The 63,519-nt window shown below is 34.0% G+C and overlaps 5 protein-coding genes and 2 long non-coding RNA genes across 9 annotated transcripts; 5 read left to right on the forward strand and 2 right to left on the reverse strand.

The window, feature by feature from the left end:
• Positions 1-6,684: 6,684 nt before the first annotated feature.
• Positions 6,685-8,126, forward strand: LOC112295149 (uncharacterized). Of its 2 annotated transcripts, none has more exons than XM_073540648.2 (2): positions 6,685-7,080; positions 7,218-8,126. In XM_073540648.2, the coding sequence occupies exon 2, from the start codon at positions 7,249-7,251 to the stop codon at positions 7,567-7,569; it is 321 nt and encodes a 106-aa protein (XP_073396749.1). In that variant the 5' UTR covers positions 6,685-7,080; positions 7,218-7,248; the 3' UTR covers positions 7,570-8,126. The 2 variants fall into 2 exon arrangements, with proteins under 2 accessions (XP_073396749.1, XP_073396750.1); XM_073540649.2 differs by having other exon boundaries at positions 6,688-6,883.
• A 10,466-nt stretch (positions 8,127-18,592) lies between these two features.
• On the forward strand, positions 18,593-20,426 carry LOC112295499 (putative sodium/metabolite cotransporter BASS1, chloroplastic). The gene is made up of 2 exons (XM_024547198.3): positions 18,593-20,107; positions 20,283-20,426. Exon 1 carries the CDS (start codon positions 18,593-18,595, stop codon positions 20,066-20,068), a length of 1,476 nt encoding a protein of 491 aa, XP_024402966.1. The 3' UTR covers positions 20,069-20,107; positions 20,283-20,426.
• Positions 20,427-20,865: 439 nt separating this feature from the next.
• On the forward strand, positions 20,866-21,373 carry LOC149987454 (uncharacterized). Its single transcript, XR_016498224.1, has 2 exons — positions 20,866-21,006; positions 21,190-21,373. It is a non-coding gene; the product is annotated as an uncharacterized LOC149987454 (long non-coding RNA).
• Positions 20,959-22,674, reverse strand: LOC112295500 (uncharacterized). Its single transcript, XM_024547199.3, has 2 exons — positions 22,153-22,674; positions 20,959-22,030 (listed from the first exon to the last, which is right to left on the reverse strand). Exons 1-2 carry the CDS (start codon positions 22,672-22,674, stop codon positions 21,278-21,280), a joined length of 1,275 nt encoding a protein of 424 aa, XP_024402967.1. The 3' UTR covers positions 20,959-21,277.
• Positions 22,226-23,266, forward strand: LOC149987455 (uncharacterized). The gene is made up of 2 exons (XR_016498225.1): positions 22,226-22,368; positions 22,550-23,266. It is a non-coding gene; the product is annotated as an uncharacterized LOC149987455 (long non-coding RNA).
• A 9,887-nt stretch (positions 23,267-33,153) lies between these two features.
• On the forward strand, positions 33,154-37,271 carry LOC112294925 (glycerate dehydrogenase). 2 transcript variants are annotated; one of them, XM_090244444.1, is made up of 12 exons: positions 33,154-33,370; positions 33,824-34,270; positions 34,390-34,530; positions 34,777-34,898; positions 35,020-35,101; positions 35,213-35,285; positions 35,458-35,549; positions 35,852-35,926; positions 36,161-36,268; positions 36,470-36,547; positions 36,692-36,736; positions 37,048-37,271. In XM_090244444.1, exons 2-12 carry the CDS (start codon positions 34,106-34,108, stop codon positions 37,177-37,179), a joined length of 1,113 nt encoding a protein of 370 aa, XP_090100570.1. In that variant the 5' UTR covers positions 33,154-33,370; positions 33,824-34,105; the 3' UTR covers positions 37,180-37,271. The 2 variants fall into 2 exon arrangements, with proteins under 2 accessions (XP_090100570.1, XP_024401686.1); XM_024545918.3 differs by having other exon boundaries at positions 34,187-34,270.
• Positions 37,272-51,225: 13,954 nt separating this feature from the next.
• On the reverse strand, positions 51,226-57,131 carry LOC112294977 (hexokinase-1). Its single transcript, XM_024546009.3, has 9 exons — positions 56,687-57,131; positions 55,153-55,486; positions 54,774-54,848; positions 54,179-54,334; positions 53,869-53,967; positions 53,651-53,781; positions 53,253-53,334; positions 52,749-53,131; positions 51,226-51,496 (listed from the first exon to the last, which is right to left on the reverse strand). Exons 1-9 carry the CDS (start codon positions 56,962-56,964, stop codon positions 51,361-51,363), a joined length of 1,674 nt encoding a protein of 557 aa, XP_024401777.2. The 5' UTR covers positions 56,965-57,131; the 3' UTR covers positions 51,226-51,360.
• Positions 57,132-63,519: the final 6,388 nt, after the last annotated feature.

Consider the following 63,519-nt stretch of genomic DNA (forward strand, 5'->3'; position numbering starts at 1 on the left):
CATATATAGTAATTCAAATTTTTTCAAACAATGCTTAAATTAACACAATACAAATTTCAAAAGTTTGTTTAATGCATTCTTTTTGCTGTGGTGGATAGTATAATACACATTAGGCATTACATAGTCTAATTCATTAAAAATAAGAAATAGATCCATACAACTTATAAATAAAATAAAAAAATTAGAATTTTTAATATATTCTAATAATAAACTTATGCTCTTTGGAATTCATAAATTTTAGTTATTTATTGCACTTTTTACAGTCAACAATGTCTGACTCATTGAATGACTGCTAAAACATGATGATTTTTGACTAAAATGGACAAAAAATCTAATTAGGACAGTGGTTTTGGTTAAGACAGTGGCTAGACTTTTGGAGGTAGTGAGGGCTTTCAGCCCACTCTCTTTTCATTCTCTTATGTATTGTTGTTTGAGAGTAGTAGGAGGATGTTGGAGGTTAGAAGTAAGGCCAAGGGATCTGAAAGAAAGACTTATGGGACCAATTTAAAGCCAGTGTACCCATGTTCATAAGATTACATGACTAGTATTGAAACCCTTGGTATCGAAGGGGCAAAATTAAACCTTATGTGTTAGATCTTGTGTTATATGGGCAATTTTGGATCATTCTTGTATGTGGATCTTGTACATTGGGTGATTTTAAATACGGATCTGTAGTACATCTAAATAAATGGGTCAAATCTAGCCGTAGAAATGAGTTTTAGAGGTTTAAAATCAGACATAGTGATAGGAATAGGAACAATATTAAAGATAGTAATAGGTCAATATTTTATTTTTTTGGAAGTTTGACAAGTAGGTGGTTTTTATCACACTTCAAGAGAGCCTAAAATCTCTCTTTCACAGGCACTTCCAAGTATAGTATGACTATTTTACATCAAAAGTCAACTTTTTTAGAATCCACTAGAGAGTGTATAAATTTTTGTATTGTTAAATTGTAAGTTCTGTCTTCTCCTTATTTTAAATTTTCATATTATTTATATAATTGTACTCAAGTTTGGAATTGTCCCATGTATATGTTAACAATGCAACCACTATTCATTGCATGGTTGCATCAGTTGTATTTCAATTTGATAATCACTCCTTTGATTGTAATAGTTTAATACCATCATCACAAGTAATATTTTTGGTTGTAATTTTATTAGACAAAGCTTTTGTATTGACTTGAAGCATAGTTATGTTGCCATCAACAAATTTGCAAATTATCATTTGAACACATGTTTTTACAAATTTATCAGATCATCAGAGCATATCATCAATTTCAGATCTATAAATGAAGTTTTAGATCCATAAATCAATTTTTGGTGAGTGCTTTACAAAGCAACATCTTTGATGTACTGCACTATATAATAAAAGCAAGTCTTACAAGCATTTTTAAAGATATTTTCTATCCCATGCACTAAAGATACATGCTACTTCTTCCATGAAATCCAACCCATGCTTCTCTGTAGACAAGGTTGATCCACATTACACTACAAAAGTTTATTTAAAAAATAATTACAATAATTACAATAGTGTAGGTAATATTATTATTATCAAAAAGTAAAATTTTCTATTATTAAAAAATATGTCAATTATCAATTGTTGAGCTATTGCATAATATAGACAAAGAGTAAATGAACATGATGAGTGATACATCCAAGCATATGAAGAACAAGAAAGAAGAAGATTAGATATCCTTGATGGATAAAGAAATAAATTAAACAATGTTGCATGTATATGCAATTGTTATGTAATTGGATAACTAAGTCAAAGAGCACATAAATGCGTTGAAAAATATAAAGAATAAAGTAAAAAAGATATAGAAGGGCATGATACTATGATTAATAGAAATGATAATGTTGGTATAGAAATTCATTAACCTATGAATCTATAAGAAAATACACAACAAAGATAAAGGGCATGAAAAGAAGCAATTTTACTTATTCAATAGGAAGAAGAAGTAATCCTACATGCATAAGGAGAAGAAGAAGCAAAAGAACATGATAAAGGAAGAAAAATTGATGAACAAGTAGACCAACTTTTTTATGAATATCATAATATAAGAGAAATTTTAGAAGGTTGTTATAATATTTGAAATATAGACATTTAACACCAACATTGTAAGACATTCCATTCAATGGATGAACAAATTAAACCATTGACAAAACTAAAACTAATATATGGTATATGTTATCTTTATAGAAAGATTGAGCTTTTGCTTCTTGAAGATCTCTTGTTTTTAATCAGACAACTATTTTATGAAAAAGATGAATAAAGCAAAGAATTTCAAAAGACTATTGGTAATATAATGAAGCACATGCATTTATATCTCTTGGTAAAAAAGTCAACAATACTATGTTACAAAGATATGGTGTCATAGACAAATATATTTATTTAGATAATAAATACTAGATAGAAAGTAAATGTAAGTAGATTTAATATTATCTTATGATAAAGTTTTTTAAAAGCCAAATAGATGTGTATTTGATTTTATACATGTTTATAGTAGATTCATAGATTAGAAACTTGACCAACAAGTTAGCCATGTATTACTCATATAGATAGTTCATAGTAAAAGCTAATGATGTGGCACATATATGGAAAATTTGCCTTACGAGTTAAGATACATATCTTGCAAAGTATTGGAGGTCCTATAGAATGTCATCATATAGGTCTTAGATAATATATATGGAGGCAAGAGTGAATCCTTCTTTAGTCTTGTCAATGCCTTTTTAGTCCTTGGTCTTATTTTAAGCCTTTTAAATCTTCTTGTTTTTAGCAATAGCCATTCTAATTTAATATTATACCATCTTTAAGTGATTCTTGAAGCTTTTCGAATGACATAAGAATGTATAGATCTTTTAGTTCTCTGAGATTTATGTCCTTGACATATGGTCTATATAGCTTTTGCATATTGAAAGAACTTCAATATTAAGTAGATATTCTTTTATTAAAACAAGGTACAAAGGCAAGTTATATGCAATTGTATATTTATAATCCCAACATTGCACATGAATTAAAGATAGCACATTGTTGTATAATACAAAGTTTGTTTGAAAATACATCAAGATTTTAGATATAGAAGATAAAATAGAAATTGCAACAACAAGGTGTTAACAACTCTAATAGAATCCTAAAAAAATTTCAAAAAAATATTAACAATATTAATCAAACTTTAATCAACTCTAAAAGAAAACTTAAAGAAATTACAAAAAATGTAAAAAATTATAAATTAACTTTAAAGATATATATATATATATATATATATATATATATATATATATAATAAAAATAAAATTTTAAAGAATTAATAAAATAATTCTAAAATAATATCAAATATAATTTTTAAATAAATACTTAAAATAAAAAATTAAATAAATTTTAATAAAATTCTAATAAAATTATAAATTATAAATTATAAACAAAAACCTAATTGTATCTTAAATCTTAAATTTTAAATCCTAAAATTAATCCAAATTAAATCCTAAATTCTAAATCAAACCTTAGTAAAATCTTAATCAATTTTTAACCTTAAATAAATTCTTAATCAATTTTCATATTAATTATTTTTCTTAACTACTTTAATTTGCTTTATTTAAGGGCCTATTAAATAAATAGAAGTATTTTTTTACAAAAGGCAGCATTAGCACTTATTAATTTTACTACCTCCATATCTATTATCTTTATTTTCAAGATAATTTTCTAAAATATTTTTATTTAAGCTTACTTACAACATAATTCTTCTTTTTTCTTTTATATAATGGTTGTGTTACAATATAACAACTTAACCTCAATTTTTTAGCCCAAAAAATGTAAGAACTTCAAAATTGTTTGAGAAAATAATATGAACTTTTTTTCTTTGTCAAAAGCTTATTAAATATTTTCTAATGAATGAAAAAGAGGAGAAAGCAATGATAATATATAGAAATATCTTTGTTATACTAAAGATCCTTATAGAAGAGGTTATAATCTTCTAACTTCTAATGATGTTGTTGTTATTATCTCGAGCTATGAAACAATAGAAAAAATGATGAAAGATATAGTTATTTAATAGAAAGGAGGTTCATTGTAACAAATTCATAAAAAAACATCTTATATACTTGCTACTTTATTATGTTATTTTTTTCTATATAGAGAATGTGGCTAGCATAACCAAATAAAATATACAAATATGAATGTCAATTAAGGTGGAGGTGATAATATAGAGATTATATATATATATATATATATATATATATATTTATATTTGCATCAATTTTTTCTACAATATAAAAAATATTCAATTATCTTATAATATAAAAAGTTGCTCCAAGAATATATTGTCAATGCTTGAATAGCAAGATAGCAAAATTGGTTGAAATACTTTAATATGAATAAAAATAGGTTATATCCAAATGTATATCAAAGACTAATTGATATTTTTGAAAATGTATAACACCAAGAAATTGACATGCATAATCTAAGGCAAAGGATAATTCTTTTGTTGCTTTATAATGAAAGTACAAAAAATATATTTCAAAATTTTTAACATTCTATCACCAATACTCAATATTTTTAATATTCAAATACTTTTGATACTATGACTAAAAATCATTGGTGGCCAAAGATCTTAACTTAACTCTTTTCAAGAAAAAGACTTGTGGATTGTTGCCTTTCTGTGCCATTTGTCCTAAGTTATAAGTTTTGTTGTATCTATGGAATATAGACTTTTGGTGCCAACATCCTTTTTGTTGCTTTGACTTTTTGTAAAGTCTCTCCTCTCCCAACCTCTTTTTTTTTTTCTTTTTTTTTGCTCTTGTTCCTCTAATTTTTTATAAAGTTTTTATTGCTTTGAGTTTTTGTTGTTGTAAGATATCATGTAACATTGCAATGACACTAGGTTTTTAATACCATTGGCATCATCTTCACTACCTCAATCAAATTTATATCATTGTTTCATTTAAAAGCCATGCACATGAATAAAAAGCATGGTGTTTAAAAGCAACAATTATATAACTATGGATGTAGACATTAAAGTGAATGCAAATATTTGCAGTGCATGATTAACAACGTGAAAGCAAATCCAAATTCAAACCCAAGAATTTGTGTTATTATGCATGACCCTAGGACTTCATCAGGTATTGTTGTTTTCAAGAAGGTGCAATTCACATTTAAATTACCAAATTGATAGTGAAATGGAGCCAATTCTCACATCCAATCAATGGTGTGTTGCAAATCATGTGTAGCATATTATATATGTTAGCACCCATATTGTATAAAGACCTTGCTATAACTACATACAAAATAATTATGTTTGTGTAACTACACACAAACATAACCATACACATGATTTCAATGCCTCTTATTGCTCCAGCCAATGGAATATTTTGACTCTACACATAGACACTTGAAGTTGATCTTTTTATATAAGTGGTATAAAAGTAGTATTTACTTCTGCAAAGGACTCTTTTTCACAATTCAATGTCTCCCTTATTATAATTATTATAAAAAATAAAAAATAAAAAAACATAGCAGCCAATCAGTATCCTTCACTATTCTAGCCAATGGGATTTTTTGACATGACATACAGATGCTCAAAGTCAATTTTTTTTATATGAATGGTGTTCATTGTCACATCTTCAAAGAGCTCTTTATTGTAACTTGATTTGCCTTTATTGCATTTGTCACATTTGTAAAGAATTCTTTATTGCAACTTAATTTGCTTTCATCACAATTGTCATTTTGGCAGCCAATCAAAAAATAAAAAAACAACAACACACACACACACACACACATATAATGTAGCTCGGCAGCCAATCAATGCCTCTCATTGCCATTAAAAATAAAAAACACACAATATATCTTAGCTGCCAATTAGTGCTCCTTACTGCAATTTAAAAAAACAAAACAAACAAACAGACATACACAGTATACGTCAACAGCCAATCGATGCCACCTATTGTTACAACCAATGGGATTTTTTGATGCTACATATAGATTTTCTATTTTCATATATATATATATATATATATAAATGCATATTGTTCACCTATCGTCACATCTACTGCAGAGAGCCACACAGAATAAAATCCATGATGATTTGATGTGACACCTGTTCAAAATATGCATATTTGAAAGGAAGACATGAGAAAAAATAAATATTGAAAATGATCTATTTACATCCATTATTTAGGTCCATATGGAATTGGAGAACTAGCTACAGTGAAGAATGTGAAGAATGTGAACGGCGCAACGTCGCCCAAGGCATGAGACAATTCGAGGGGTAGGTTATGAATTTGTGCAAAACAAACTCGGAAAATGAAATATAACTTCTACACCAATGGATACCAAGAAGCACTTCCCTAGCTGCTTTTGGAACCCACAAGACTGCACATTGCCGAACCACTAAACATCATTCTGAACCTACCGGTCAGCATGATCAGAGTTGATCAAGGGGATAGAATGAAGAATCTCCGAGCCTGGTCTGAAGCATGACCTGGAGAATACAACATCGGGCACTCTCAACTCGACTATCCTATTTTTTGTATTCATATATTATTGTAACCACTGTTTTCACTCGCTTTTGTCTACGACGAAAGTGGACGCCGTTCAAAACGGCGCGTGAAAGAACACGGCGTCAAGTACCTGAACACGGTGGATGAGCATCTCCGTACAATCAGTCATCTCACCCCAGCTGATAGATTCCATATGAAAGCTGTTATTTCAAGGGAATCGCTTCTCCCGCTTCCTGAATGAACCACCTCAATACGGTGTTTCATTTGCTGGGGTACTGCCTGCCTGCCCGTTTGGAAGCAATCCACCTTCGTCTCCTCTTGACCAGTACTCTCGCAGTAGCTCCAACTGACACTACCCAGTTTTCATAATATCCTCTTCTGACGTTCGTCTAGTTAAGCGTACCGAACTTTTCTGCAATTCCTTCCAAGTACTGTGTCCTTTAGCGTAGAGAGTCAGAGACTGCTTAGTTTGGGTGGATTGATGTGGCTGGTTTCCCTTGGGTTGCTACAAATATGGAATGAGAAGCAGTTAGAATGCAAATGGTTGTCTTGACTCTTGACAAGGTGTTTACGTTTCGTGGCGTTGTTGGTAATCGGTGGAACTAGTAACCTGAAGATGTTTGAGTCATGGGAGAGTTTTGTAGTGTTGAGAGCGTGTAATTCAAAGCAGTCACTGAGTCAAGTTGAAGGAGTTCTTCTGAAAAACTGTGTGACGTGTTGGAACAGGTGATCAGAGCTGGACCTGTAAGCTCCAGCAATGTCGAATTCGAGCGGCGCTAGGCACCATTGGCGAAGGTCCCTTCAAGTCTTGCATGCGACTTTGCGCTTCACAGTTGCGGGTGTGGACGCTCGTAGAGCCAGAGATAGAGCCATGAACGCAGCTTTTGCTTGGCGCCCGCAGGATGCCCACAATCGAATTTACCGACGCGACCATGTGTGGCCTGCCATTCCAGAGGATCCTGTCTTGGCCGGCTTGGAAAATGACATACAGGATCCACAGTTCCTTCAGATGCTCCCCCCTATCCCTGGCGCTAATCTCTTTGATAATGGTGAGGATCAAATGGCGAGAGATATGTGAGTGCAGGAGTCTTACTCACTCGGAGTCATGCTTTGCTGTTCTAATTGAACTCAACAGAAGCCCGAATTTTTGGTTTGAAGGATGCGGAGTTTGTAAGTCTCGTTTCGTGGCCGCATCGGTTGTGGAATGCAGCAACCCTCATCCAATCTGCATTTCGTGGAAGCACGAAAGCCAACCCTTCTCTCTCTCCCGCACACTCTCATAGTTTTGAGTGTTTTTTGATGTTGGAATCTTTTTTTCTGATGACAAGCTGTTCTCAGGAGCTACTGTAGAATTGTAAATAATCTCCAAGTCGTGGTAGCTCAGTGATTACTGCGACGGGAAGTATAATTTAAGAGCTAACGTAGTACCGATAGTCATTAGCCTCGCAAGTTTTTCCTTCGACACTCCTAGCCAAATCCTCATCTAGATAGTGGACAAGCAGATTTGACCCAGAGGATTCTAGCCTACTTATCCTCACGTGTTAGCTGATTCTCTGTACCTGCATAAGCTGGTCAGAATTGTACCTTTGCCTTCTGTGTGTGAAAGTATATGTGCTGGTTTTGATCCCAAAGAAATTCTAGGTACCAAAAGTGGCACAACTTGCGTATTCCAGCTACCTTGGGCTCAAGTGGCACAAAAGAATTTGTGACTTAATTGCACATTCCATGCAAGACACAACATCCACACGTATAATTTAGCTCAATGACACCTGCAACTCAGCTTCTGAAGTCAACTTGACAATACCCTCATGGGCACTCGAAAAAAGCGGCAATGGTATTCTCGTGGCTCCTATTCGTACTATCTCTGACATGAACAATCCAAAACCACCCACAACCGGGATTTGGTCAAGTTGTGCTTCCAGCTGTTGCCGCAAGGAAACAAAAGTTACCCCCCAGAAGCCATCAATGAGCCGCTAAAACACCAGGGGATAATTTTGATATTGACATGTAAATAAAAACGTATAGAAAAAATCGGTATGTTTATTGATGGTGGTAGTGACTCCGCTGTCAGTCCGTTGTGCATATTGAAAGTGGCTTTCATTGCCTGGATTCTAGCAGGTGAGGCAACAGAAACAAGCGGTGCTACAGATATCAACCAGTGATGTATATATAGAGAAATAGAGAGAGATCGGTAGCAGCAGCAGCATTGCTCGAAACAAGTTGCTTGTGAACGTAGAAGGATTAATCACCAGAGCAGCCCAGGCTATCGTCCACCGGAACTACATAATACCCAGACAACCATCACTACCACCCTGATCGATACTTTCCATTACTAAACACTTGAAAGGGATTCTCTAGCCTGTTCTCGTCCACCACCATGTTCCGGAATTACCCTATACTGTGGCAGATTGTACCCAAGTTGCAAAATTACCACCACTCATGGAACCTTGCAAAGGGTTACCCAACTGAGGCAGAAGGGATAAAATAAAAACAAAAACAAAAATAAAAAAGTCATTTACCTTGACTAAGTTGCAACGCGGAGGAATAACCAGCCTGCGCTTCTTTTTTTATATCAAATTCATTACTATTCATTCGAATCTAACTGCCACTGAAGATCCCCGCGATTCGGCATCCCCTACTCACTTCCATCGACTGATTCCTCACCACAATCCTTCCCAATTAGAAAGATTGGCATGGTGGTGACAAAACCCGCTACACACGACATGCAGCGTAAAAGGAACGATTTGAAGCGCGCTCCCAACTGGGACAGCCAAGCTCCGCAAAGGGGTAACAAGGAAAAGACCATTGTCCGTGCACCAGGAATCCCGCCTAGGCGGTAGAGAGATGTTAATATATAAAAGTGAGGTTGAGCTGGGCTGGGGCGGTGCCGCGCGACGATTCGATCATGCACGCCACAAGCTACAACGTCACCGATCCAAAGCGTGGCATCCACTGCGGGCCACAAAAAAGGCTATCTAATTCAGCCAGCGTTGTAGATTCTCGTGGTAAGTGATTTGCTGACCTGGCCCCATCATGCTGACCTGGCCATGGGAGGATGACGTGGCTTGGTGGCGTGGCTTGCAAAGTGACGTCGAATCCTACATCATGGGAGGATGACGTGGCTTGGTGGCGTGGCTTGCAAAGTGACGTCGAATCCTACATCATGGGCTTCACGGGGACGCTTTTGTGACAATATTTTCATGCCGTTTCTATTTGTGGAAGCCTATTACAGGAGACTTTAGTAGCTTGTCTGTTTTTTTGGTCGGGGGGGGGGGGTATGATTGTGTTGATGGGGCTCTCCAATTGATGCTTTCACATTCAGTGGACAAAGATTGCTTCCTCTGTGCTTGGGATTGTGATGATCAGATAATATTTTAAAATCTGGTACCTGTGTGATGGCTTCTTTTTTATCTTTTTATGGAACATGAAGGGGCAGCCTCTTCCTAATTTGATAATTGGTGGTAACTGGTGCAAGGCAAGAGGTTTTGCTTCATGAATGGACAAGGAGATGCTGACCTTTTAAGAAGGCGAATAGTTCCATCTGATTGACATTCTTGCACTTTGATTCTTAATTTATCCTCTCCAGTCCAGGTACCTGTAATTTTTTTGAGATTTTTATTTTCAGTTTTTAGTTTTATTTTTTATTTTTTTCAACAAGCTTTCCATAAATAGTGATGACAAACCATTTTTTTTTTTTCTTTCCTCTTCCACTTTCTTCTAAACTCAATCTCTTGTCTTTAGATCTTAGTGTTGGGTTGTTCACATGTTGTCAAAAACCATTCTCCTGCAATACTTGACCATGTGATCTTCTTTGAAATTGTTTCCAAATCTGTGAAGGCTTCCTGAACTTAAATTTCAAAACTCCAATTTACTGGGTTGTGGAGAGCTTTCTACTACACACATCCCAATTAAGAGACAAGAAATCCCAGGTTTATGATTTGAGCTCCACTGTGGCAATGAAGTCTCTCTGCATGCACTGGGCTACATGAAGATGGGTTCTAAAATAGAAAACTTTGGATGAAGGGATGTTGTTGAAATGGACCTTTTCCTTGAAACTGAAACATGGTTGGGTTATATTTGAGGATAAATTGGGAATATAACTTTTTTTAAAAATAGAAATTTCAATATCTACCATTTAATTGAAGCTGTTTGTGGTTATTTTAGGGGTTGGTGATGATGAATCTATCAAAATTCTTTGTGAAAATGAATGGTAACCTATCCTATTACAGCTCATGTTGTGATTCTCTTCTCATCTAAAAACACATTTATGTATTAAAATTTGATTTTTCTAAAGGGTTTTCACATATCTTGTCTATGATACTATGAAGTAGACCAAGCAAGCAAGGAATACATAATTGGCTGTGATTAGTTTGCAAAGAAAATAGAAGGAGATTGTGTACTATAAACGGAATTTTTATTTTTAAGCAAAAACTTGGTTCATGAAAAAATCATCAATTATAAAGCAATAGATATTATCCAAACAGTGTGTCTAAAAATCTGATGAGTTCACTTGATTCCAACCAATGTTAAGTATGTTTCACAGTCTGAGTAGGCCATTACCTTAAGCCCCTTCACCACCTCATGTATTTAACCAAGTTGATAATCAGCCTCTATTCTTAACAAAAATAAAAATAAATAAAAATAAAAAAATCATAATGTAGATGATGGTAGTAAACTTAAATTATAAGTTTAAGTTTACTAATTATAGTTTCATCAAATTGTGAATGGCTCATGGCAAAATACAGATTTCGAATATACCATTCTAGATAAAAGTATCTTCCAGGTCTTTAATTTTGTCAAAAGCAGCTTGGCATGTCATCTTATATGCATCTATTTGAGCCCTGTGGATACAAAAGAATGACATAGTTTTCAGGACAAAACTATTTGGGCTTGAAAGAGGCATGCACAGCTTAATTTAACTTATTTTTTCAGAATATATTACAATAGATGAGTATTCAAAAATATATATTTAATATTCTTCCTCCTTTCACCAAAAATCACTTGAAACAAATCAGACAAAGAAAACAAAATCAAACCTTTACCAGATAACACCACCTTCTGAGCTGGCCAGCTGGAAGAATTGGTAAAATCAGGCACATGGTTCAAACTTAGGGATTGGAGGGAACTCAGAGATGTGCCATGAAATCAGCAAGCCAAGTTAACCCAAAGTATAAAACTTTTATAAGGAGAGATCCACATGGAAGCCCAAGTGCAAAGAAAAAAACAAAAAAGAAAAACAACAACTTCCTATCAAACTAACTAACAAAACAGTACAAACAAACAGAAACTCAGCACACCGACAACTGGAATCAAATGGACCTTGATGTAGGTGTATGAATATGACTGTTTACTACACTTCACTTTATGGCTGTTTGGTTGATCAAATTTTGGATAACACCATTTGGTATCGGGCAATAAGTCAACATAGAAGTTTATTAAAATATAGTACAATTTTTTTATTTTATTTTATTTTTGCCTTCTTTATTTGATTAAGAATTGAGTTTCAACTTTTGTAAGGCCCAATTTCTTGTCAAGCAAATAACTCCTTGGGACCAAAACTATCAAAAAGTGTTGCCTTGTTGACACTTATGATGAAAACATCTACCAATTGTTTTGTCTCAAGTGTAAAGGTCAAACATTCAATTTTTCTTTTCCCTCTCTCTGTCAATCATGCTGCTATGGATTTTTGATTGAGTGGTGATTGATTGTAGTGTGAAGTGGCCCTATACATTAACATGCACAGTTGCCATTTGTCCAACCATGGTCTTAGAAATCCATGACTTATCCCATCTTGACTCCCAACTAGTGAAGTCATCACTCAGTGACTTGGCATTGCACATCCCACTCTGCGCTCTATCTCTCACCACGATTAGATGTAAAGCCCCCAAAATCTGCAGCATATCCTTTGCCCCACAGCATTCTTCCTGCAAAGCACACATTCCCTCACACTACTGTTGGATTAGCACCTCTTTTATAACATTCAGAATATGGGAATAGAATGGTCAAGTCCACACTGCCTGCCCATTCCCAGACATGCACCAACCAATGCAAACTTACAAAAAAAACAAAAAACAAAAACCCTATCTGTGCAGTTGTTGCATGTATTGTCAGCAGAATGAAGTCTTCTCAAAGAAATGAAAAAAAATTGATGTTAAATTGTGGCATTGATTCCCACAAAGGATTTGTTCTTTTGGTTTTTTGTTTCCTTCAGCTAACTAATAGCATTGTGAATTCTTCATAGACTTCATCAAAGAAGGCAGAGGGGAGCTTGGTGATGGGGGTGTTTTTTGACACAATAGCAAACACACATGTGCACACAAATTTATGAGTGTTTTCAGTAAATACCCTATTTTCAGTGAGTTCCCTAATTTCAGTAAGTTTCAAGCAAGTTGTTTGATTATTTATTGTTGGCACAATCCACACCTAAGTTGGAGCAAGTGGGTGCAAAAGAATAAACATAATTTGAAAATCAATTCAGTTCAAGCCAAAAATGGTATCACATCCTAACATATTATGCATAGAAGCATGTGTGTGTGTGTATATATATATATATATATATATAGATACGGAATCTTGTCATGAATCTGTCTTGAGAATGAAATGGAATCTTCATGCCTCCTCAGATTTATTAATGTTGATGCTAATTTTATCCAAGAAAATTAGAGGTGTAGAAAATTTATTGAGCTGCAAGAAAAGAAGATGTGAGTATGAAGTGGCAGGCCATAGACAGAATGTTACTACCACATGCTTTTGTCATTGTTGCCTTAAAAAACACAATATGTATTGCATGTTTGTAACAAAGAAATGCAACACTAACAAGAGAGATTGTGCTTAAAAAAACACTATTTGAAAAAGTAAAATCATTTTATAATATCAAATCATATAAAAGTGTTTAAAATCTATTGATGTAGACAAAGACATGAATGTTCAATCTGTATAAGAATAATATTTGGAAGTAACATAAATGAAATAGATATAAACAGATAGACAAATGATGTAAGGCTATGAAAGTGACCATTGACAAGTATGGATTTTACAAAGTACCAATTGGTACCACAAGACTAGTGAGTAAAGAAGAGTAAAAAACATACATGTGCATATTTTAAAACTTAATTAATCCTTCCACTAAAATTTAATTTTCAAAAGCTTGAAATTATTTCCAAAAATTAAAACAAGCTTCACTGTAAGGCTACTTCGAAGACAATTCCATGATTTTTTTGTTGTTGTTGAGCATGTTTAAAATTTATAATTTAACATGGTATTTCATGTGTTTATGTATTTTAGATACCACACAGTCACAATTTTCATCCTGGAGTGTAGTGATTACTGTAAAAACCTAAAATCATAATCTCATTAAAAAAAATACAATGTAAGAACTTTTTAGTTTATTGGTCTTCTCAACAAGTGATTCTGGTTCAAAGCATTTTTCCATGACCTACGTATACCTTGACAATTACTAAATTCCTCAAGGTATTGACAGACACAGTTTTCAAAACTTCATTATTATTATTATTATTATGAGTACATTTAGATCATTTTCATGGTAACGGAAGAAAAATAAAATTATACCTCAACTTTAATTTTTACAATGCACCTTTAACGAGAAATAATATTTACTTATTTATTTTCTGTCTTCTCTGTAGATGAAACTTCAGAGCTTCATGTTATATAATAAGCAATTTATGTTCCTTTCCTGCTATACAAGATTTAATATTTGAAAAGCATCTAATTTTCATCAATTGTTTTAAAACTATCCATGTCTGGCAAAGTGTCGTCAGTGAATAAAAACATTTGAAAATAGTTTCAAAGTTATTAATTAATTATGCCAAAACACAACTACTGCATCTTTTGGACCAAAACCATCACACAAATACCTTGAATATTCTATTCTAAGAATTAAATTTAAATTGGTAAATCAAATTTTGAATGGCTTAGTCAGGAATTTGAATAAGTTATTTAAAATTTGGAAATTAAAAAAAAATGGAAATAGATAAAAACGTTGCTATTACTATTGGAGACATATCATCACAATAAAACCAGAAAATTGAAGCTCATGTTTTAAAAGAACATACAAATCAGCATGTAGAGTAATACATTTGTGTAGTATTACTAGTGCACTTGTATTAGTATGTTTTTATTTTTATTTTTAAAAAAATGATTCAAAAGATAAGTTATCAAAATTTTGATAATTTTGTAGCAACAAATGTAAATCAAAGTCATTAAATTCAAACTTTATTGATTCTAAATCTTGAAAATTATCTTATGTTATTTAAATCTCAATGGGTTTTTGTCCTTAGAAGCCTAATTTAAAAGGTTATGATGTAAAAGTCTTAATAAAGTCACTTGCTTGGTAAAAAATTGCTAATTTGAAAACCCCAACCTTTGATGATAGTTTAAAATAAATGGAGGTCATAATATGGGAATAATTATTTTCTATAATAAGGTTAATATATACCAACTTATATCTCAATTCTAACAATTATAACATATATATATATATATATATATATTTCTAGCAAAATGCTTCTACAAAAATTTCAAGATGAGTTTATGCCAAGTTCCAAGGGGCAACAGTATTTGTTTCTTCTAGAGAAAAGAACATCCTATCTCATCATTTCTACTAGTAACTGATTTGCTGTTTTCCTAAATATATAATATAAAATAAACCAAATAAGGACTTTTGATTTCTAGCAATCACAAGCTTTCTAGGTTGCGACCTCTCACCCTCTATTCTTAGTACCTAAAAGCAACAATTCAAAAGCCAATCTTTTCATATTCAACTACCCAAACATTTTACTCTATTCAATAGTGATATTCAAAACAAAATGAAAATAAATGTACAGAATCATGAGTTTTCGCTACTTTCGATGTACAAATCAATGATTGCGAAAACCCTACCGACAACGCAGCCCACACACTTGACAGGATTACCGACAATGGCAGAACTGACATGGAATCATTTTGTTTACCAACACGCGGACCCCAATCACGCGAACGCGTTCATGACCTTCAGAGTCCACGCGGGTTGCTAAAAAAAAACAAAACAAAACAAAACAACATGAAGTTGCAGAACTTGAGGCTGCTTTCCCACGAACACACATGGCAAGGACCGTCCGGTCGGTCTCACGAATTTAATGTCGTGAAGCCACAACTCTCCATCCATTCAAAATGCTGCATCTGCTCGCTCGGAACATGACTCTGGTTTGATGCTGGACGCAAGGGTCTTGTAGTCATGGTTTAGAACCACGCGCCTGTTTCGTATACTCGAATGTGTGCAGCGTACTGCAAGTACATCGGAGCCGTGTCCGTAATTCAGACACTGGCAAATCCGCGCTTCGATCTGTGGAGAAGGAAGAATTCTCGCCACCGTGAGCGAGAGGTTGGCACGACGTCTTTTTCGTCCACATCGGTGTGTAGAATCGAAGTGCGGCAAGCGTGCTGGGTGGGGATTTCGAGGTGGCACAATGGCATTCATTTTCTTTATATATATATATATATATATATAAATATTATTTCAATCATGATAATGCATAGTTTTATTATATAATACTAATATTACTGAATATCCAGGTTTAAAAGAAATAGCCTTACAGGATTTTATTTTATTTTTAATTTTTTTTCCAGTAGTAAATACTGTAATTTGAAAAATATATATATTCAGTTTATATTTTTAAAATATATATAAATTTAAACAAATAAATAACGATAGGATGAGGTCAGGACTAAAATGGCAATTTGCATTGAGAAAGTAAGAAGAGATATAAGTAAATCAAACAATCAATCTTAGAAACCAAGCAAAAGAATACATGTGTGTCTAAAGTACACACATCTGAATACAAAGTTACTATTAGAAGGATACGTAAGGAATTTTAGTGGTAGTAGAGCAAGAGAGTTTTTCATTCTTTTCTAACTTTTAATTAGAACCCTAGAAAAAGTATTGGATTTTGTGTGGATAATTAAACATTTCGAATTACTAAAAGAACATTCTATAAGGTTATTCAGGAATGGCAAATATTTGTCTTAAAAGGATCAAGAAAGAAAATAGTTGTGAAAATATTAGACATGATTTTTACCAATAGAGATTCAATAGATAATAGGTAGAAATTAAAATATATTAGAATATTCAAGTGACAAACCTTTTAATTATTAAAAAAAAACAAAACTTAATATGTAATAATGCCAATACTTGAAGCTTATCAAAAGTAAAGCTTAACTTATATGGTATCTATATATATAATTTTTATTTTATTTTATTTTTATTTTTTTGAGAACATAATGGTGATTAGCTATTGGCAATATTAGATAGTTTCTATGTGAGAAACAATGCATTTATCTATACAAAATTAAGGAATATTTGACATGATTTAATTATCAACTTGTGTACTAAGTCCTTAAGATGTCTTATATATATAAAAAGTTTTATTATCTTAAAGTTATAATAATAATAGTATTATTTGTCAAAATATAGTATATTTTTCAATATAAGAGGTTTTTTAATAGACTTTGTTAATAAGTCAAGTTCTATTAGACTGTTTTTTTTAGAGATCAAACTTATCAAAGAATAAGAAAAGAACTAGAAGTTAAAGAATAGATTAATTAATCATAATTTAGATTTTACTATACTTTATTTTATTTTTTCAACATTTAAGTCTAACTAAAGTAAAAACAAGTAGAAGAAGCTTTGCTTACACTTGTCACTTAGAAAAAAAGAAGTCTCAAAGCAAGATAGCTTGTTAATTAAAAAACATATGTTTTGTAAGTGTTTAAAATATCCTTTATGATAGTTAAATAAAAGATCTTAGATCACATATTCCATAATTATATAACTTTCAGAGACTAAAGATAGGCAAAAAATATAAAATGATATATTTGATTAAATAAAGAATCCGTGAAATATAGGTTTTAGTATTGCCTACAAGTACAATGTTCACAGAATTGAGCCACAACTTTTTTATGTATACCTTATCAAAAATATCCAAAAGAATAATCTATAAAACAAAACTCTTAACATACCAAAAGAAAGACCAAGAATTCTTGTTGTATTTGTATCTTTTATCAATGCTTTAGAAACATCCTATTTATAAAAATAAATCAATATAGTAAAGTAAGATGGTTTTATAATATTACCAATTATTTATCTAAAACATAAAATATAGTTTGTATAGGATTATCTATATATATAATTTATTTTAACATAAAGATTGCAACATATTTAACACAAATTATTCAATCTATTGTGTCTTGAGATGATTGGTCATCACATGTTTTAACAAGTCACTTATATTTTTCTTTTGCGTGATTTTATTTATGTTTTGGTAAAAAATATATAGATTTAAATTTACTTTTTAGTTTATTATTTTATATTTATTATTTTAATAATAAAATTTAATTTATATAATAAAAATTCAAATTCAAATAATTTTTATAATATCAAAATAGAATCTTCTATGTTTGATGTTTGAATTGCATATTTTAAACTAAGTTTTGTTGTGTTTTCATTAACTGTTGTTAATATATATATTTTTCTCTTCACTCTAATTAACATATGATTATGAATATATATATATATATATATATATATGGGGTAAAATTAATGCCACAAAATGTTTTGCTACTGCCACCAAAACTCTCCATCCACCATATGCTATTTTTATTTAATATATTTCAAATTAATATATATATATATATATATATATAGAATGCCTTCTCAACCATTTAATTGAAACATAAATATAGTAATAAGAAAAAAATAAAAAAATATGTCAAGTGGTTGACAAGTTGTGGTTATAGCAAAAATTGTGATGACATTAATAGTACCATATATATGTATATATATTCTTTTTCTATTTTAATTGATTTATTTTGACAACATGAATTATTTCTAATTATCAATCTTTCATAGCGCATGTGGTGAAAAAAAAAAAAATGTTAGTAAGTGATTAGTATTTCTTTTTTATGTCGTAATCTGGAACACATGCTCAGTTAAACTAATATCAAATGTTGAGTACGTTTTGTCATGTTAAACATGCACAAAGAAAGAAAGAAAAAACAGAAAGAAAGAATGAACGACGAAACAGACGAACGGATGGATGCGTGGATGAATGAAACACCGGTTCCAATCAACTCGTGATTTTTCTCCCAAATATTGTCGTATCTCACTGGATCCGCTCTGCGTTCACGGGAACGGGCCTCATGGCCAACCCTCTGATGTTGTGAGCTCTGAGATAGAAGCACTTCATGGGTTAGGGTTTGTTGCTTTGCATGAATCTGTAGTTTCAGGGTTTGTTTTGAGAGCTGTAGAGATGGAGATGGCGTTGAGGCTGCGATCTGGATTTCCCTCCTGTAGCTCCTCCAAATGTGTACCTTCGAATCGCCGGCGTTTGGAGGTTTCCGGAGATCAGGGTTTACGGGAGTGGAGCTTTCAGGATGCAGGTGGGTTTGTGGTTTTAGGGAATGGGGGATTGAAAGCATCGGTGATGCAGAATGGGGATTTGCGGAGGACGTTGAAACATGTCCGGAGAGAAGTGGTGCGCTGTGCGATGCAAGGAGGCATTGAGAGTGAAGGTGGGGAAGGAGAAGGAGAAGGAGATGGCAAACCGAGTGAATTGCTAGCGACAAGCATCGAAGCTTTCGGGGAGGCGCTCTCGTCGGGGTTCCCGATATGGGTAGCAGCAGCCTGCGTTGCGGGGTTGGTGAAGCCCGCTGCGTTTACTTGGATCCAGGGGCAGGTACAAATCATAGGGCTCAGCATCACCATGCTAGGAATGGGCATGACCATGTCGCTGGATGATCTCAAGGGCGCCCTCGCAATGCCCAAGGAGCTTGTCGCGGGTGTGCTCCTCCAGTACACCGTGATGCCAACCGCAGGAGCGTTAGTAAGCAGGCTGCTCAATTTGCCAGCAAATTATGCCGCAGGCCTCATCTTGGTGTCATGCTGTCCTGGTGGCACCGCGAGCAATGTGGTCACGTACCTCGCGCGGGGCAATGTAGCTCTGTCTGTGCTCATGACGGCGGCCAGTACCTTTTTGGCGGTCATACTGACGCCCATGCTCACGTCGAAATTGGTTGGGCAGTATGTTTCCGTGGATGCGGCGTCCCTTTTCTCCTCAACGTTGCAAGTAGTCCTGTTGCCCGTGACAGTGGGTGTTTTATTAGCGCATTTCTTGCCAGGCCTGGTCCGTAGAGTTAGCCCCTTGGCTCCCTCTGTGGCTGTGGTGACCGTAGCTGCAATCTGCGCGGGAGCCATCTCCCACAGCGCATCTACTATTCGGCAGTCAGGTGGCCAGGTCCTTATTGCGGTGTTAGCTCTACATGTGGCTGGCTTCTTCTTCGGTTATGTCCTATCACGTGTTCTAGGATTTGAAGAATCTACATCCCGTACAGTGTCCATCGAAGTGGGCATGCAGAATTCTGTCCTCGGTGTCGTCCTTGCGAGTAAACACTTTGCGAGTCCGCTAACGGCAGTCCCGTGCGCTGTCTCGAGCGTATGTCATTCAATCTTGGGCAGTGCTCTTGCTAGGTTCTGGCGATCTCGTCGTGCGAACCACCAAACCACTGGCAACGCCACTTTATCCTAGAATACTGGTTTTCGAATTATTTCCATGTCGTAACTTCAGGCAAGTTTATGGCACCCTAGCGCTTGAGGATCGAAGGGAGTACTCAGTCCATTACATGTAAGGATTCTGAGAGCATCCCTACCTGCTATAACATTTTTTTTTTCTAGGAATTTGAGTTAATGTTTGTTCCCTCTTGAGTACCGGAGCATTGATAGCTGTGGTTGGGTGTGCGCAGGATGCTTTACAACCTTTGCTGTTCACTCAATGTGAATGATCAGCCGGCGAGGCAAGTTCTAATGCAAACCATCTATAACACAGAAAGAACACAGTGTGATTTGTCGTTGGAAAAAAAAAAAAAAAAAAAAAAAAAAAAAAAGAACTTTAAAGTTTTATGATTGTCTTACTGCGGCGATTTGGATCAGTGGATCATTTTTGGACTGTATATCTGGATTTGTTGCTGCACTGATCTACTCTATCATGAATTCCCACATACATTTTTGGGAGCTTATTGCTTATTTTTCAATCGCGTGCGGTTGATTTCATAGAGATCTTATAAAAGTCCTCAAGCTTACTTAATCCTTAAGCATTATCAGTTTAGTGCATTGACTGTGTTTAATCACCGTTCTTGGCTCGTTGAACTTGGGTTTGTGCATAGATTTCTTCAATATACTATAAAGCCCACGCAGTGTGCTCAAAAACGAAGGACAGCAATGTTCTGCGATATCTGGCAATTTTGAAACGCAGAGCGTTACGAAGGAAACTTGTAGCGCATCTTGATCGAAAGTCCCTTAATAAGCATCACTGAGGATTGAGTATATGAAGATAGTCATAATCATGGAGACATGAATAGCGTACACTGGAATGAAACCTCAAATGCGATGTTTCATACACTTGAGACAGAAAAATGTATGGAGACGCTCAACTGGAGAAGTGCAACCACCAATCTCTATTCAACACAGGTGCATAACCACTGACCGATACTTGTCTCCATTGCGTGGAGTTTGTACCCAGTGCAACTTGGAAAAGGGTTATCAGTGACAAAGATTGTAAAAGATTGTAAACCCTATTGCGAAAGATTGTAAATTCAATGCTCCTCAAATAGTTTCAATAACACATCTTGTTAGTCACGTCGGGGAAATTAGGTACGACGGTGGTGACTTTCAGCGTGAACTTAAACCATGCCTGCGAAGCATATGAATGAATGATGGTCCAAGCTCATATCCATCCATCTCAGTGCGACTTCTCCAGATGCTCAAACAGAAATTTTCTTTTCTTGCGCGACTTCTGGCTCTCCGGGACCGTGCCCAGCACCGACAATTGCCAGATGGTGGGACTCAGCAAAAATTCCCGGATCTTAGTGGGCACACGGGACAATGCTTTCGAGAACCGCTTCGACGCCGACAACGATTGCTGAACGGGGGCCTCTTGGATTATCTCACTACCTGATCTTAGGCGGCTGTAATACCAGTCCCAGGGGTTGGATCTCGCCGCGATCTCCAGATTCCTATCCACGTTCCCGTGCATGAGCTCGATCGCCCAGAAGCGCACATACACCACCATCAAGATCCCCACCACCGTGATTCCAAGTGAGGTCCTCCACGAGTCCAGAACCGCCCATGCACTCACGATGTAAGCGACGTAGAACGCCACCAAGCTCAACACCACAGGGACGGATCCCGAGAGGAAGATGGCGCCCCATTCGCCTGCCGTGCCATATACGGGGATGAACGCCGTCATGAGAACCACCGCCAAAACGGAGGCGTAGAAGGCGAAGGCGTTGAAGAAGAGGAAAACTTTGGGGAGTGAAATATATGACGCTACGGCGATGCCTTGCCTGCTCTCGTCGATGCCGCGGATAGGGCTTAGGCTCGCCAGGTAGGCCACGTTCGCGATCAGGGTTGCAACCACGCTGATTAGGCTAATGCCATGGATGTACACCTCCTCCTTGTTCACCGATTGATCCGATTCTTCCAATTCCGTCACCTGAGTCAAGGAAAACGGACTCAATAAACGTTGTAATCAATGGCCAAATCAACATCGCATAACGAGAGCCAAAGATTCTAAAAAAATTAGATTCTGACGCTTGGTGAAGGAGATGGTATTACCTGACTGCTCAAAATGAGTTCGTTTGTTAGCATTTGGAGCAGGAGCACGAAGCGCAGATTCCTCTTCTGGCAGGGTGTCCTCCAGACGAATCTCCCGACCACTTTTCCCGCAGTCCTCACATCGCAATGACGAAACTGCACATTGGATCCCACTTGCCAATTCAGCCGCAACTCCTCCAAGTTCGGGAACCGCACCTGCCCTGGCTGACCTCGCAGGTGAGTCTCCTCACTCACAATGTGTTGGTCCACCAAAAGGTTGAAATTCTTGTCTAGCTCCTCAGCACTGGCGAACGTAATCCGTGGCCACCCTCTAGCCTCGGGGTAGCAGACAAGCTTGTTACCTTCCTCCACGACTCGATAGATGTAGCTGACATTCTTGGCTACCACGTTGCTGTAGTAATAACGAACTGTGGGTGGGAGAGGAGGCTCCGCTGAAAGAGATGATAGCTCGTGAAGATTCAGTGAGACTTCGGTGGGCTTCACTGTGAGCTTGGGATACTGCGAACTTTCAGAGACCTCCATGAAATCAAATAAGGGCGTAATTCCGTGAGATTCTACCTCAAATTGCTGGGCTATTGTGAGGATTATCCCTCAAGATGTTGAAGGTTATGCGGCTCTTCTGTCTGTGTTTGAGCTTAACCACCCACTTAAAGACGAGTTCTAGTGCTGTAGCTTTTAGGCCAATTAGCTGGGAAAGAGCAGTATGAGCCGTGTGCAACACAAAGCTTGAGAAGCGCTGTGGGCAACCGCACACCATGGCTGGAAAGATCACGAAAGATGAGTTAGATTTGAGCAATGACCTTCAAGCGTCTTCTTCAAATCTTCCGGGGAGACAAGGACAAGTTAACTTGTGGAGCATGAAAAGTGCAGAACAAGCTAGATTGAAGACGTTTCGAACTCTTGAAGGATGAATTTGCGATTCTGGATGCCTATCCTAGTGCGGAGCCTCATGTGGCGAAACGATAGATTGTAGAAACATTTCGGTACAATTTCTTCTTTTCATGTACCCTAAACTGCGGCACTTACTCAAGATTGTCCAGAGTATAATATGTGAAGAAACCAGAAGGGGGCATCGACTGATTGTGACAGCTTTGGGATTCCCCTCTTTACAGCGCATGAGCTTGTTCCTTTTTTATGACGAAATCCACAATTGTTTGCTGCGTCCAGAATCCGGTTACTTAATGATCACTTCGATGTGGCTGTTGTCCTACACACCACTCTAACTCCATCACGGAATAGCTCATTACGTTCAGGGATCAATTCAGCATCTGTTCCATGGGTCCCAGTTTAATGAACCCTGAAGCCCAGGAGCCATGATGCTATGTTGTACGGGGTGCCTGCAGTCCCACTACCAGCGCGAAATCCTCCGAAAAAAGAATAAATAAAAAACTTAGGCGTTTGGTAGTCGATAACATGGTTCTCTAGTACTGCTTTCTCCTAATGCCGTCGCACTCTTTGGAGCCTTGGATCGAACCTTGTGGAATTCAGAGATCATCGACCTCCACGTCTGTAAATACCAATTGAAACCACCTGTACTAATCTCTACTTAAACTGGCTCTCGCAACTGTTCCGCTCTAGATCCTCGGAAACTATCTCCATATTTATAACACACAGGGAGACAAGAAATAGTGGCACACGTCAGAATTCCTTCATTTACATACATTTTAAATAAGTGCTTTAGATTTTCTTAAGCTTCTTTAATGTAAACAGTAGAAGGTGTCTGGACACCTAGAAATATTGCATATGCTGCCCCGAAGACGACAATGGCAAGTGTAACGCCATAAATAACGTATGAGCTAATCCCAGGGCTTATAATGCAAATATGTGATTCAGGAAAGTCTGGTGATCTATATATGTTAAGATTGCTCAAGGAGACAAGTGGTGACTCTCATTCACAGCATGTACCCCTCTTGGTTTTCATCAAAAAACTTAATGTTGTAATCAAAACCATGGTTCCCAATCAACAATGTGGGTAGAAATCTAAACTCAATATTTTTGTTGGCTACATGTCTCATTGTTTTCTTCAAAAATCATTATAAAAAATGAACCAAAACTAAGATTAACAACTACTTTGATTGAGATTAACATAGCAATTTGATATGAGATTAATTGAGCTATGAGATATATGGATTGTTCAACATGCAAGTTTTGAGGTTATATTTGGTTTAGATGTGTTGCGACCTGATCCATTGTTAAGGATTCAGTTATAATGTAATGAATTGTCTTCAAACTATTATGCATGAATGGATTGAGATCATTGTCAGCATATTATTTATAAAGATAATGAGAACAAATACTTGAAGAATTAGCAAGTGATGTTTTGGTTGTAGTTGCAAGCATATTCTTCTTCCTTTAAAAGTCTCTCACTTCCCTTTTGACCTCAATGGTGGGTTTTAGTCTAATGAAGTTTTTTACATGCTAGATGTTGGCATTCTCTGTTATGGTGTGTTAAAATGGAGTACATAAATCAATACAATCCTTAGAGAAAGAATACATGTTTTTCATATATATTTTTTTTTTGTTCAAGAAGAGACTTGCATGTTGAACATAATGATGATCTTCATTTGAATGAAATATATACTGCCCGCAACTTGATCATCTAGAAGTGCCTCTGAGCATTCAATGTGACTCAAGTCAATGGATTCACATGATCCACATAGTTTCTTTGTGATGGCTTTTCATATGAATGCGATGGCTTTTTTAATGTACTTTGCATACATCCTATGCTATGGATAGCAATCTAAAGTTGATATCTTTTGTTTTGCAGGTTGTGATTAAAGTAAAATATAATATTGATGCTTGCAATGTAAGAGATGAAGGGGATTTTGCTCCTAGTATTGCTAGGCAAGAGTTTTGTTCATGTCAATTTCAAATTTTTTCACCTTGATGTCTTTCTATATATCCTATTTGTTTTATATTTCTAGCTTGAAACATTTCAATATGGATCTTGTAGCACATAGTGAAGCAAAGTCCCAACATCAAGCTATGGCTTCATCTGGCATGCAGCTACATCTGGTGCTCACAAACTTTTGGAATATTAAGAGGTTCAGCACAAGTGATCCTGAAATATGTGATTTTGAAGTGTACCTATTTTCCTTAGCTAGATTCTCAAGAGTTTTTGGATATTCACCATGCCGTTGTAAGAACCCATGCTTCAATTATTTGATGAAATCAATTATCTTGTAAATTTTCTTGGAAGGTATTTCATATTATATATATATATATATATATATATATATATATATATTACATTTCATGTTAGAAATTTTAAAAACCATAATAATAGTTTTTGAAATCCATTATTATAGTATAAATGTTTTACAAATTTATAAAAAACTAGTATTTCATTGTATATTTTACTTATTTTTTTTGAAAAAATTATAAAAAATATTTTTTGGTTTTTTATAAATTTGTAAAAAAATTTAATTTGAGGAATTCAATGTCAAGTTTTTTTTAATCACAAATGCATTATTTCTATTCACAATGCAGCAGTTATATTGAATATTTGTTTTTTCTAGTATCTAGAAGAAATAAGATTGCAGGTGAATAAAAAGCCAATAATTTTTATTGATATGCAATTACTACGCAGCTTTGAATTTAACTTTTGTGGTATTGTTGTCTACTATACTCACTTTAACACTGTTGGCTCCATGTAAAACACTGTAAGCTACTTACTACTTTCCATTGTACAACTATTCTTAAGACACATGAAGCATATTGAAGTAGAGACATCTGCTAGGAGAAGATGAAGCCCAAAAACCACTAGATGCAAAGCTACTACTTCTAGAGTCTCTACAACTCTTTAAGCCTCTTTCACAAGCTCTTTTATCACAAGGGTTGTGACCTACTCAAACATGTGTTTTCTTTCTCATCTATAATACAACAAGCATAATCTGAAAATTAAAAACTTGATAAAAGACTTGGGTGCCATGTCAAGAATAATTTGGCTGTATAGATATGGTGGGATTTGGTACATATATTTTGCTTCTGTTTGATTGTGCACTTCAGTTTTGTCAAGGATTGGGAATGTGCACATGATCTCACTACAAGTTTTATGAGTTTATAAATGGGTTTTTGGAGATTTGGCACTTGATCCAATGAGGTTGTTAGTATTGTGAGTTATTAAGGTTGGAGATTACTTGTTCGAGGTGAGTTGGCATTGGGGCTATGTTGACATAGAGGATGATATTGCCAAGCAGATGGTATGAACTAGAATAAAATAAGGCAAGGAAAAAGAATAGTGTGCAAGGAGGCCTTGGTTTAGAGATGAAACACAAGTAGTAGTTTAACAAGTTGTTATGTTTGTGCAAAAAAAACTTCATATGTAAATTATTCCACAATTCACTAAAAATTTATGGCAATCATGATATCAAGTTTGTAATTATTTTTTTAGCACAATAAATAGAAAGTTATATAAGAATTATTGATTTTGAATCATGTTGAATTTAAATTATTTTTTCTTTTTTCATTATATTTCCAACATAAGATTAGCTTAATTATTATAATATTCTATAATTAAAAAAATCTTTACAATTGTATTACAAGAAAAAAAATGCAATTTGAATAAATTTTATAAAATGAATTGATATTGATTTATTTTATTTTTATTTTATTTTAATTTTTAATTTCAAGATAAATTATTTTAATTACATTAGGTGATTGATAAAATCAAGTAAAATTTTTCAACTATAATAATATCAAAGGATACTATGTTATAAATAAAATCAAAATCAATACACATTTTTATAAAGAGCTATATATATATATATATATATATATATATATTAAAATAGATGATAATTTATTCAATTTCTAGCTACCTATTATATTTTAAAAATTATTTTATATCATATATTAATTATCATAAAATCAACATTATAAATTTTCTTATTATAATATTAAAATAATTAGTACTGTGTTGATTAATTGATTTATTAGTGCATTGTCCATTTCTTAAGCTTGCATTTGCTACACCATGACTTTATTTCTCATTTACCTAAATATTTTAAATATAATTTGTCTATTTTCCCTTATTGTCTCTAATTACAACAACAATAACACCCAAGATAACATTATGACAAAAGTGGATATAAGTTTATTAATTAACATTTTTTTAGATCATCAATAATAAAATTTTATTTATTGACAATATGTGTACAAATAAATAAAGCAGATTGGATTGTTTTACATGTGCAAGGTGAAATGCTTAAGAAGCTGAGTTCTTAATATTGACAAAATGAACTTGCTGGAAATCCGTGACAACGACACGGGTTCAACTTGTTACCACACAAATAAGCTCAAATAATCCCTGAATAGCAGATGGAAAAAAACAGACATAATCCCCGGGCTTTCCTCAATTGCATCCAGGTACAGTATGAAACAAAGTGGCCTCGTTTTGCATTTTAAGCCCCAGTTGGATTTGCGAAGTTTTCCCAGGTGATAGCCAACCGAGATTCATCAATTTCTTCTGCGCCTTGCTTGCTGTGTGCAGAAGAGTCAATATGAATCCATCAGAGTCGCCAGCAGTACGTTACCTGTACAACAAGACTAGCGCGCAAATTAAGCGTTCTTGTATGCTGTGATCTAACTCTCAGATACATTCAACTGCAAATATTTGTACAAAAGCAGGTTCGGAGGCATTTCACGAGAACACTGTTTGCGGCTTCTCCTTGGAATTTGGAAGAAAGCATCCATATGTTAGTGACAACATGCTGGACAATCTGCACAGGATTTTGCTCATGAATTAGCTCCAAAAATCAATCAAAAACAAAACTGACGAAGAATTCAGGATAGTGGGAACGACTTAACGAGGATTTGTGCGAGCAAATGACAGCTGCTATCCCGCGGTGGGAGGAGCCAACTTTGACCATGGCAGAAGAGTGGCTTCACCAATACCTCGTGCTGCCAAAAACTGAACGCATAGTTGCTAAAGAGATTGCCTCACCAGCTCCAGATCACGACATGTTCAGGAAGTGGCAGCTGGACGGAATACCCACTTCAATAACATCGAGGAGTACACTTATGGAACCATAGCAAGATATTTCGGGCGGCAATCCATCGGAACCGACTCCGTGGACTTGCGGCTCCTTGCTCCCAGTCGGAAAGGAACCATCAAACGCATCTTTAGCAGCGAGATCACTGAGCTTCATTTCAACAGCGGCAACCTTTACACCGGATCGCGTTGGCTTCGAACCTGGTGGTGCCGCAGATCTTCCGCTTCTTCAATGCAGGTTCTTTCCACACTCCGGTGCAGCGATCAGTTCTGATGATGGCCCTGAATCCCCATTTTGTGATCCCGTGAGCAAGTAGAGTGCAATCTTCTTCTCTTCCCAACGGCCTGCAATTTCAAGCTTCGTGAGCTGCGACATGGCGTTCCTCATCACAACGATGAGATAGTAACTGGCCCTGAAGCCGATGCTTTTTTTCCATCCTGAAACACACACTTGATAATGATTTTCAACTGTATGATTTTTTCACGTATTTTTTTTTTTAACAGGAAGATCGATATTTTCATGAAAGAATTTCTACTTATTTGAAAATACCGAGTTTCTTCAAATTCTACTTATGATTCTGGAAGAGGTTGTGAGTAAGTAATAATGGTATCTATTTTTATAAACGTATCTCAATTTAAATAATCATATTTCAACTATTTTTATTATTACTGCTTGTTTTTTTGTATTGGATTTTAAAAATATTCATTATTATTAATGTGTGGAATTAAAAAAGAATAAAGAATATGGTACAGATAAAAGCATTCAAGTGCCATTATTTGTGTTAACACATTGTGTATAGAAGTGCATGCATTCTTATAAGTGCATATTACAGTTAAATAACTCAAATATCCCATTAACATCCAATATTTTATATTATTTTATATTATTTTTTTGTTTACAAAAATCTCAAAATCCAACTTCAAATTGTACACAATAAAGATAGCAATAATATTTGTAGTTATTTGTAAATAAGTTTCGAAATAAAATCAAAATAAACATCTAGCACGGATTATAATTAGAATCCTAACTTAGACATGATTTGTTTTATGGTTTTATCTTGCTTTCTTTCTCACCAATTTACACAAATAAAATTTTTATAATCAAATTACTTGTATTTATGAAATTCAAGATACAACAATGTGATAAATATTACCCTTGACTATGTAAATAAATAACATAAAGATGGATAAATACAAAAAAGAGAGTATTTAATACTTATAAAAGTTTGAATTTTGAATCAATTTTGAAACATTGTTATAATATCTGTATTGGAAAAGAAATTAATGAGTAAATTTTTTGAGTTGTAAAAATTCTTCTTTGAAACAAAAGAATCATGTACATTAAATTTAAAAAAAAAAAAAAAAAAAAAAAAAATCTTTGAAGCAAGAGTAATGGTTGAAAATCAAAACAAGTGTTTGTTTCAAAATGTCATAATACAATCAAAAAGTATTCTTACAAAACTTTGTAACTTTACAGAAGAGAGATTATCTATGAGCTCTTAAAACAAGATTTGGGTAATAAAGCCAAATAAAAACAATAATAATAATAATAATAATTGTGTGCTATGCATTACATAATTGAGTAGATTTTACTTGGTGGTGGTGGTAATAATGATTGTCAAAGGTCCTTTGTTAAAAGAATTTAAGAAGTATACTATAGAATATTGAAGGATTTGGGATGGAAATGCAAGCCTCTAAACAAACGTTAGCATACCATGTGTAGAATGTGGATTGATATGGGGCCAATGAGGAATGTAACTCAATTAAGGAGAGACAAAATATTTCTTCAATGGAAACATCATTGAGAATGAGTTGTAAATTATTTTCAATCTCCCTGCACTGCTGGTTCTCCTACGTTCTTATTCTTTGTTGTTAGACATTGCATCAATTGCTAAAATCAAATCTAAGCAATAGCCATAATTTGGTAGTTCATAATAGCAAAATTAGTTGATTGAATTGGGCAGTTTTGAGGACCCAATTCTACAAGGCTTGCAACTTGCAATTTTTGTTTTAAAAAAACAAAACAAAACAAGCAACTTACAAACAAACAATTAATTGTCAAAATTTCTTATTTAAGAATACTATGGTTTTAAACAATTTGATAAGTTATAAGTTGGTATTTGTAGGAAATATACATTTTTCAAAGTGGTCAGTATTTATGAGATAATTTATACATTGAAAAAAAAATTGTTATACTTATTTTAATGAATTTAATTAACTTTCATACTAATAGCTTATATTTTAAAAATAAATTTTGGACAAACTCTAAAATCTAGAATTTAAGACAAAAATTAAATAAGATGTTATAATCATAATTTTTTTGATGTATTTAAAACTCCTCATTTATTATTTAATACAAGATTTTAAAGATTTAACAAGAAAAACCAGAAGTATATTTTTATTAATCTAAAATGATTAACAATAGATTTTCAATTTTTTAATATTTAAATATTGATAACCATCTTTTTTTATATTTTAAATAATTAATTTTAATTTTTTTAAATATAAATTCTAAAATTTCTTATATGATTTGTGAAATTTTGTGTTTTAAAATTTTAAGAGCTCTAATATCTACAAGGCAAAGATTGTATTTTGTATTTAAGAATAATTTATTTTTTATTCTTATTTTAATCCTTGTTTAATTTCAAATGTTCTTCTTTTGTAATATTTTTAAACTTTAGAATTGGAAAATCTCAAAGATATCTATTTTTTGATTTTTTTTCAGTCTTTGATTGACAAGGTTTTAAATTAGAAAGGTTCTTTTTCTAGAAACTTATTGTTTTTAACTTTTTTTGTTTCAATTGCAATGTTATTTGGTTCTATTTTATAATACTATATTGGCTATTAAATGTTGAAAAAATATAAAAGTAAGCTATTAATTTTCTATAAGATTTTAAATACATCAAAAAAATTATGATTATAACATCTTATTTAATTTTTGTCTTAAATTCTAGATTTTAGAGTTTGTCCAAAATTGATTATTAATTGATTTAATCTTTAAGTTTAAGATTTGATTAGAATTTGAGATCATGTCAAGAAAAAAAAAGTCAAGGAATGTAAATAACCAAATAAGTTGTTTTTCAAAGAGAGATTACAAAAAATAAAAATAAAAAAATATGTATATTTAAGAAGGAATTGGAATGGTTATTGCTAAAGACTAGAAAAATTAGAGACTCTTAAAACTAGACTTGAATCTAGAAAAGAGTTGTCAAGAATGACAAAGGCCTCACTCTTGCCTCTGTATATACTATCAAACTTGTAGGATACATGTCTAATTTGCAAGTTAAGTTTTTTATATGTATACTATATGTCCAACTTGTATTACAAGTGGCCAACATGTGCAATTTGTGGCCAACTTGTTTGCCAAGTTTTCTACCTACCAATCACCTAGAGACATGTATAAATTCAAATCCATATTTATAAAACTTTTAAAAAACTTCTTTAAAAGATATTATTGAATTTATCTATTTTTACTTACTTCTATCTATTCCTATTATCTAGGTAATTATTGTAGTAAATATGTATGTTCATAGCATAATAAGATTATTAAAATCTAAATAGAAATTAAGGTTTTAGAGTTAAAATATAAATAAGATTAAATTAAAATATTAAATTTTTTATGATTAATTTTTTTATGATTAATTTTTTTTAGATTTAAATAAATTAGATTTAAAATAAAATGAATCTTAGAATAAAAATTGATTAAAAGTAACTTGATATTAGTTAAGAAATATATATAAGAATTGGTTTTTATGATAGATTTTGTACAAAATTATGAAGTTAAAAAATATTGTAGAATCTTATGTTGCATGTATATGAAAGTATATTAGATTTTTAAGTTATTAAAGTATATTGAGTAGATACTAACTAGGTTGTTATTTAGCTAATTATTAATATAAATATGAATAATTTTTTATTTATAAAGAAATTTATATGATACAACTAAACTATATATATATATATATATATATATAATTATTTAAAATTAGCAGCTATATTATTAGAAAGTTTATTTTACAAAAATATATTTTATCTTGCATTAGTCTATATATTCTTTTTATTGTGATATGTGCTTATTATAAAAAATTAAATTGATTTTAGATGAAATTTAAAAATATCTATGAGTACACATAATTTTAAATCAGACCACTTTATTTAAAATAAATCAGAAGTAAGCTTTAATATTAGGTCCCTTAAAAGAAATTTGCATAGAAACAAGCAGCATTTGAAAAATCACTATTATGAAGCTTTAAATGGTTAATAATAATCTAGATGCTTTCAAAAGATATGTGTTAATAGAGCCTTTTTTTTTTTCTTTTATTTATTTTTAAATCCTTCTTCTTTAAAAGAGACACACCAAATTATCTAATTAAGACCAAATGATTGTGATAGGATATTATAATAAATTTTACAAAAATAAATAAACTTATAAATAAACAAAAGCAAGAAACAATGTAACCATTGTGGGACATTAAATAGACAACCTCAAAACAAAGTAAAAGAATCAAATACAAGAAAATATTCAAAGTTAAAAAATAATTATAATTATAATAATAATGTTAGGTAAACTGAACACAAAAGTCACTTATACAAGCTTAGTCATCCATACTATTGATGGATATTGGAGGAGGTTCCAAATTAATGAGTATAAAATATACTATGGTAGTTTTCCCCAAACCTTGCTCCACATCACTAAGTTTAGGGTTTGGGATACTCTATTTGGTTATTTTTTCTTTGAGCTTTGTAATAGTCTCACCTTATGACTGTCAAGATAAAATAAAATAAAAAATAAACGAAAATAAAGGATGGCCGATTCAGCACAAAATCATCTCAGATAGGGCACCTTGCCAGCTCAGCTCAGCTCCGTCTCAATGACATGCATGAGCTTCCAGCGGATGAATGAACAAAGAAAGGGATGAGGAGGAGGACATGGAGATGATATCTGTTTATCCAACCCCAAGAGCCGATAACGTGAGAGGTTATCCTGGTGTCCTTCGACAGATCGCAGATTGTTGCATTCACTCACTCACTCACTCACGCACTCAATTCCCCGACCTCGGCGTGATTTCAGATTGACCCAATTTGGGGGCTCTGGCAGCGATGGCCGCGAAACAGCTCGCAGTGCAGGTGCACAATGCGGGAGGGACGCTGCGGGTGCTCAGCACTAAGCCCATGCCCGGCACTCAATGGATCAAAACTCTCACTAGCGTTGGGTGCCGCGTTGAGGCGAGTCCCCCCCCTCATCCCAATTCGCTCTCCTTGCTCAGTTGGGGTGTTTAATTTTTGGGTGGATTCTGTGCACCAGGGTTTTTGGGATGCTAGAAAATGTTTTCTTCTGTCTGTCGCACCTGGGAAAATTCGGTATTTCAAATGTGGGGTCATGTTGATTTGGTTTTGGTTGTCTACTTCGTACATGGTTACGTAATTTAGCGAGAGTGATGAGCTGTGGTGTGAAAATATTGTAATGTTGGAATTGAGTGAGACTTTGAGTAGTAGCGAATGTAAGGGTTTAGGTACCGTAGTCACAGAGATTTTTAGTCCTTCGAACTTAATTTTATTTCTTTGCCAGGCTTCAGGAGTGATATTGCGAAATAGGTGGGGTTTAATGGGGGATATGTTAGCGCGATCGGTATGAGGAATTGCAGTACAGGAATTTGATTTTTAGTTGTCCATGCTCAGATTCTGATGACAGCTTCAGAGTGCTGAATGATCAATAGAAGCATCTGGGATTTCCGCTTTTCTTTTCAAAGACCGACTTGACTCTAGCCTCATGCTGCCCCACGCGTAACATCACCTTAAATATGAGTTCCTCACCTCAAAGGCTCTGAATATTGAACGGAATTCAATTTGAAGTTTCTGACGGGATGCATTCATTTGAACATATTCTGAGGAGTGTGAGAAAGCCGCGTATACAAACATATCTCTATATATATACACTCACACAAGTGTTCGAGATGTTGGATGGAAAATATTGTTGTCTCTCTGTCTTTCCGCTTTCAAGACATCTCCAGTTCAGGTTCTAACAGTGTACACTCAATGCAGGTGTGCACTGAGCCGAAGGTCATACTCAGCACGGATGACATCGTTTCTCTCATTGGGAACAAATGCGACGGTGTCATTGGACAGGTAGGCGCAGATCCTTGTGTCATATTGGTAATTCTTTGTCCTTGGTTGCAGTTCCTTCATGCGAACGGACACTACTTGGGGACGTCCTGGAAGTGATAATTTACCAATCCCATGTGCAGTTGACAGAGGATTGGGGAGATACCCTATTTGGGGCCTTGAAGAAAGCCGGCGGGCATGCGTACAGTAATATGGCAGTCGGTTATAACAACGTGGATGTGGATGCTGCTACTCGACATGGCATATCCGTTGGAAACACTCCCGTATGTCTTACGAATGAGACCTTCTTACCCTTTTCACACAATTCTGCAGGAATTTGTAAGATAGCAATTGAACTCGTGAAGCATCTGATGAGAGAGCTTGCTTGTTTTTAACTCGTTTCTCTAAGAACGATTTCAGTCTCCCTAATCTCCTCCGGCCATCTCGCCATTTGCTGGATCTCAAAATGGGAAATATAACTTCATTGATATTATATCACTGAGAGATTCATGTCCCTTGGAATTTCTTAGGGTGTACTGACGGAGACAACAGCGGAGCTGGCAGCAGCTCTGACGCTTGCGGCAGCCCGGCGGGTTGTGGAAGCTGATGACTTCATGCGTGCTGGCAAATACGAAGGCTGGCTTCCTACTTTGTATGTGATCGTTGCATCTTTGTGCTCTTAATTCATAAAATTCTGGAGTTGTATGCTAAAACCATGAATCTATGATTGAAAAGTGTGGAATAATGTTAATGGAAAATTTTCCGTTCTGTAGGTTTGTGGGAAATTTACTTAAGGGACAAACCGTTGGCATTATTGGTGCCGGAAGAATTGGGACAGCCTATGCACGCATGATGGTATGGTTCATCTATCAACCTTGAGAATTTAAGAACAATGCTGTCGCAACTGCAGCTTAGGTCCTGCCTTTGAGCCGCTCTCGGATTAAATTGCTATGTTTTTTCTGCCAGGTTGAAGGGTTCAAAATGAACGTAATCTATTACGACTTGTATCAGGCGACGAGACTGGAGAAGTTTGTTTCAGGTTTTTGCGTATGACTATTTTGCCGATTGTTTTTTCACTTATTAGGTGGTATCATCTTTTAAACATTTCAGAATCGAAAGGCAATAATTCTACAGTACATGATCGTGTTTTTGAGCCCTCTCCCTCGTTGCAGAAACATACCAATTCAGCTGAAAGCTCATGATTTTTGCAGCATATGGACAATTTCTCGAGTCCCAGGGCGAGACACCTGTACATTGGCGGAGAGCATCCTCTCCGGAAGACGTCTTAAAAGAAGCTGATGTGGTATGACTTCATCCGAAAATCCTACGCCACTTGTTCTTTAATCACATCGTGAGGAGTCACGTGCAAATAACAGCTCATCATCTGAACTCCTCTTCGACGGCCCCTTCTCAATTTACCACCGCTTAATTTGTTTTAGTCCCACAGCAGGTTTTCAAGGGACATTTTTCTAATTGGTCTTACAGAAAGCAGTGAGCTAATGAAGGTCCTGTTTCTGAATCGTCATAGCTAGGCTTGGAAACCTCTTATTTTTATAACAGAAATGCACTTGTTTAATATGTGTTCTTTTCGGTCTTAAAATTTAGGTAAGCTTGCACCCAGTTCTGGACAAGACGACTTATCACCTCATTAATAAAGAGAGGCTGGCTCTCATGAAGAAGGTACTGACAGTCTTACTCCATTTGCAGTGTTTGAGTTGTACACATTTAAAATCATTCTGCCGAAGTGTTGATCTACTTTCCAGTTTCTCGACAATTTGCGATGAGGTTTGATTTTGAGTGTCTCACACGTCATTGGTCGTCCGAAAGGCATAATGAAATTCTGAGAAATCCATACAACCATATGGATCTATGTTTGAAAGACTGATTTTAAATGGATCGTTTTTTATGCAATAGGACGCAGTCCTGGTGAATGCAAGCCGAGGACCTGTTGTTGATGAAACTGCTTTGGTGGAGCATCTCAAAGCCAATCCCATGTTTCGTGTTGGTCTAGATGTATTTGAGGTAAAACGTCTACCTCTTCAAAATCACAAAAATGTCGAACATGGACATTTAGGCGGTGTGTGTGTGTGTCTGTCTGTATGTGTGTATGTGTTTTTTGTATTTTTTGTATTTTTTTGATCTAAATAGGCAGTCTAGCACTGTGCTAGGGAGAATCCTGGGACATCTCGATTAAGTATTAGTAACTGCTGGATTCGTTTGCAGGATGAACCTTACATGAAGCCCGGCCTCGGTGAACTCTCTAACGCTGTGGTCGTTCCTCACATTGCCTCGGCTTCCAAGGTAACCTTGAATGTAGCCAAATCTTTTTTCAGCACCATTTTCTTATTGAGACTAAGTGCAACAGAAGGGAAGAAACTAATTGCAAAGCCTGTGGAAAACCATCAAGTTTACTAAATATGCGCATCTCATATGGATTCTGCGCAGTGGACGAGAGAAGGTATGGCGACACTCGCTGCCCAGAACGTTGCGGTGAGTAACCGACTCAGAAATCCTTATTATCTACTTGGAATTGTAGGAGAGTATGCTTAATTTAATAAAACGTGTATAATTTACTTTAAGATGATTATTACTACTGTGGGTCAGGGTTTTAACTGTCTCCTTTCATATTTATCTTGATGGTAATTTTCAAATCTATGTCAAAACACCGAAGAACTCAGGGGAGTTCATATTTTAGTCTCAGAAAACAAAAGGGATGACGAAAAGGTCAGTTGTCTATTAACTTGATCCAACTGATCTCTCATGTAACCTGATGACTGAATCACTCGTTTCTTTGTTTGCAGGCCAAGCTGAAAGGATGGCCTGTATGGTCTAGTCCTAACGTTGAACCCTTCCTTGATGAGATCAAGCCAGCGCCCAAGGCTGCTCCAAGTATTATCAATGCGAAAGCTCTTTGTTTGTCTTCAATGCCTTGAGGTTAGATTTTCTTCATAACCATGGAAGCTATGGAGACTTCCGTGTTTGTAAGAAACAAAAATTAAGGATATAAACTTCCCTTCTGTTCGTACGACTCGGCCAAAAAATTCAAAGATTGAAAAATCGAGGATTTTGAACTTCGAACTTCGCTTTGCAAGTGACTGCCTTAATTATGATGAAGTGCCTAACTGTTGTATTTCTGCCATAATATGTTAATGTTTCCAATGGCCTTTCAGTTGAAGATTATATATCTATAATATTAATACCTATAAGAAATTAAAAATCATACACCTTCTACCTCCGCTTTATTTGGATTCCTAGTATATTTTGGAATTGCTTCTAAAACTATATAAGCATATTCTAAGCTGTAACAAAATTTCTAGTTTTTAATGTCTCTTGTCACTAATCTTGTGTTTTTTAAGAAGTAATATATTCCATACAAATACAATCTAATTAAGATAACTATGCAATTTTGAAGTTTTAGGTAGATAATCTAATCTACAAATATTTTATAACAAATATATATATATAACAAAAAAAAAAAAAAAAAAAAAAAAAGAACAACAAACCTTGTTTTTTAAAAGTTGTTTTTATAGGAACATCTCTTTCTTGATTCAATTATAAGAGTTGTATCAATTATAACTTTAATTTTTTTTAAATAAGAATATTTAGATAGAAAATATATTTGTAGGATAGAATTGTGAGATAATAAAGTAACTTTAAAAGCCATGTTGCCAAAGCAATGCATATATTAAATTCTAGTTTGGATTTTTTTTTTTTTTATTTTCTTATATAAGATCATATAGATTTTTAATGCTTTATATATATATATATATATATATATATATATATATTGAATAAATAAAAAATTATTTATTAAATTCCATAATTTGCATATATGATTTAGAATTTTATCTAACAAAGCTTGTTGAACTTGGATTGCCAAAATAAGGTTATCCTTCAATCCTATTAAAGTAGCCATTTTATTTATTTACAATATCATTTATTTTCTTTATAAGGCCATTTTTATTATTAATTTAAATATTTATTAATTTAATTTTAAATGATTGAGTCACAAAAACATAACAAAAATATATAGATCAATTAAAAAGTCTATTGCATAGAGGCATTATTTTCAAAGTTCTCTCTTATTGTGATGTGGTTTTATGATTGTTATTATTCATTTAAGTAAAATTATTATTTAGCTCCAGACTAAGGTTTTTGCCTTTTGATTATAAAATGCTTAAGTTGGAGTATCATATAGCCTCTTCAAATCCATTAATCCTATTCTTCTTTGCTTGATTACAAATTATAAGCATCAACTTTGTAATATTTATTGAATATGACTCTTTACAATGCATTACAATGCAAGCACTTTTAGGATATTCAAATATCTTTGATCTACTTAGAATATTGGTATAGTTTTTATTTTTCACTAATTGCTATAATCTTTAATCTTTAATTTTTTTTAATATTATTTCTTGTTGTTAATATTTTTTTTAGTAACAAAAATTGTTTGATAAAGAAATGTTTCTAATCATTTTTATTGTTTTAGGTCATAGGATTTCTTTTTGCAAAGCCTTTGACTAGTATGTTTGCAAATTATTTCTACCTAAGAATGATTAATTTCTTCTTTATTACAATTGTTATTCAAGTTTCTTTTAAGAGGTTCTTTTTTCTTTCTACAATACAAATATTTTGCTAGAATATGGTTTCATCAAAGATTTTTTATTTTATTTTTATTGATTTTGTTTATTTAGTAACATATATATATATATATATATATATATATATATATATATATTACTTTATATTTTCAATAAGGGTATATACTAACTATCATAACATCCCTATATTTAAATGTTTTTGCTATATTTGTAGTTCCTTATTTGATTCTTTTTTATTGATTGGTATTAGCAATAATTTTTATTTATCTCAGATTTATTAATATGTATTTGTATATAGATTAATTTTTTTGAGAGAAGTTTAATCCAATATTGTTTTATAGATTATACTATGCTATTGATTTTATATGGTTATTTATCATATATTTATACTATAACTTTATTTAGTAGATTTTACTATTATCTAAACTACATCTTAATCTATTCCAAGAACATAGAAGAACATGAACTTCATATCTATTTTGTGTTACAAAAACTAAGAGATACGAGACTCTATACCAAGATAAAAAAGTATATATTTCATAATATTCAAGTTAGCTTCTTCTGATACATCATTTCAAATGATAGATTTATGATGGATCTTAAAAAAATTCAAACTATTATGGATTAAAAGATCTCAAAATAAATAAATTATGTCTAATATTTTTTAGGATTTACTAAGTACTATTGAATCTTCATTAAAGACTTCTTTTAAGTTGCAGCTCTACTTAAATGTTTGATTTGTAAAGACAAATTTCAATGGAATCAAGAAGCAGAAGCATTATTTGAAGCTTTAAAGAAAGTATTTGTTTTTGCACTAATCTTCTATCCTGTCAATTTTCTAAGCCATTTTTTATAGAAATAGACATATTAAGATTTGCTTTAGGAATTATATTATCACAAATGGGAACAAATGATAAACTTCATCTAATAGCTTTTTATTCTAAAAACCTTTTAACAATCAACATCAACTATAAGATCTACAATAAAGAATTTTTTGTAATTAAAGATTTATTTTAAGAATAGCTCCATTATTTAATATGCACTCTTAGTCCAGTTATCGTATATACAAATCACAAGAATCTTAAGTATTTTATTTCAATATGCATTTTGAATCATCACCAAACTTGCTAGAGCATATTACTAGCAAGATTAAAATTCAAGCTCATTTATCGACTAAAAAAATAACAAGGTTTATTAAATGTATTCTTTAGACAATCTTATTTTGTATTAAAAGATGAGCTTGAATTTTAATCTTGACATTAAATAAGCTTGAATTTTAATCTTAACATTATTGACAAAATTGAACAATAATGGACAATTCTCTTGAAGTTGGAGTATCTTCATCTTCAAACAATGAAATCAATAGTAACTATTGATTTAACTTTTATTAAGCAAGTTCAATCAAGTATGTCTTTTGATCCTCTTATTTGTAATATTAAGAAAAATCTTTTCAAGTCTTATGATACTTTTAAGTTTAAATTTTAAAAAAATCTATTATATTTCAAATGATGCTTATATGTTTTAGAAGGTGAAACTTGATTATGTATTTTTCAAGCTCATCTCAACTTTCTAGTAATAAGACATTTTGAATACAATAAGACTTTCGAACTAATATCTAAGAATTTTTGGTGGCTTCAAATGTAAAAGGTGATGAAAGATTTTGTACAATCTTGAGATATTTGTTTACGACCAAAAATTCCTTGTCATTGATCTTACAAACTTTTTTAGCCATTATCCATTCCAGAATAATCATGGTCTTTTGTTTTTATGGATTTTATCATGGATCTTTAAGTCTTAAATTCTTATGACTCTATATTTGTGATAGTAGATTGTTTTGGCAAGATGGCATATTTTGTACCATATATAAAATCTATCATAAATAAAAAAATAGTTAAGCTTTTCCTTCACAACATCTATTGCTATTATGAATTATTGAAGTAAGTAAGTAAAAGTAGAATAAATTACGTAATAAAAGGTATTACTTTAGATAAGTTGCTAATGATCAAAGGATTGACTCTTGATATATAGAAACGACATCCTATGGATATAAGACAAGATCAAGGATCAAGAGTCAAATTCAAGAGGATAAAGTATGAACTAGAAAATATCTAAAGACTAAATAAGAGTAATTAATGTTTGGCATAAGATATCCTTGTGGTTAATAAGATGCCAAAGAATCCATGGACTATATGATACCTTTGAAGTATGTTAGATGCCAAATAATCTTAGGACCTAGGATCATGTGTATAAAAGTCAAAGAGTGGAAGTTGTCTTATAGGACAGCAACCACAACCTATAAGTATTGGATGTTGGAAGTGAGGAATATCTTATTCCATATTCTCTTTGTGTGCAACCTTGCTAATGCTATGTGTTGTGACTTCAAAGTTCTATTTCTTTAATAGATTATGGGCCCACTCACCTTTAGTTGTGACTTTTGAAGTTCTTTGAAGTCTTTGTTTTTATGACGAGTAGATCTTATGGTTCTTGCTGATGTTAGGATTTGATATCTTCTAAATCTCTTTTTGCATCTAGTTATTGATGTAGTTATGCTCTTACTTGTTGTTCAATGCATTCATAGTCCTTGAGATTGTTATTCACTTTAGAATGTTGTTTTAGAATACTAATGGTATATTTCTTTGTTAACCTACCTCATTGATACACTAACATTGAACTTTCATGTGCTTAAGTATTTAATAGATCTTTTAATAGTCAAAAGAGATGTTATGAGATATTAGAGGTGACAAAAGAGTGGCAAAGCTTGCAAGAGAGGTTAAGATAGTGTATAAGACTTACGAAAAGTATTATAAATGAAGTTGAGAGTGATCAAAGAGTGAAATCACTAGTTTACTGACAAAGAGGGCATTTTGGGATTCTAAGGCAGCAATACCTTCTTGTTGACTTTTAGAACTCTATCTTCTTTTTTCTTGATTTTCTTCGATACACCCCTTTCTTTAGATATGACTTTAAGTGAGGGCGAGGGTTCGAAAGTAATTGAGAAGTTTAGAAGTGACAACTTCTACCATTAGAAGAAAAAAATGAAGCTTTTATTGGCTTCATTGGACCTTTGGGATATTGTTGATGAAAGTGAAGAGCCTCCTAGTGATGATGCTCATATCAAGGTAAAGAAAGAGTACAAACGACGTGAAAGGAAGGCTTTTGGCATGATTGCAAACAATCATGATGATGCCAATTTTTCACATATAATTGCTTACAATAGACCAGCAGAAGCATAGAAGATTTTTTGTAACATCTATGAGAGTAAAAACCTTACTAATATTTTATGGATAAGGAAGAAGTTCTTAATGGTAAAGATGGAAGAAGAAAATGAATTCATGGCTCATGTCAACAAGATAAAAGTACTTGTAAACCAACTAGTAGTTGTTAACATGCCAATTGATAATAGAGAAATTATGTTGACATTGTTCATGAACCTTCTAGAATCCTATAACTATCTCATTGTGGCATTGGAGTCTATCAATATGAAGGAGCTTACTATGAATTATGTCACATCAAGACTTGCATATGAAGTAATCAAAAAAAAAAAAAAAAAAAAAAAAAAAAAAACTTCAAAGTGATGATTCGGCTCTATTCTTAAGATAAGGCAAAGGTAGCTTTTTACACCAATGTGATAATTCAAAAAGAAATATAAGGAATAGTGCAATGTCTAAGTGGAGTATAGATTCAGGTACTACTAAGCACATGATATTATATAAGTATTCATTTGATACTTATGAAGCAATTCTAGCAACAAAAATATGGTTGGGAGATAATGGCATGGTGCAAACCATTGGAATTGGCTCTATTGTGGTAGAGATTGTGGTGAAGAACCAAATCAAGAGGATTAGATTGAAAGAAGTCTTATATGTGTCAAAGATGAAGAACCTTTTTTTAGTCAACAAACTTGTATCATATGGTTGTAAAGTTCAATTTGACATGGATGAGTGTTTTGTAAAGATATTAAGTAGACAACATGTTGCCAAAGGCCATAGACATGGCAACCTCTACTTCATCAATTGTAAGAAGGTGAATGGAATTGAAGTGGTGGCATATGCTGATTTTTCACAAAATCAAGATAAATTTGAAATTTGGCATCAACAACTTGGTCATTTGAATGCCAAAAGTATGAAGGAGCTCTAATCTATGGTAAGTAGCTTGGATCTTGGTCAATTCAGCCACAATGCTATAACACTTACTTGTGAAGGTTGTATCTAAGGCAAACAACAAAGGGCTTTATTTTCAAGTAGAATTGCAACACATGCAAGAAAATTATTGGAGATGATTTTTTTTGATGTTTTTGGACGAATAAAGATACCATCAATTAGAGGAGGAAGTTTCTTTGTCATATTTATTGATGATTTTTCAAAAAAGGTGTGGATATACATCATTAAAACCAAGAGTGAGTATTTCTCAAGGTTCAAAGAATTTAAGGCACTTATGGAGAAGCAATGTAAGTACAAGATGAAAGTATTGTACATGGATAATGGAGGTAAGTACATATCAAAGCATTTTGATGAATTTTTAAAAAATCAAGGTATTACAAGACAAACCTCTATTCCTTACACTCTACAATAAAATAGAGTTGCTGAAAGAGAAAATTGTACCATTGTAGAGATGGCAAGGAGTATGCTTCATGCACAAAATCTTGGGCATGAATATTGGATAGAAGCTGTGGTCAATGCAGTGTATACAAAGAATAGATGTCCAATAAGTGACTCACATCAATGACTTCATAAGAAGCTTGGAGTGGCAAAAAACCTTGTATTTTATACTTTAGGATCTTTGGATGCATTGCTTATGTAAAGAAACTAGATTACATGAGGTCCAAACTTGATGCAAAAGGAACAAAATGTGTATTTGTTGGATATTGTGAAGGTACAAAAGCATATAAGCTCATATATTTAGAAACCAAGAAAATCGTTAAAAGTCGTGATGTAGAGTTTTTGGAGCACAAGAGTGATTTTGAACATTTGGAGATGTGTCCAAGTAGAAATAATGGTGTGTTTGTAGACACATCTTTAAATCCAACAATGAAAGAAAAAGAAAAAGAAGAAGATGATAGTGAAGATAGTAGAATCTCAAATTAAGATGAAGAACCAAAGAAGGTAGATCATGAAGTGCCTATAATTGCTAAAATCAGCAATGAAGACAATCAAGATGTTGAAGATAATAATAGTGATGAGAAGTATTAACCTTTAAGTGTAAAGAGACAAGTTTTAAGAAAAAAAAAGATTGTAAGAGCTATTGGAGTGTATGAAGGTGAATCTTCATGAAGTGAAAGGAGATATTCTTTAAGAGATCGAAAACAACTTGGTAAATAGTAGAAGAATCACATCTTTTCTCAAGTGAGTAAAGAACATACCAATGTTGCACTCCTTGCTAATTTATTGAGTTTGTGTCATGCAATGAAGTCCACGGATGCTATGAAGTGGAAGAATACCATGGAAGAAAAGTACAAATCACTCATAGAAAATGGAACATGCGAATTGATTCAATTTCCATCAAATCAATCTTCAATTGGTTGTAAGTGGGTGTTTAGAACCATAAAAGATGCACTGGACAATTTTATGAAATACAATACTAAGTTGGTTGCTAAAAGATACTCACAAGTTGTTGGAGTTGATTTCAATGAGATATTTGTTTCCATGGCCAAATTCACTACTATTAGAACTATTATGGCAATTGAGGCAGCAATAGACTTTGAGATATATCAAATGGATGCAAAGATGGCTTTTTTGAATGAAAAGTTAGAAGAAGACATCTACATGGATCAACCTCAAGGATTTGTTGAAGATAGCAAATAAGACTTTGTTTGTAAATTGAAGAAATCCTTGTATGGGCTCAAGCAATCTCCAAGGATATGGTACCAATGTATTGATACATTGTTTGTGAATGAAAAGTTTATAAGGAATAAAACTGATCATTCTTTAAATGTGATGCAATCAAATGAGTTCATATTCATTGTCATCTTCTATGTTGATGATTTGATCATCTCATCCATTACTATAAAGATGATGAATTGATTGAAGGAAAAGTTAGAAAAAGAGTATGAGATGAGTGATTTGGGAGAGCTTCACTATTTTTTAGGAGTAGAATTTGTAAAAGATCATGCTAAGAAGACCATTGCAATGAGCCAAAATAAGTACATTGAAGAGGTGTTGAAACGATTCAACATAGAAGAGTGTAAGCCTATTGGAACACCTTTGGAGGCCAATTTGAAGTTGATGAAGCTCACGGAAGAAAAGTTTGCTAAAGTTGAAGGACAAATACAAGGTATTCCATACAAGGTAGTAGTGGGCTCACTAATATATATAATGGTTGATACAAGGGTGGATCTTGCATATGCAGTGAGTGTTGTGAGCCAACACATATCAAAGGTTGAACTAATCCATTAGGCAACTATCAAAAAGATCATGAGAAGTTCAACAATAGGATATGTATTCTTTATTAGAGTGGAAGAAATTTCATGGAATTACAAAAGACAATCAACTATTGTAAGGTCAATAATGGAGGCAGAGTACATAGCAACAAGTCATGGTACAATAGAAGCAATATGCCTAAGATAACTTTTAGACGATATTAGAGTAGTACAAATGGAAGCAACTCCAATGAAATTTGACAATCAAGGATGTCTTGCTTTTGCTAAGAATCCAAAGCATCATTCAAGGATTAAATACATTGACATTCAACATTACTTTATACAAGAGAATATTGAAATAGGAATAATTGATATGAAGTATTGTGCAATGGAAGACATGCTTGTTGATTTGTTGACAAAGGCATTAGTAAAAGATAGACATCATGTGTTGACAAAGGCTTTAGGATAGAAAGCCCCTTAACCAGTAGCAAAGTCGGAGTATTGAAGTAAGTAAGTAAAAGTAGAATAAGTTATATAATAAAAAATATTATCTTAAGTAAGTTACTAACGGTCAAAGGATTGACTCTTGGTGCATGGAAAGGACATCCTATGGATATAAGACTAGACTATATGGACCAAGAATCAAAATCAAGAGAATAAAGTATAAACTAAAAAATATCCAAAGACTAAATAAGAGTAATTAGTATTTGGTATAGGATACTCTTGTGGTTAGTAAGACGCCAAAGGATCCAAAGACCATAGGATACCTTCGAGGTATGTTAGATGCCAAAGGATCTTAAAACCTAGGATCATGTGTGTAAAAGTGAAAGAGTGGAAGTTGTCTTATAAGGCAGCAACCACAATTCATAAGTATTGGATGTTAGAAGTAAGAAATAACTTACTCTATATTCTTTTTAAGTGCAACCTTGTTGATGTTATGTATTGTGACTTCAAAGTTCTATTTCTTCAATATGAATCATCTAAGGATATTATATTGGATATGAGAACTCAATTTATACTAAGATTTTGGAAAATACTTTTCAAGATTTTAAAGATAGATATAAAACTATCTTTGGCTTTTTATCTATAAATTAATAGATAAATATAGCATATAAATTAATTTTTGGTTTAATATTTGAAATATACCATCAACTACCAATAAGATGATTGGATAATTTTTTTATCATTGATAAAGTTTGCTTATAATAATATGATACATTCTTCTATGCAAATCCATCCCATATTTCATGAGTCTCTTTTGGAGCCATACAAGATAGTGAATATCTTAGAAAGAAGATAAATACCACCGCCTCTTATAGAACTACATAATAATTAAGAATTTGAGGTAGAAGAAATCTTAGATTCAAGGCAGCAATGATTTAGGTTGAAATATCTTATTCATTGGTATGGATACAATATTAGCAAATACACGTAAGAGCCATCAAAAAACCTTATAAATGTAATAGAAAAGATTAAAGATTTTTATCAACAACATCCATCAAAATAAAGATGAAGGATAGCAAACCTTTGGTATGAAAGAAATACAATTTAAGGAAGATTGTATTCCACCTTCTATCCTTGTTTGTAATTTATGTATAATTGTGGCATTATGGAGATAAAGAACCAATAGTCAATAGATTCAACTCAACTGCCATCATTTGTTGACTTATCAAATGAGATATTGCAATTATTATAACTTTCAAGATGACATAATAGGAATAAAGACTTTCAAGAGCAACATGCTCTTCTTCAAATAGATGGCAAGATATAATGTATTTTATATTATGGCTTAGGAAGAGAGTCTTGATGTTTGGTGATTTTATTGGAGGTAGGAACAACTCTTAATGGTGTTATAAATATTTTTTTTGAAAGAAGTTATGAAAGTTTCAACAATGATTAAATAAGAGGATGGTCTTCTTGCCTTAAAATGAGACATTATCGATGGCTAAGAAGGCATATCAATTATTTTCAAAAAGAACAAAGATTAAAATATGTAGCAAATATAATTTGCTACATTTTAGACTTCTTTGATATGTGATCACTACTTCTTGTGGAACTCATTCTTAAAATAGAAGATAATATCATATATATGTATTTATTGTAATTATTATTTAAGTAATATGAATAGATAAAAGTAGGTAAAATAGATTAATTATATAATATCTTTTAGGAAAACTTCTTAAAAACTTCATAGATTTTGTTTTGACTTTACACATATTTGTAGTTGATTAATAGATTAGAAATTTGGTCAATATATTGATCATGTGCCACACATATTGGTAGCTTACAAAACAAGCTAACTACACGGTACCTATATAGCAAACTTGCCTTGTAAGTCAAAATATGTGTTGTGTAAAGTCAACATGTTTTGAAGGTCCTATAGAATATTGTTACATAGCTCTTAGGTAGATAGTATATATAGAGGCATTAGTGAAGTCTTCTTCATACTTATGAATTATTTTCTTATTTTTAGTCTATTTTAAGATTCTATAGTTTTTTATCTTTTGGTAATAGCTATTCTAATTTCTTTTTAATATATATAATTTTTTAATTTTATTTCATCATATTTCTTTTAAAAAGTCTCACTTATTTATTTTCTTTCATTAAATTTTTGTCTTTAACACAAGATTGTATGATGTCCAAACTTAATGTAAAAAGTATAAAATATGAATTTATTAGATATTATGAAGGTACTAAGGCATGTAAGCTTATGTATTTAGAAACCAAAAAGATCATTAAGAATCATGGAGTAGAATTTTTGGAGCATAAGAGTATTTGTGAATACTTGGAAATGTGTCCAAGTATGAATAATGGTATGTTTGTGGATACATCTTCAATTCCAATAAAAAAAGAAAAAAAAGATGAAAAAAATGAAGATGGTAGAAGTATAAGTGAAGATAAAGAGCCAATAAAGATAGATCAAAGTGTCTATAATTACTAGAACAAGCAATAAAGACAATCAAGATGTTGAAGATAATGATGATGAGGAGTATCAACCATTAATTGTGAAGAAACAAGCTTTAAGAAAAAAGGAGGTTGCAAGAGACCTTGGAATGCAAGAAGATGAATCTTTATCAAATAAAAAGATATATCTTTTGAGAGTTAGAAAATGATTTGATAATTGGTGGATGAATCACATTTTTTTTCAAATAAATAAAGAATATATCAATGCTACATTCCTTGCTAATCCATTGATTTTGTGTGATGCAATAAAGTCCACAAATATTATGAAATAGAAGAATGTCATGAAAGAAGAATACAAATTAGTCATGAATAATGGAATATAGGAATTGATTAAATTCTACCAAATCAATCTTCAATTGATTGTAAGTAGGTATTTAGAATCAAGAAGGATGCAATAGGTAATATTATGAAATACAAGGCTAAATTTATTACCAAAGGCTACTAATAAGTTATTCATATTGATTTCAATGAGACATTTGCTTCTGTGGCCAAATTCAACATCATTAGAATTATTATGGTAATTGGAGCAGCAATGGACTTAGAGATGCATCAAATGAATGTGAAGATTGCTTTCTTAAATAGAAGATTTAAAAAAGACATATATATGTATATATATAGATCAACCTCAAGGATTTTTTAAAGAAGGTAAACAACACCTTGTTTGTAAGTTGAAGAAATCTTTGTATAGGCTCAAGCAATCATCAAGGCCATGGTATCAATGTACTTACATATTCTTCTGAAATGAAGGATTTAAAAGAAATAAGGTTGATCATTCCATGTATGTCATGCAATAAAGTGAATTCATATTAATTATCATCTTCTATATTGATGATTTGATCATCTTAATCAAGACATTAAAGATGATGGATTAATTGAAGATAAAGTTAGAAAAGAGGTATGAGATGAGTGATTTGAAAGAGCTTGACTATTGTTTAAGAGTGGAATTTGTGAGAAATTGTATTAAAAAGACCATTAGAATGAACCAAAGTAAGTATATTGAAGAGATGTTGAAACAATTCAACATGAAAGAATCTGAGTCTATGGATACACCTTTGGAGGCCAATTTGAAGTTGATGAAGCTTACAAATCAAGAGTTTGTTGAAATTGAAGGTCAAATGTAAGGTATTCCATACAAGGGAGTAGTGGACTTATTTATTTATGTAATAGTTGGCACAAGAGTGAATCTTGCATATATAATGAGTGTTGTGAGCCAATATATGTCAAAAGTTGGATCAATTCATTATGCAACTATTAAATGGATCATGAGGTACTTAAAAGACACTTTGCATTTAAAATTGTACCTTGGAAGTGATAACATTACTTTGCATGGTTATTGTGATGTGAATTTGGCTAGAAATACAAACGATAGAAGGTCAACAATGGAATATATTTTATTTTTGTTGAAATAGAAGCTATTTCATGGAATTGTAAGAAACAACCATCAATTGTAAGATCAAGAATGGAGGTGGAGTATATGACAATAAGTTATAGTACAATCGAAGCAATATGAATAAGACAACTTTTTGAGGATATTGGAATAGTATAAATAGAAGCAACTTCAATGGAATGTAATAATCAAGGATGTCTTGGATTTATAAAGAATCCAAAGCATCATTCAAAGATCAAACACATTAACATTCAACATCGCTTCATAAGAGAGAAGATTTAAATAGAAGTGATTGATATGAAGTATTATACAACAAAAGACATGCTTGCTAATTTGTTGACAAAGGTATTAGTAAAAGATAGACATTACATGTTGATAAAGGCATTAGGATTGAAAGACTTTAACTAATAGCAAAGTAGGAGTATTAAAGTAAATAAATAAAAATAAAAATAGAATAAGTTACATTATAGAAGATATTACTTTAAATAAGTTGCTATTGGTCAAAGAATTGGCTCTTGGTATATAAGAAGGCCAAGAGATAATTTAGATGAATGGACAAAAGATCTTAAGAGTATAAAAAATATATTAAAAATATATTCTTATAGTAGATAAGATATCAATGGATAGTTTCAATAGAATGCTTGATGGATGTATTCATCAAAAGATGGAAGTTTTCCATTAGGGCATCAACCAACACCTATAAGTAATGGATATTGGAAGTGAGAGATATCATATTCCATACTCTCTTTGTGAGCGGCCTTATTGATTTTGTATATTGTCACTTCAAAGTTCTTTTTCTTCAATACCAATTAATAATAAGCTGACCATCAATTATATAGAAGAAAAATGACAGCTTACCACACTTTAATCTACTTTTGAATACAAGCCAATAAAAGAAAATAAAAAAATAAAAAATAAAAAATCCTTAAAGAAAGGTTTTGAGAAAATCTAAAGAGCGTAAGATTATACACCATTAACAATAAGATCAAAGGATGTTCACAACTTCAAAAAATTGTGTAAGAATGGAGAGGGAATGGATTTAAATATATTTCCTTTCCAACAGATTCCAAACAACTCCATAAACCAATGCCAATAGTAACCTCAAAACATAATACTATAATACGATGTAATAAGTTAGGCATGACGATAATGGAAACAAGTCTATTGACGATGAGTGAGAAGTGTGCTCAAAGTTGGGAAAAAAAGAGGAACTGATGAGCCTCTATTAGTAACAGAAGGTGGAGCCTTCATCTCCCCCACCTCTCGATGGCTTAAATCTCTGTGAAGGGCTATAGCTCTATTTTCAGTTCACAATTTAGCAGTTGGCTTGCATTAAAGCATGCCATGGGTACACACAATTCACGTACTCAACTATTGTCTTAGTTTTAATCTGTGCATTGTGTTAAGAAAGTTTGGTCAGGTCACATGAGCTCGGAATGCTATTTCGATAAACTTAGTTTCTCTTACGGGCACCAAGAAAGTTGACCACGCATGTAACTGTAGATAGAATACGAATACAAAACTTTACATATGCCCTTGTGCAGATAAAAATAGAAACTGCACACACAAGCAGAGGAAATGAATGAACAGAGAAAAAATATTCAAACAGTAGAAAACACAATTGAATTTAATGCCTATACAATCCGATTAGGATTTTAGGATAAAAAATCAAAAATTACACAACAGAGTCAGAGATATTTATTTTTTGTGTCTACAATTAAGCATTTCAATCCTTTACATAATCTTTTGTACATGCAGCAAGATAATTGGTTCCGTTTCCAGCAGAATACAGAATACAATACACGAGTCATTTCCCCAACTTAGGCACCATAGCAGCCCAACTTAACGCTGCACCTAGCTGGGATGCAATGGTTCGACGTTCCGAGTAGCACTGCTGGGGACCAGCAAGGATTTTCTCCTTGAAAAGTTTACTCTTTCTCGTTCTGTTTGTCAAAATAATCAGATGAAACAATATTGTTAGGCGTGAGGTTGAATCCACGATATGAAAGTGGTTTAATTTCTACAAATATATTTCACCCTTAATATCTCTGAAGGGTACAGACGGTTTTATCAAAAACTTTACAGGAATCATGAATCTAACAATAGGACCATCTGTGCGGTACAATTTGAGAACCATTCAGACAGTGATGACCAACTGGAACATCCAGTACAACATCAGAGAAATGCCGCCAATTAAAGTGCTGAAAAGTGACTATCACAGATCCTCCAAAAGAGATGCAAAACTGCAAAAAATCAAATAAATGATTCACAAAACAGAATAATGAAAGCCATTGTGTTCATACAATGCACAGAAAAATGCACACAACAACAGATGTCTTGTACCAAACTCCAGGACCTCAGTTTTCCCAGAAACTAATCAAAATAAATCTGCTACGTACAGTCAGCCCAGCTTTCTCCAAATAAGAATGTAAAGAATCAGAGGTTTTTAATTAACCTGGGGCGAACAATGCTAAACCTCACGGAATTCATTTAAATTGAGATATTATTATTATTATGGATTAAGAATCAAAAGTAAAAAAATCAAAAAATTGTGGGGAAATTTGTTCTATAATGAGTAAGTATAAAATGAAGAGAAATGCAGTATAAATAAACCAAAATTCACTGAAGTAGAAACCTCAACTGAATGCGCCTCAAGTCTGAAGAAATAGACAACCCAAAATGGTTATGAATTAGACAAAGAAGAACCGGTATACCCCATGGCCATTTTGCAACAAATCACAAGACTGGCCAGCAGCAGTTAAAAAACTGCAAAACATTTCTGCTGACAACCTTCAACCTCGGCTATCGGAGGTTGACTGGTACCACACTACCATCGACCGGATCTAAAGCATCACTGAAGCCTCAACGTGATGTCGTACACAAGGAATGGGGTTGAATACTTGCTCAAAGTACTCAAATAATACTTAGCTAATAGAAAAACAACTGCCCTGTGTCATTCTCCAAACTATCAGCTGAAAAGATCTAATGGTTAAAATAAGAGACTTTATACAGGAGACAAAACGAGCCCCAAAAACCCTCTACTCCAAAAGAAGCAAAGCCGTACCTCCCAGAAGCATAAGTAGAGTACAGTCCTAACGATAAGAACTAAAGGGTTTTAATCAACAAGGCCTTGGGTTCCATAATTAAATGTTATTAATTTAAGCGGTATCGGGTTGATATTAGGTTGGTACATACTCGGCATGTGATGCAGCAAGAATGGCTGCTCCAATGCCTGAGCCATCCTTCGAAAGCTCTATGAAGACGTTTTTGGCTGCGTCCCCTAGGAGTTCACGTACAGCTTGTTGCATGTAGTTCCGGAACTTACTGTAGTGCTCATACAAACCACCGTCCATAGCCACGACGGTTTTCCCGCTTCCCCCAATGGAATTCACGGTGAGCTCATCGTGAATACCATTCACGTCATTTCGCCTGATAAAACCATTTGCTGTACTTCCATCCCTTCCAATTTTCTTTAATATTCCCACAATACCAGCAGCTGCTAATCTGGCCCCTCGCTGGCACACAATATCGCAAACAGCAAGTACAATTTTGCGAATCCCCAGTGTTGTGTTATGGATCTGCAACAGCATGTGTGTATACAGAATCAACGAGCTGCAAACGATACCATATAGCTTTGAGTGATAAGTCTCTGAAACCTAATAATATGATTTCGTATGTAAAAAGAACAATATCACGTACCCCATATACTGTCTTCAGAACTTCTGCAACCATTTTGAGGTCACTACTGTCATCATGATGCATTTTCGACATATCTGGTGTTCTGCAAAAGGGCCCATTTCTCTTTTAAAGACTGGCAAGCAAAGGCAAGTCTCTAGGTTTGAAAAACGTAAAAATGTACTTTTCAACATAAAATGATTACCACAATTGACCCCTGCATGCCGTGCCTTTTCTCAACCATGGAATCCTTCTGTGACGCCAAGGACAGCATTAAATACAATGAGGACAGACCAGATCAACCCCAGTCAGAAAGTTTTTAGATCCTATTAAAAATAACAAAACATACAAATGACACTCACAAAAACTAACACAACCATGAAAACCACCGACACATTTCCTAAAACGGTGAAAGTACGAACTGAAGTGTGAAGGCTTCCAAGAGCTTGTGTGGAACATGGGGACCGAAGATGCCAGCTTGCTGAGCCATTCTAACAAGTACACGCCTCACACAATCACCCAAATACATTCCCGAAATCATTTTCTCGAAGCCCTGCAACCAAAAGCCATATCATTCAGCCTCGTTCCAACGCAGGAAATAAACATATTAACAGAATAGAACATAGTTTAGATGCTTTACGTATTCTCCTGGATTCAGACTCTCGTTATCCAATAGCTCGTCCACGTAGGTCCGAGGCAAATGTGACGACCAAAAATTTCCCCACTCCATATTGATCACCTATCAAGGGCATAAACCTTAAATTAGTTGCTACCAACCTACCAGGAATTCAACATCATATGTTACATGAGAGGCAGCTCTAGAAAGATTCGATTTCGTCGGAACCATAGACCAGGTTTGCTGGTATCTTCTGTCGTCTGTAATGTAATAAAACCAGGCAAACAAAACCCAAAAATAAATAACCAGCTTTGGAACCGGGATTGCTACTAACCATCTGGCCAGACTTCGGAAGCTCGCCACCCCACTTCGATATAGATTCAGCTCGCTCCACATAGCAGGCGTTGGTGCCAGTACCCAAAATAACAGCTATCATGACGTCGTTATTCCAATAGCGACCACCAGCTAGAGTTCCTACCGTGTCGTTAACCTGCATAGTGCACCTTAGACGTAAGTGAATGGAACAAACCAAATTATCCATAACGTCAGTAGCGCGACTTCTCAGTGCACACCTTATTACTTAAAAAGCTCAGTGGCTGATACTAACGATAATTGGTAGCCAAGCCCTATTAATTACATTCCTGGAGCTCTCAGCTAGGAAGGGCCCAAGTCTCCATTCAAATATTATGAAGCCTTGAGCCTGAAATGCCAAATTAGTAGACTCGGAGATAGTCTAAATAAATTCTTATCTCTTTTAAGTTCTAACATATTTCTAACATAAAATATCATCAACAAGGTACTATAGAATTGCGTTCACTCAACCGTATTATTCAAAAAAAGTCGTCTGATTGTGCAGGCATTCAATGCATAAATTAATATTTCTATGCGAAAATGCACAACAAAAACAGGTTGCAAAGCAGCGACGTTACCAAAGCAGCAATCCTCATCTTGTACCCTCGCCGTTCAATGCTCCCTTGTAGAGCTGCAACCACATCCTGGCCGATCTGCAAATTCGAGATAACAGCTTGTTGATACACATTGATCGCACGGCTACAGCTTCAGGGTTCAATAAGCAACTAATATCTTCGTATCCTAGAAAAAAATCGCTCAACTACGTCAGAATCTGCACTAAGAGAAAAAATTAAATCTGCAGATGCTGTCAGAAAAATTACTGAGTCAGTGCAAGCAAGTTCAAATGCCATTTTGCCTCGCTCTCACTCAGATGCTTTAAAAGGAAGAAAATTATACTATTCACATTTCACAAAATGAACAATACATTCAATAGAGAGGACAAGTAGGGCAACGTACTGCATCGTTGACTTTAAAGCCCTTGGTCCACTGCAAGAGAGTACCAGAGTTCACAGCGGTTTGCTTACAGGGAAAGGAAAAGGTGAACCCTATCTCCCGTGACTGACCTTCGTGCAATCTAAAATCCTCACCTTCTCTTGCCACAAAGCTAACCAACTCCTTGGCAATAAAATCAAACAATTGTTCGCTTGTTCCAAGCATCAGCTCAGGAGGAATGGCAACCTCCTCATATTCTTGTTTAATTACTCTACCCTCCAGCCCACCCAATTGGGTACGGAGCACCCGGAAGTTTGTGCCACCCAAATCCACAGCATAATAAAGGCCTTTCTCATTCCTGCTCAACCCCAATTGACCCGATGCTATCAGAACATCGTACACAAAAGTCACCAACATACATACTCACTGAACCTATTTGTTCAGTATATCAGTATGTAATACCAAGGACTGGAATATAATGTAAAAAAAAATACTGGTCGGAGAATTCAAGCAGCAAATAAAATCCATAAAACCAAATCCTAAAGAATGTTAGTTCGATAAAATCATCATTCAAAATACTCAAAAAAAAACGCTAGTGAATATAAGATTAGTCTAAGATCGACTGACCAAGAAAAATCTGACAACGGAGACCATTAGCAGTAGCAGCAACAAAAATAATAATCATCAATTAACAATAAAATCAAATCTAAAATCAAATCAAATAAAATAGAATGAAACTCTCTGAAACAGACTATTGATTACCCTCAAAACTTATCCATTGATTCTCTTCGTGCAGCAACTTCGAGCGATAAAAAAGAAAATTCAGAATGCTCTTCCATCCCACGTTGAAAAATAAAATCAGTTTCTGTAAAATGTGTCTTGCTCGAGTGATTTACCGAAAGCTCTTCTGATCAAATAAATTGAAGGGCTGACTTTAAACAACAGATAAAACATCTATAGTAGAAAAGATATCGACTTCTAAACTGCACACGAAGCTAAGATCAGGCAAATCATTTCTACTGCATCGAGGATTCCACTATTCGGAATCAATACGAAGCTGTGCTAATCGATTAGGTGGCTACCACAACTTACAGAAAGTTGAAGAGAAAAGATTATAGTCGCACGCTCTGCGAGCAAATGAAAATAAGATAGAAGACCATGAAATAAGGTGCCAACTGTACTGCATTGCCCAATTTTCTATCTGACGAAGGAGGGCCAGTCACTACTTGTTCCGACTACAACTCACTACTACCCTGGTTCACAATTTATTCACCCTAAAAGACACAACTTCGACAGAAAAACCTCCAAAAAAGTAGATCTCAAAACTACCAAGTTACAAAACTTGGGCCGCATGCAACATGTAACATCTCGCTCAGACGAACACCGTCAGGAGTAGCGAAGAGGGTGCAGTTTTACGTCCAAATCGAAAAGCTGGAGAAATTATACACTGAAAGACGAGGACCAAAGCAAATTCCTAGAAAAAATATGTAAAACATTGAGGATAAAAATAAATAAAAAAACAAAAATAAAACGGAAAAGCAGAAACAAAACAACTCACCCGTCTGGCAAGTGGTCAATAAATGTAGGCAGCATCTTAAGCTTGCTACCACCTTCCGAAACAAGACCAGCATGCATCTCGACTGCCATAGCATCCACAACCTGCCTCAACCGCGGCAGAGGCGTCTCACAAGCCTCCTGAAACTCCACTAAAATTTTCCGCGCTGTGTACTTTTGCGATCGGACTTTCACTCGCTGCGTCAACACCACAGCTGCAGCAGCGCACGCCGCAGCTGCACAGGCGATATACACCCCCGCCATTGCTTTCGATTGCCCCATCTCTCTCCTCCTCACAAAACTGTTCTCCCTTCCTGCCTTCCTTCCTTCTCTCCTTGCCTCAACTCCAACCCTCACAAAACACTCACCTCCCGCAGATCGCCAATGTATTACCCTTCGAATCCTCAAAACATCGACTTCATCGAACGTCAACACTGGAACACGAACCAGTGGCCTTCAACTATGTTTCCCAGCGCTCCAAGCACCAAATTCCCTCCCGCCAGATTATTATATTTCTGCAATACCTTGCCTGCACTGCATCCGCCATGGCAACCTTCCCTACATTGCCATGGACGTCACTCCGATCGATCCAACGCTCCTCTCGCTAACCCGAACTTCGACGCACAGGCAACACAAAACTAATGAAAAAAAAAAAAAAAAAAAAAAAAAAAAAAAAAACACATGCACACAAACACACACAGACTTCCCAAGACTCAAAGCCCCTCGACGCAGCTGGGAGGGCAACGATTGTTTCCACCCTGACGAAACTTGGAGGCTGTTCGTCTCCGGTTGACGGAGTCCGACGATCGTTGAACTCAACGGACGAACGACTTCCGACGTGGCTTGCTCTGGCAGCGGGATCGACCCTTCAAACAGGCAGCCAGGTATTATGGAGACTCACTCCCATTGTCCTGTTTTTTTTCCTTTGTTTCCTTTTTCTTTCCCCATTTCTGGGTTAGTGTTTTTGTGTTGACTGGTGATGTTGAGATGGACCCCTAAGACCCAGGTGTGAGAAAGGAACATCCTTGAGATGAAGGGGCACATGAACCATCCTTCCCCTTTTTTAATTTATTTTTAATTTTGTGCATTGTCTTCACCTTTATTCTTGTTCCCAATCTCTCTGCATGTATCATATTTGTGCAGTTGCAAAGAAGCACATGTTCCCAAATTCATAAGGAACTTTATTGTAGTGACCATGTAAGGAGTCCTTTGGTGACAGGAATAGAGACTCCCAGGACACACAATTTTGTGGAAACTTTGTTCCTCTGACTCCCCCCCCCCCTAAAACCAGAGCCAAAAATCTAGGGCTCTGTTTCACATTCCTGAATCTATTGTGCTCTTCTTCTACAGTGTGTCCCCATTGGATGCACCATGCATGCTAACTATTGAACCCCACTTGTGAGTTTCAATCTTACTTTGGATTAAATCTGTACTCTGTGGCTAAACTCGATTTAAAACTTCCATGTCACACACAATATTTGTTTTGGTTTATGTATGTAACAAAAAACAACTAACCAGCTAACTTTGGTTGTGTTGGAATGATGGATTTTTTTAGTTGGGTGGAATGGTTTTGTTTCAACCCTTTCTCAAGGAATTGTGTGGATTATGATTGACTTTTCACTCATCCCATTTAAATCTGTCAAGTAAAACTTGGTGGTGTGGAGTTTATTTATCAATAACTTCAACTACTGTATTATTGATGTCATTTAATTGTTAGGGCTACACACTCTCAATATGGCATATGATGGTCAATGTTACATACTGCTACAGTACAATTAACCACTGTCCATTATCATTATTAATGTTTTTACTTGAACACTACGGCAGTTTATGCAAGAATTTAGTGGAGGTGGAGGGTTTTGTACATACCTACATACATACATCCAAAAAAGTTACAACACTCTCACAATTTCATTATGAAATGTCAAAAGATAATATGAATGAGCTCAACAATATATTCTGATCCATTGTTTTCATTCATGGTTGGTTTGCAATAGGTTTATGTAGTTAACCAATGGAAATTCAACCAGGATGACTAGTCCAGCGTAATACTAATAATGCAGATATCAACCCATGCTTGATATTTTGTTACTTTTTTTCAATCTAGTTATTGTATAAAAAAATCAAAAAAATCAACTACAACCCATGTGAATTTTTCAAATGCAAAAGTAAAAAAATGCTCCCAGCTTAAAGGCATAGCATATCTGCCATAACAATAATGATAATGTTCTCAATGTGGGTTCATAAAATTAAACCAAGATCCATATTTTTTGGGGGCCCATATACATAAATAATGGAATGAGTGTCTTCGAAGTCAGAACATGAGTGGAGGGCAGACTTGTGGATCCACCTATGCACAAATCATGTGGACAGATGAATCAATGAATGTATAAGGCATCATCCCTAGGATACATCCTTTAGACATGAAAAGAGGGGTGTTCAGATAAAATAAAAATAAAAATAAATACTAATGATAATAATAATAAATCAGCTCTACTGCACTACTAATACCCCTGCATATTTGTTTTTGGACCTATGAACACATATATACTGCCTCAATTCTTTATTGGAGTGGACAGCATGGATTTGCACAAACATTGATATGCAAAAGAACCCAGTAGTACTAGTAATATTAATAATAAAAACAACATTGGAAAAATATGGTTGTATTTGAAAGATCACTGGGATTTTTAGTGTAGTTAAGTCTTGCTCTAGTTGATGAAACATATGTTTATTTTTAGTTTAAATAAAATTTATTTAATTTTAATAAGAAAAGAAGTTCAACACAGTTAGAGTCTGTCAATTAGAAAATGTTTTAGATAAGAGATTTCACAATGAAACCCCAAGTTAAGTGCAGACTTTTTTTCTACTTGATTCCTATCTTATTGAGATTAACCAAGTTAAAAAATACTGCAATAATTCACACCTTGGCAAAAATGAGATATCCATTTTCAATCAACAGATATTTTATAAATTAATAACAATTTTAGTACAAATAATCCAAATATTTATTCGTCTAAGCTTCTTCTCTAAATTTCACATTCATATCTTTTTTGGTGATGCATTCTTACTAGACAAGGGACAAAAAGAAAGAATATACTTTTGTAATTATGGAAACAAAGCCAAAATGTGAGTGTTTGTTGAGAAAACAGATTGTGGTTCAGACCATTGAGCAATGATATCTTTAAAATAAAAGTTTAACTAAACACTTACTTTAACAATCCAATGAGTTGACAAATCCAGGTCATATCTATATAAAAAAAATTGACAAGAAATGCCATATTTGAAAATAAATAAATAAATAAATAAATTCATGCAGCAAGTCACAACTTTTAATAATTCACCTTCAAATTATTCTGAGGGATGACACTCCAACCATATTACAAAATTCTTTGCCACAAAGTTCTAACATTCCTAGAATCACACTCAAGCATGACTCACACATGTGTCAACAATTTTCTCCTGTGTTGGAGTTTGCTTTTATTTAGTTACTTACATCTTTCTTCCCACAACATGTTGTAAATGCTTGCCATGCTTTCCAGAAATAGTCATTGTCCTTCCTTCAAAAGGGAGTATTTGTATTCCTCTTTCAGAAAACCACAAAGTTGGCCAACTGGAAGTCAAACCCAAGCCTGAAGCCATTCCTTCAAAATTCCTCACTGAACCCTGTTTCATACCACACCACACCACTTGTTGGTTTCATTATATCCCAAGGATTCCAAAAGCCTCTTGCTCTCTCTCCATTCACACTTTGGTCTGTTGAAGGAGGTGCCCAAATTGACATTTCCTGGGTCATCAAATGCCCACTCAGCTCTCCAAATCACTCTACCCCAATGGTACTCACTTGGGTTCCTTCTCACGGTTCATGTATGCAAGGCATTCTTGATTATAAATATATACATATATATATATATCAGTGGAAACTAGTGCCATTGGCCACAAAAAAAAAACATTATAAATTGTGTGTTGTAAATTAGTATTTTATTTGAAGTTTCATATGACGTGAAACTCCATGTTTCATGCCTTTTCACATTGTGGTGCCTCCAAACTCCACACCTAGTGATCTTACAATGCTACTTCTCTGCAATATGCAACAACATGCAATTTTTTTTTATCTTTGATTGATCAAAAGTTGAGTTATTGCTTCATTTTGATGAGAACAATGAGATATGCAGACAATGAAAGATGGCTTTTGTCTCCTTTGATTTATACCATGAGCTGTTTTATATAAGAGGTATAAAGTGGAAGTTGGGATAGTACTTGGGATGTCTGAATATCACATCTTTGAGGCAAGCCAAGTCACACAGACAGATGGACAAATATATGTGTAGATTTATAGATATATAAAATAAATAAATAATTAAGGATGTAGCTTGGTATTTGCAGGGGCTCTGGATTAGGCAACACTTTCAAGGGTACTGTTATGAACTGGATCAATAAGTAAGTGTTGTGAATGTGTTACATGGACAAGACATCCAATTGTGAGATGTAAGAGCTAATCCTACAGTCTTGTCACCAATAACAACATGGCTTGATGGTGAATTGACACTACTAATGTTGTGTGTATTTAAGCATTTCTTCCATTTAAACTATGTCTAAATATATAATTTTTTTTCTTTTTGAGGCATAATAATGATATTTCATTGTTACATTTGAATATATATAAACATATATAATTTATTGAATGTTTTTTATTTTATTTTATTTTATTTTTACATATAATAAATATGCCTATGTATGTGTAATTGTGTCTACATATAGGAGTGTATATTTATGTAGAAATCATACAATATTTTTATGTGTATTAATGCATCTCAATTTGGATTTTCTTTTTTCTTAAAATGTATCACCGTTTCTACCAATATTTTTAAACCAATGTTTTAATGAATTACCAATACTTTTGGATTTGTTAAAGTGGAATCAACCTCAGCTAAATTATTACACTAAAATCAAACAACTTATCACACAACTGATCATATTATTTTTGACTTTCAATTTCCATCTTCTTTACCATTAAACCCATCAAGAATCTTGACATAAATATCCCATCATGTGTATATGCAAACAGAGAGAGAATAAACCCCTATTGAGAACTGTTTCCACAGTTCATAACTGACTGTAACAACTGGTGCTCCAAGTGACAACCAGCTGTCCAAAAGCAGAGTTTAGAAAACCCTAAAATGCAAAAGTAAATGCACCCAATGGGAAGAGAAAAAAGAAAAAAAGAAAAAAAAAGGCATGAGGTACTTGCTGAGGCAACTCACTGTTGGCCCTTTCAGATAAGCAATGACCCCCACCAGTGAAAATTACAACCTGGGCCTTTAGTTTGGTAATCAGACATTACAAAAGCAAGGGAAGTTCCCTATTGGCATGGCCACATACATGAGCAGGCAAACAGTTAAAAGAAGAGGAGGAAGAGTAAGGGGCTGTAGTAGTCACTGCTTAATCAGCAGCTAGGAAAGGGCCAAATCCTTACAGAAATTGACTGTGGAAGCATCAAAGCAATCCTTGCTGAAGTAAAGTGTGCAGTAGAGAGGAAAAGCTCTATCCAAGCTATGCACCCCTTCAATACAGCTTAGACAGAAACTGCACCCCATGTTGGGTGTCACATCCATAGAAGCTTTTTATTGTAGAAGAAAAGAGTGGGGAGAGCACAACTTTACACATATGTTGCTGTCACTGTGCTTGTTCTAAGAGGGAACCTAGGCTGGGGGGTTGCAATTTGTTGTAGTAGTGGGGGGTGGAAGTGTCTTGTGGGAGAGTGAGAGTGTGAGTGCAAGAGAGATTCTATTGTAGTGAAGTGTCCTCATGTGGCATTGCACCCCATAATTTTCCCTGCCCCCAAAATAATATAGAATGAAATATCCATGCTTTTTGCTATGCGTTGGAAAAGCCAGAGCCACCTGTCTACTCTTGAGATTTTTTATTTTATTTTATTTTATTTTATTTTTCCTCCTGCGGTCTGCCCAGCAGTAATGGGAACACTGTATCAACATGTTTCAAGAGAACATGAATGTTACTCCTTTTGGGGTGGGGGTCATTAGACTGGATTAAAACATGAGACAAAGTATGCTCTTGCACACACACATAGAATGCATATCCAAACTACATACAAACATATACATACACATACATATTTTACATGCACTCACATACATATACATACATACATACATACATACACATACATAGTATTTGCATGGGGTGGTTTTTCACACATGACAATAATGTTCTGAATTGGCAACTGCAATGGGGTCTGTTCACCTAGCCCCTAAATCATGCCACTGTTTGCTTGATTGTTTACATGAGTGAACCAAAGCACAAGTCTGTGTTGACAGAATGGACACTTGATTTGCAAGGCTGGATCCTCTCCCACTCTTTGTCTAGATCCAATGCAACAATAGCAGGCCCAACAAGGGACTTCCACTGAGTTGCAGTGCTTGGATGGAATCATGCTGTCTTCTGTGACTATCTCAGTTCAGTTCAGTTATTATTTATCTATTTTATTTTCTTTCAGTGTGGAGTCACTCATGATCTTGTCACTTTGAAGCTTCCCTTAAAGAAAAACTGGTGAGGAATTAGAAGCCAAACTCAATGTCTTGGCAAGTGGTCTCTTTCATGATTGAATTCGTTCCTGGAAAAGCACCTTCTCATTAACCTCCTAAAGGACCTCTTTCTCCCCCTCTACCACATTAGGGGAAGCCAAATATGAAGCTTTGTATGTGAGAGTGGTGATTCCTATTGGTTCTCCTGTATTCCAACCATTTGTCTAATCCCACGTGAGGAGAGGGAGAGAAAAAGATAGCTAAAACTACTAAGAAAAACCCTAAACTTATA

This window comes from Physcomitrium patens, chromosome 18 (genome assembly GCF_059467195.1).
Source record: "Physcomitrium patens ecotype Gransden chromosome 18, ASM5946719v1, whole genome shotgun sequence".
Classification (NCBI taxonomy): Eukaryota; Viridiplantae; Streptophyta; class Bryopsida; order Funariales; family Funariaceae; genus Physcomitrium; species Physcomitrium patens.

Bases quoted from the DNA above. Each gene is read 5' to 3' on its own strand.
- LOC112295149 (XM_073540648.2), top strand. From the start codon at position 7,249: ATGTCGAATTCGAGCGGCGCTAGGCACCATTGGCGAAGGTCCCTTCAA.
- LOC112295499 (XM_024547198.3), top strand. From the start codon at position 18,593: ATGAAACACCGGTTCCAATCAACTCGTGATTTTTCTCCCAAATATTGT.
- LOC112295500 (XM_024547199.3), bottom strand. From the start codon at position 22,674: ATGGAGGTCTCTGAAAGTTCGCAGTATCCCAAGCTCACAGTGAAGCCC. The intron at 22,031-22,152 runs GTAATACCATCT...TCCTTGACTCAG, and splicing joins AACTCATTTTGAGCAGTCAG to GTGACGGAATTGGAAGAATC.
- LOC112294925 (XM_024545918.3), top strand. From the start codon at position 33,245: ATGGCCGCGAAACAGCTCGCAGTGCAGGTGCACAATGCGGGAGGGACG. The intron at 34,531-34,776 runs GTATGTCTTACG...GGAATTTCTTAG, and splicing joins TATCCGTTGGAAACACTCCC to GGTGTACTGACGGAGACAAC. The intron at 36,737-37,047 runs GTGAGTAACCGA...CTTTGTTTGCAG, and splicing joins TCGCTGCCCAGAACGTTGCG to GCCAAGCTGAAAGGATGGCC.
- LOC112294977 (XM_024546009.3), bottom strand. From the start codon at position 56,964: ATGGGGCAATCGAAAGCAATGGCGGGGGTGTATATCGCCTGTGCAGCT. The intron at 53,968-54,178 runs GTTAGTAGCAAT...TGCCCTTGATAG, and splicing joins TTCCGAAGTCTGGCCAGATG to GTGATCAATATGGAGTGGGG. The intron at 51,497-52,748 runs GTATGTACCAAC...TTTGACAAACAG, and splicing joins CTTGCTGCATCACATGCCGA to AACGAGAAAGAGTAAACTTT.